This window comes from Anoplophora glabripennis, unplaced genomic scaffold (assembly GCF_000390285.2).
Source record: "Anoplophora glabripennis isolate ALB-LARVAE unplaced genomic scaffold, Agla_2.0 scaffold253, whole genome shotgun sequence".
NCBI classification, from domain to species: domain Eukaryota; kingdom Metazoa; phylum Arthropoda; class Insecta; order Coleoptera; family Cerambycidae; genus Anoplophora; species Anoplophora glabripennis.
In genome coordinates, this window is record NW_019416337.1 from 472 (window position 1) to 61,419 (window position 60,948).

Sequence of the window (60,948 nt, forward strand, 5' to 3'; positions counted from 1 at the left end):
CTGTTGAAAATTTGAAACATTTCTAACTAAAATTATAGAAATTATTAAGGAACAATTATTTTTCACACTGACACCCTGTATCTTTTTTATTATGCGACTTGGGATATAAGTATGTTAGGTTAAATCGACTTATTTTCACCCAAGGAATCTCTGGTTCATTTGTGCTCGCTGTATAAAGATATACAGGGTGCTTCAGAAAGACCTCCCGTAAATTCAGGGGGTGATAGTACGACAAAAAATAAGAATTTTTTGTCTTATGAACTATATGTCTATCTCCTCTAGTTTTCGAGATACAGAGCGACAAAATAAAATTTTTTTAATAGATTGTTTACGAAAATTTCCAAACAGTCCTAAATATTTTTATGAAATTTGGTATTCCGGGATTTTTAAGGACGCCAAATACGCTGGTCTAATTATTTTTTGTATATTTTATAGAGGGCGCTAGTTATGCTACATTCGTATTACATTTTAAGTTCAAATTTTTTTAGGTTAGGTTTTTCGGGCTCCAATTTCTAATGTACAATTTTATTTTCTAAAAATAATGTACTCTTGTTAGAATTTCCTAATGTGGACGGTTTTTGAGAAAAAAGGCTTTTAATTGAACTCTTACAATATTTTGGTGTAGAAAATAAGTGACTTTTCTCAAAGTAGTCTTACGTCAAAACTTATTGATGAATGTCTCATAAACAACACCTATATTATCAGTAATGTTTTAAATTCTAATTAACTTTATATCAAAATTTTAATTAGTCATTACTAACTACAGTCACTAACAATAACTAAAATTTTGATATAAAGTTAATTAGAATTTAAAATATTACTGCGTTGTTTATGAGACATGCATCAATAAGTTTTGACATAAGCCTACTTTGAGAAAAGTCACTTATTTTCTTCCCGGTTCAATTAAAAGCTTTTTTTCTCGAAAACCGTCCACATTAGGAAGTTCTAACAAGAGTACATTATTTTTAGAAAATAAAATTGTACATTAGAAATTGGTGCCCGAATGGTAAAACACCTAACCTTAAAAAAATTAGAACCTAAAATGTAATAGGAATGTAGCGTAAAAAGCGCCCTCTATGAAATATCCAAAAAATAATTAGACCAGCGTATTTGGCGTCCCTAACAACCCCGGAATACCAAATTTCATAAAAATATTTCGCACCGTTTGGAAATTTTCGTAAAAATTCTATTTAAAAAATTTTATTTTGTCGCTCTATATCTCGAAAACAAAAGGAAATAGACATATAGTACATAAGACATCAAATTATTATTTTTTGTCGTACTATCACCCCTTGCATTTACGGGATGTCTTTCTGAAACACTCTGTATACATGGCTGGGGTAGAAAAATACAGAGATTGATTCTCAATGAGATTTAAATAATTTTAGCAATAAAACTACATGTTGGCCAGTGGTCCATAAAATACTATATTCTAATTACATTTCATCCAAAGCTGTCTTGTATATTCAATTTCAATATTCGTATAAAGTTTTGTTCTACAAGTATGGATGTTTCCTTATCTGCAGTATAAATGTTTCAGTACACACGTAATCATTTTTTTTTAATTAGATAATATTAAGTTCACTTAAAAACAGTGTATTTGTTACATACTGACATCGACAACACTCACCTACAGTGTCGGCTATGTTTTAAAAATATAGAAGGAAAATAAATCAAGCAGATATTTTGATCGATTGCTAGTAATCGTTGATCAGGACGTCCAATGTAAGGATAATTCTGGCAATAGTAAAAAAAGTATTGCCTTCATTTGGTCAAATGGAACAACTTATACATTGTTCTTTTGAATTCCTCGTTGAATACGAGGTGTGTTCAGAAAATAACTGAATTTTATTATTTTTTTTAATCTTTATTATTAATTTTGTACATTTTTGTCTCCTTCAAAGTACTTCTGTCCCCTATTCACACTCTTTTCCCAGCGATATTTCCATTTTACGAAGCATTCCTGAATAGCTTCATTTGAAATGGACTTTAAAGTGTGTGAGGTGTTGAAACGTTTCCGTGAAAATTATCCCGAGTTTCACGCACATTTTACGTAACATCGTTGTTCCAGAAAATCGCACATTTGAAAAATCTTCACTATCACTTAAAGACGTTGCACTCAAACAATAATATCACGAAAAGTTAATGAGATATCAACAATCCAAGGTTACAGGTGAGGTTATGCGTAATGCAATGCTGCCAACTGCAAAATATTAGCAAAGTATTTTAATTATTTGCCGATCCCTCGTAATTGATAAAGTCAAGATTGCCATGAAACATGTTCAAGCTTTTCCGCTGTTGAATTTACTAAAGAGATCATTAAATACTTTTTGTGAAAAAAATATGTACTGTACTATAAAAGGTATTTTATAATAACCTCATCGTGTTTGTTCTAGACAAAGGATTTTTTTTATAAATTTTTCTTACGAAGGGATAATTCTTAAAACTTACATGGAAAAAATATACGTCTTTTGTCTAGAACAAATACTCTAATGTTCTTCCAACTAATGTAATTTTAAGTGACTATATCATTGAGTGCATACTTCTGGATATCAACGAAAACAACGTTCATATCAATGTTGATAATGGAATTTTTCTAATAAACTTTCTACGGATAGGGGAATTTTCAAAAATTTATATTAAACAATAAATTAATTTGATATGTTCCACCAAGACCGCACTGTACTCTGACGCCAATAAAAAAATCGAATCTGTAACAGGATATAAAAAATATCAAGTGATCTTATTATTCTAAAAGCAAAGCTTCATTGAAAACTATGACAATTGTTACTCCTTTTTTTGGTTAAAGCGATTATCTTAACATATCTCACTACAGGTTGTAGAGGTACTTGAGAGTACGGACAACTTTTCTTGATATGAAGATTTCGTTTGAATATTATCTTTAGCAAGTCGGTTTGAATTCCATCAGTTCGGTAGCCACATAAATAAATATTTTCATTATCGAAATAAGTGAGGATATGATTATGGACGTTTCTAATCGGTTAAAGCAATTTTTAGAAGTAATTTTATTAATATGCCTTTCACTAAGAGGATAAACGAAGTAAATATTATTTATTACAATGCAGACAGCAGAAAATTTGGCACAAGAACCAGACCAGGCCTTAAATATATTTTATGAAGCGTATTCAATGGCGTGAAGTCTCGCTGATCTTTATTTTATATTTGCGTAATTAAAATTTAATTAAAATACAAAGAAACCAAGTCACTATTTTAATTAATTTGATTACTAAATAGTTTTTTCAGTATTCTCATGATTTTAGAAAATGGGCTTGACTGGTTTTTGCACCAAACTCTAGACAATGAAATTGTAATACTTCAACATTTTTCTTAAAATGAATTTTTTTTAATAGGCTATGTTGGACGGAATATATTCTTTTCGTATCGTATCATTAATCATAAATGCGAACATTTTCGAATGTCTGTTCCGAAACTTCAAAAAACGATCATTCCAGTGATGTTTATTTATGCCTGACAAGTTTCACACGAAGTAAAAGTTTAGTATATCTAAATAAAAGTAGATACGTAGAAAGTTCCAATTTGTTAAGTATCTGCATATACTTTAATTACGTTAGCAGAATAAAATTGCTACAGGTTTACGTTCACAGCCATTAGATAGGTACCCTTACCATTTAAAGCAGGTACTAATAAATAAATTATGCGTTCGAAAGTATTTAAACAAATCCGTTCCTATATTTGTTAACTGGTAGAAATTTTTTACGTATATCTATGCCATTTACTTTCAGTTTATGCTTTTGACGGAGAAGTATGAGCTAATAATAAATATTGTCACGTTTATGCAGATCCATAAGGTTTAAAAATTCTTAATTCAGTTTAGAATCTGTGAATTTACTAATATAATCTTAAAAAAATTTAACACGTATTTCATTATCATAGCAAACATGTCAACTTTCAAGTAACACGAACAACAAGTAAAGTTATATGAAAGGCAAATAAATTAAATCAATTGCTTGAAGTGTTCATCTCCAAACTCAATCCACTTTTGGTATCTTTGGGTTATAGAATTCACAGCAGCTCTGATTAAAACTGGATTTTTCAAATTAGTGCAGGCCTCATTTATCTAAATATTTAGATCAGGTGATCTAGGTGGCCAAAGTATAGGGCCATTCCGACTAATCCATCTGTTTTGGTGGTTTGTAATGATTTTACACAAATATTTGCTTACATTCGTTTTGCTAGCACAATTACACTTATGCACATTTTTATGGATAAATACTCGTATATCTTCCTGTCATAGTTTGTATCTTTATAATCCCAAACAATTTCAGAACATATAAAGAAATTCAGATAGTTCCACAACAAAAAAAAAACAGAATTGGTACTCTCTAGAATGAGACTCACCTTTTTTATAAAAGAAATTAATGTGTGAAAAATTAGTAAATAAATCATATTTTAATTTTACTTTAGTTTAAATATAACAAAATTGCAGTCAATCTAACAGTTTCACGTGATAATCCCGTACATACGTTCACAGTATTTATAATCGTAATTAATGTGATTAGTTAAATAAAAAACAACTATACTAAAAATTCTCTACCGTATTTTCTTCCGAAATTTCCTGGTGTTAATGAGTTTTTATAACCTCTTTTCAATTTTGTAAAGTCAGTGTACAAGAATAATAATCATAATTGCCGTAATAACAGACTTGTTTCCGTGACTATTACCGAGACGTCTCGTAATTTTACACAACATTGTCATTCTTCCGGATTTGTCGCCAAAATTATTTAATAAATTTGTACATGGTGACTAAACCATATTTCTATCCTACGGTTTTAATAGCTGTCGTGAAAAAATAACAACGAAAAGTTACTTTGTCATGTCACTCATTTGACAGGATAATTGTTCGCCTAATTACACTTTGGTAGTTATTAAAAGTAGCTCTGCTAGAATGTTAAAATTGAATTCAAGCCGTTGATAAGCGCTGGATACAGTTTTTCTTTTTTATTGATAATTTTTTAATTAGAATTTTTTTATGTAAGGTAAACTTACTAAATAGGTACTTGAATAAAGCGACAGTAACTGTAAAGCTACTAATAGGTGTCCCAAAACTTGCGCGAGAAGTAATTTTCATAGAAAACGCAGGTTTTGAATTAAAAATTGTAATTTTTTATTGATGCATAAAATATACAGTACAGGGTTCTACATGGAATAACATATCGGGTAAATGGCATCCAAGACTTTGCTAACATAGACGCATTCATTGTCGAAATTTTCCATGATCGTTTTGCATAAATGCGACTGAATTTCGTTGATACAGCGCTAAATTTCTTCCTTCAAGGCGTGGGTGGTGGTGGTTGGCATAAACCTTAGACTTCAAAAAGTCCTAAAGAAAAAAGTCCAACGGCGTTAAATTGCATGGCTGGGCAGCCAATTCTGATCGCCAAAACGGGAAATTACACGACCAGGAAATGACTCGTGCAGTAATTGAATTGTTTCTCGGGCTGTATGTCATATGGCTGCGTCTTGTTGAAACCACATGTCGTCTCCATCCATATCTTGCAATTTAGGTACAAGAAACTGATTTATCATGTCGCGATAGCGAGCACCATTAAGTGTTATTGAATGACCAGACGCATTTAAGAATAAAGATGGTACGATGATGCCTGCAGTCCAAAATTCGGACCAAATAGTGACCGTTGTGGATGTATTTGTTTCTCAACAATCACTCGTGGATTTTCTGAACTCCAAATGAGACAATTTTGTCAATTAACGCTATCTGGATTAAAATGAGCCTCATTGCTGAAGATAATTTTGTTCGGAAAATCAGCATCCACTTGCCTCGAAATTATGTGGTTCTTGTGGTAGTATCGTCCAGTATACCCGCTACTGGTTGATGTACAATATTATAAAAATTCAGTGGATTTTTACCTTTTCTTCATTAAACCGCTAATTTCATCAGTCTACATCAAACAGTTTTAGAGATAATTGCATAAATTCCATAAATTTAATATTTTTAAAAAAATGTATTATCTCGAAAACTGAGCCGTTTAGAACTTGGGTTCATAGCATTTTACACCGTTTAATAATCGCCAATAATATTCAAATTCTTTTATTATCAATTTTCTGTACATAAATATTTTATTTTTCAGTTAGGCGGATGTTAGTGAAAGGGGTCAGTCCAGACTCTTGCAATGAAGATGGTCTCACGGCCTTACACCAGTGTTGCATAGACGATAACGAACCAATGTTACTACTCCTATTAGAATATGGTGCTAATGTTAACGCAGAAGACAGCGAAAAATGGACACCATTACATGCCGCAGCAACATGCGGACATCTGAAACTAGTTAGGTTTGTTTTCGTTTTTCTTCACGTCTTATTCTTAAAGCATATATTTTTTCCATCCGTCTTACATAGTAACATTTTTTAAATTACTTGAATATAACAATGTTTTTTTAGGCTCAAGAAGCTGGATTAAGATAATATTAATCCCTTATGAATTGATTAATTTTTATCAAAAAATCCATGTTTAATCAGTAGATAAGTCGACTTGAAAATTGGGAAGCTTAGGGCGATTTTAATAAAAATACAATAAATCTTCCAGATATTTAAATATAAATACAATTAAAACATACCACGACGAGTGCTTTTGTCTTTTATATTTTTAAAGAAGTAGTACAAAGTAATACAAAGTAATTTTTTAAGTATCTAATCACATGGAAGTTATATATAACTTATAATAACTTTACTAGTGCTCACTAGAGAATGTTAGATCTCTATCCATTATTAAGGAATCAGCAAATATTGACCAATTATCCAACAATCAATCAATATCTTAAATGTCTTCAAATTATTATTAAATTTATACCTATATTAGACAAACGGCAATTTTATTTGAAATAAATAAGTTTTTGTGATTCGAAAGTAACAAAAAACAATTTTTGAACTTAATGTTAGTTATAACCACATGCTAAAAATCAAACACCTTATCAAACATCAGCGAACCGGACGAAATAATAAACATAGATGATTCGTTGGCAATGATTTTGTGATACTTATAACATCTAGTAGAAATAAGAACTGGAAATAGCATTACTGGAGGTTAAAGAAACCTTTGCATTGAAAATATATTTTGTAACAATAAAGTTATACAAAACATTGTAATATTTTTGGTTTATAATGAATTAACGTAGTTAATAAAATTGACAGATAAAGTAAAACAATCTTCCTCGAAACGATTTTTTTATTACTTATTTAAATAATAGAGATTCCATCAAAAATTTTCTAGAATACTCTGTTTACGTATTATAAATAATAAATTATAAAAACAAATTAAATTAAACTGTGGAAAATAAGAAGATAATTATTCAAAGTGGTCTTTATGATTATTTTCCAATATATTTTCCGATATTATTGAACAAGGCAATTCTTTGGATTATTAAAAAAGTTCCTATTAGAATATATTGAATATAACTCGAAAGATATTTGACATAGATGAATTAGACTTGGTCTAATGACTTAACTTATGTAAATGCAATGTTTTTATAATTTCTTGAACCGTAAAATTTTGATACTTGATTAAGTACGATTCTTTTTCTCAACACCGATTGTAACCCAACTATTTTATTGACCATACTTTTGTGGCTATTTGTTATTAGCGCATATTCGAAATAAATGGAAACTGATTGCATTGTTGTTAGGAAAAAAATTACGTTGGCTGTAAACTTTATTGCTTTTAGAACATAAATTCATAATTCTTTAACTATAATAAAATAGGTTCCTATAAAATATCATATTTACTAAATTGTTTTGCTGACTTACAGCCAATAGGTAATATTTGTTATTTAAACAGTCAAAATATTTTTTTTAATTTAATGGAGATTCAAATATATAAAACTAGAACATTGTATGTATTAATTCAATTCATTAATAAATTAATTCAACATAAATTCACAATCAAGAACGGAAAACAAGTAGGGGATTTATATTTTTTTGAAAATTTGTCTGTCAGAAAGCATTCGTGCTTCTCTTTGAAGTACAAATAAATAATAAACTATAAACAATAAAGAAGCTTGTGTATAAAAAGACCACAATAGGCAACTTGCATGAAAATTTCTTTCTTTTACAACGCGATAAAAAATTAATTTCTTGAATGCTATAAATTAATTATACATGTTTAAAATAATGTAAAAATTTAAATGTCACCTGATCTAGAAGACAATGTGACGTAATTTAGTGTGATCGAGAAGACACGCGCATGCGTGAGCCTCGAAGCAAAGTGAATTTAGCTGTCTCTAGACTCCTGTTCCTTGCTCTACTCGTGCTGTTGAACCGAATTGGTTTGCGAGTCCGTGTAATGTGAGAATGTATGTATACGAGTATCTGTCGGTCTTATTACTAGCATTATGTTCTGTACAAATTTATTGCACAATAATAATACAATTCATTTATTCATAATATTGATTGTAGAGTCGATAATTTATATGCAAATGCTTTGTAATTTATAACTAGGTACTTTAATATCAATATATACTATATTCCTGTAATTTGATATTATAATATTCAACTCCAGTCCCTAGTAACTGTCCTTATTATGCTGTCATGTAACAAATAATATGAATGACCACCTACTGGTTAATATACCTAACTATCTGCAAATTTGTTTATCATGTTCATTTAGAAAGGGTTTGAAATCATTTTTAAGAAACATTTGAATTTGTATGGTGCAGTTTATTCCACAAAACGATTTTTTGATAACAGTTAAATTTGAAAAATAGACGTAGAGAATTAACAACTACAAATTCTATCTGAAAACTTCAGTTTCTGATGGAGGATAGTTATTTGTAACTTAAAACTATGTAGAAAAAAAAATAAATAACATATAACATATATGTTACTCTAGTATTTAGCATATGAATAAGTTTATATGTATAGTTTAATAATAAAGCTATTTTGATACTTTTAATTCATTGTCAAAAAATACTAAGTGCATTGTAGATGCAACAGTTTTATTAAAAAAAAATAATGTGCCTTAATGTTTGGATTTAAAATTATTACAAGTTTTGGGGTATTGAATTTTTTAAATTTATTTATAAATATAATTTGTTTAAAATTTAATGGTAACAAAGATTTTAAAGCTCCTTTGAAAGAAAAAATTCGTTTGACTCCAACTACATATACATTTTGTTTTCTCATTAAATTCTACTTTTGAGCTCTATTAACTAGTTTTATGTGAATCGCCCTAATATGAGTTTTTTTTTTAATGAAACATATGTACATACATATATTTTGATTATAATATACAGTGATGTAATGTTGATGTATTTGTTTCTAATACTTGCAAAAAGAATGTGCCGTTAGCCTATAATGTATTAGAAAGAAATTATTACCTATAGTTAGTAGTTGCTTGGCATCCAGATCTTCCTGTAGCTTATTGCTTTTATTATATGGTCATTTGGCTCTATCTCTGTTATTAAACAAGCAAGAAAGCATTCTATTCAAATATTAAAAAATATACAAGGTGTTAAAATAATACAGGATGGAATGACTTTAATTTTGTTATTAATTTTTCATATCTCGAAGATAACGATCGACTACCCGTTATATATGTACAACTCTGTATGTACATGATCTGTACTGTCAATTTTAGTTTTTATTTATCTGAATAACAGAAAATCTATTATTTCTATTTGTATTTAAAACAAAATATCTATTACTTATTTAAATAGCATATATTATTTTTAGAATTCTCATATCACATGGTGCCAATCTGTTAGCCGTCAATGCTGATGGGAATATGCCATACGATATATGTGAGGATGAGGCGGCGTTAGATTATATTGAAGGCGAAATGGCCAAACGAGGTGTTACTCAACAGCTTATAGACGAAACGAGAGCAGCTACGGAAAGGCAGATGCTCATAGACGTGAAAAAACTAGCGGCTAGTGGTGGAAATTTAGAATGTTACGACAGTCAAGGCGCAACCCCTGTGAGTAATTTTTTTATACTTAAGTATGTTGATCTATGTAGAGGATGTATGTGACGAAATATGTAAAATAGAAAAATTAAATAATTACATGTCCTACATTAATTTTAAATTAATACCAACATTCTATTTTTCAACCTTAATAATGCTGTAACTTCATGAAAAATGAAAATTTTGTGGGGATTAAAGAAATATCTGTTCTATTTATTAGTTGATTATGAAAAAAATATCCTGTACTGTAAATATACTTGCAAGCCCTTTCAAGATCTCAGCATCGGCCGTGTCTATTTTTAATTTTAATTTCACAAATTTCATTCGAAATCAGCACAGAAGTTCTCTATGTGGGCCTAGAAATAATCTAAAAAGTATGGGCTCCATTCTTCAATATCAAATATAATTTTTAAACGCATAAGTACAAAACAAACAACATTTGCTCAAAATGTCCACCACTATTTTCGATGCACGCACGACACCTTCGAATCCAATTTTCAGGCACTCGCTGGAAAACGCCTCAAGAAAAGGAAATAGTGGTACGCAAAAAACACTCAGACACGGTCTAATTCCAGATACCAACTGAATTGCGTATTGCTGGACAGCTTAGTACCTCGTGCTATCCGCCGCGCCGTTGTCACATTGCTCGATATGAATTTTATTGAATTTTAAATTTATTACAACGCTAATTATTTTTTAGAACCATAAAAAATTCAAAAAAGTTATAAACATTGTATTTTATGGTATTCTATGCCCGCAGTTATGTCGGTATTCCTTAATTAGTCAAACTTTTGCACATAAAGTTGGAGAATTTGTTGATTTTTTTCTCGGAAATGGTTGAGTTTAGGACCCATGTTACATAAGGTTTTTCTTGTTTATTTTAATGTATTCTATCGTCTCTTAAAATTAAGACAGTCAAACTTGTAACACCATGTATATAAAAGAATTAGAGGTGTGGCTCTCCCGACAATATAATTTTTCATAATTTTTGTTTTCAGTTACATATAGCAGCTGCAAACGGATATATATCGGTAGTAGAATTTCTTCTAGACCACGGAGTAAGGACTGATGTAAAAGACAAAGATGACTGGCAACCTTCTCATGCAGCTGCCTGTTGGGGTCATGTATGAGACTTACACATTCTGTAAATTATATTTTTATAATCCGTTGTTTCATTTTAGTTGGAAGTATTAGAATTACTGGCGCAAGCAGGAGCAAATTTGAATGCAAAAAATAAACACGATGAAACTCCTTCAGGTGAGCAAACAATTTCAACTATATTTTTTTTTCTTCGATACGATTTTGAGGTTACATTGTTAGGTTATCAGGCTGAACATTTGGCTTAATATTTAAATCATTATGTTTCACGTAGTGCAAAGTTTTACGATTTGCTATACATATCTACAATCATATAGAGTGTAATATAATGATACAGATTGATTCCCAAGTTGTGAGATATACTAGCTTTATTTTAGAAAATTTGTATAACTATGATCTTATTATCTAAAGACTGTTGATTAAAATATTCTGAATATACAATATCAACAATGATTAATGAGCATGAACCAAAACTTAGAAAGAGAATATGTTTGTGCAATATTCATACCTCTAACACGAGTGCTTCAATACTGCTTTAATAATGAAAAGGCTAAGAAAATATTAGTGTTCGATCTTAATTAGTTTACAAATCACCATCTACAATAACATCTCAGGCTATGTATAGCGTAACCACAATCTTGTGGAATCAAAATAAAACGGTTTAGACCAACTTACCCTTACATAAAGTTAATGCCTACTAAGATACATCACACGGAATAATTTTTTAATATTTCTTTAAAATTGTTTTAACAAGAAATGTCTTATTTGGTTTTCGTTTTTATATTATTTGATTGGAATATATTTCTTGAATATATATTTATTTTTTGTAAAATTTAAATTAAAAGTATTTTTGTATATTCAAACGAAAATTTCCATACATGAAAATAAAAAGGTTTATATGACTTGGATTCTGAAGTGATTTGTGTGCTATCGCAGTTTAGATGTGGTACCCAAAGTTGAATTTTTATTTTACATCTTAGGACAGGTTTATGCCTACCCTTTTGCATTTTTTATTTTGTAAGTATGTAACCACCCTTCGTAATATATGAATGGAATTTTCGAACACCCTCTATTTAAATACTAAGGCCAAATATTTTTCATTTTTGGACAAAATCCTCAGTAGATTCAAAACTGAATTGTGTCGTCATTGGAGTTATGCTTAAAAAAGTTGTGTATTGATTAAACAGGTGGAATATCTTGTTACTTTTTTCTTCCATATTCAACAAATAGTCACAATCTAAATAACTGACTAATGTGGATTCGCATTGAAAATTCATTCAGTAGATAAAAGCGATTTCCAGACCACTGAATGATGAGTGATCGCATGTTAACTTCAGAAGGTTAATTAATAACTAGTAAGCAGTAAATAGAATCATATCCATAAGTGAAATGCTTGGAAAATGTTACATAAACAAAGTCAATAAAAGAATAATTTCTTTTCTTACAAATTTCACTGGAATTCCCCAATAATAAAGTCTAGGAATGATGGCATACTGATTTGACACACACAAAATTAGGACTTTTCTTTATAAATACTAATAAACTTGTGGAGTCATATGCAAGAGCAATTTGTGAACGTTTTCTTATAATTTTTTCGTCAAAAACATCAAAATTATCAGTTATCTTTTTGAATGCTGCACATTTTCATTTTAAAATCCATGTTAAACCAGATTATTTGTATAATAAACAAATATATCACTGAACGAGTTTGAGAAAAATACATGTATACAATTTCAAAATTTGTAGCTTTGGCAACAATGCCTCAAATATGTAAATGAGAAAGACTTACAAGGAAGTAAACCGAATTCATTTGAACCTCGAGGACATGACACGCAATGGCAAAGTAGTAAAGTCAGGAATGGAGCCCATACTATGGGTCACTTGCTGCCTACATTTCCTTCTCATTCTTCATAAAATGTGCTCTCTTTTTGATTTGGCCATTTCAGGGCTCAAGTGAAATGTGCCCAGTTTTAATGTTATTATGCAGATGGAGTATCACACTTCATTTAAATCATCTTTACAATATTCAAAATTTGTAATTTTTTTCAGTCTAATTAGAAAACAATAATTTAAACAAAAAATCTTCTAAATATTTCAGTGTACTCTTTTTACATTTTTTTTTATTAATTTAATTCACCGAAAAAATTCATTACTTTCATCAGATTGATAAATTCGAAATATCTAAAAAAATTGTTTAAAAAAATGCTCAAACACATCAATAATTTATTCAAGTTGTGCACCTTCCTTAAAGCAATGGTTTTCTAATTTTCATGACTTACGGAACCCGGCAATATTTCGATTTTTTTGAGGAACCTAAAAACAATTAAAAATAATTTCAAACACATTTTTTACTGATTCTGGCAGCATACGGATTCCACATCAAAAGAACGACTCATCTTTTGATGCTATCCACCAAACAATCCAGTTTTTCGTACCTTCGTAAGATTGGAAGTGCTGCTTAGTCAGGCAGTTTTCCGTGGATCAGAGTATGTAGTAATTCGATGTAGCAATATCTGGTGAATATGGTGGGTGAGATAGAACATCCCAGCATTTATAGGTACTTTTTGACTTCATAAGCAACATGTGGTTGATCGTTGTCATGTTAAAAATTACAATATCGTGTCTTTGTTCAAACTGTGGTCATTTTTCCCTCAATGCACATCTCAAATGCATCAATTGTATCCTGCAGCATTCAGCAGTGATGGTTTCATTCAGTTGAAGTGACAGAACACCAAGTTCTTCTCACCAGCCATAAATATTTGGCCTTGCTATCGATGACCAAGCAAAACCCACGATTTTCTACGCTTAGGATTATCACAGTGTATTCATTTTTCGTCTCCAGTGTTCACACGTGAAAAATCTCCCTTCAACATCTCTCGGTTTCAATTCGTATGGCACCCAAGAACCATACCAAGTGTATTTAAACAGTTGGAAACTGTTATGCGATCAACATTCAACGATTCAGTAAGTTCATCTTGCGTTTGACATGAATCTTGGCCGACTAGGGCATTCTTTGTCAACTGTATCAAAATCACCGCTTCTAAAATAGTCAAAACCAATAAGTACTCATACGTTTCTATGAATGGAGTATGTTCACGATAAGTTTCAAACAGCACTCAATGACTTTCAGTAGCACTTAGCTTTCAATTAAACAGGAAAAGTAAAAAAAATGGCATTTTGTTGGCTGAGGAAAGATATGTTCTTTACACTTCAGCAAATTAACACATAAAAAAAGTCTAGCCCAAAGACGGAGCTTCTACATGAATATAGTTACAGAAGTGTCCGATGCGATATAGCATCTAATCCATCTATCATCATCATCATCATCATCATCAACATCATCATCATCATCATCATCATTTTTATTTTTATTTTGGATAATTATTAATTACTAACTATTTACTAAATATTGCTGGTGTAATTAAATGCTAGTTGGGGCATCCAGCCCATAAAGTAGTTTCCTGCAATATCAACAGTTAGGAATTTTGTCTGAGATTGCATACTAGATCTTTGTTGTCAAAACACACTGTTTGATTATTCGATAGGATTTTGTTTAGGGAAATTTTTTTGAATTTATTCTTAGTGAGTCGCACTGTATATGCTATATCTTATTCTCTGTTTTTGCTTCATTTGCAAATATTGAGAAGTGTTGTACATATTTTAGACATCTGCGAAGACCCTGAAATAAAAGAAAGGATCTTGGAATTAAGAACTGAACAGGAAATAAAGAAACAAGCAGAAGCGAAACGTAAGGTGAGGAGGTCACAGAGCAATACCAGAACGCAATCGGTTAGACGGACTTCTTTACGTGATAAAGGATTAACTGCCAGAAGAGATGCTGTAGAAGAGGCAAGATTAAGACTGCAAGCTGAAAATAGCGTAAGTAAAGTCTTTATTATTATTCGATTTGATATAATTAAAGTAACACGTTTTTTTAACCATATCATTATATAAAGTGATTCAGCTTTAAAATATTGGTGTTAATTTATGTATTTGTGGTATGTTTGTATTATTCGACAAGTTAAACTCATGCAAAAAACATATGTGCATGTATCAATCCCAATAACATTAACTTTCTGTTAATGTTAAATGATATAAAAAACATTTATGTGCTTATCTTTATTAATATCTGCAACTTTTACTTTCCGTTTAATTAACCAAAATTAATTAGCGAGCAGTAAGCAAAATTATGCAATTTATTTAGAAGGATTTCTCTAGATAATTTATGTTCTACATTATAAAATCATCCAAATATGAAAATGATTACATTTGTAATAATCATGATACGCATAGTTATAGAAATGTGAATTAATTATTTCCAATCGTTGAGCAAATGGAGTAGGAATATCAGGAAAGTTTATATTAAGACATCAGTTAACGGCCATATTAATACAGTTTGTGTTGCATTCAACTTGCACTTTACCTCAAATTCTTTAAGTGAAATTAATGCATTTAGTATTTGAACAAAGAGTTAAAAAATGATGTATACTTCTAATAATGTTATTAAAATCAACCCGTTTGCAGTGAATAGTTTTGTCTTACTGTTCGCAATATGAAGAAAAAGAAACAACCTATAATTTGTTTATCTTACAAAGTAAGTAATTGATAAGATTATATTTATAGTAGGATCGTATTCGATGCAAAGTAGAGCAGAAAGTTGTCAGTCTTTTATCAAAGGAAAAAGGAAAACCATTTCAAAATTAAAATGAAATTGAATGTAAAATCTGAAAAACTGCTGTGTTCTAGTACAAGCTGTAGTCGCCCAAGTGCTTCGAGTGTACGAAGTGTTCGGTTATATGTCAAATACTAACCTGGCGAGCTCGTAAATCAAGAGAGCACCTCCAAAAAACAAGTAAACAACAGTAGCGTGTACAGAGGTAAAATGTAGTACATATGTGGAATTTAAAAAACAAATTGGATTTATAATAAATTGCATTTAAAATAAACAGTTTATAAGAATAAAGGAATTTTTGTAGGAACAAGGGTGCTAGACGTGAACTGATCCATTCGTCCCTTCATAATGTATAAAGAAATTGTGCAATTTCTAAAACCCTTAAAATCGTATTGCACTGGATCCGTTGACAGGCAGTGATTTATTACTTTGCATCGAATATGATCCTACTATAGTTAATGATCAATAAGACGAAAATATAAATTTTGTGTTTGTGAAATCAGTTTTTGCTCCTTTTTCACCCCTTTAAATTTTTGACATAAGTTCATTAACTTGTATAATTTTAGTTTTGTATTATATGCGTTTATATGCATTGTGTTAGAAAAGTCAATTTTAAGTCATAATCTGGTACTGTATTCCGTCCACTTTAATTTTTAGGGCTTGGACAGCAACGATTCCAACAATTCCATATCAAATTCGAGCCCGAAGATTATTTTAAACAATAATCATTTGGACGATTTAAATACAAACACCAACAAAGAAAACAACGCGATCAGTCCTGTGAACAACGAAAGTAACGCAATCCAAATAACAGAGGATCGTAGAGCACCCGAAGGAAAAGACGATGACTCAGTTTTGGATGATCAATTGATGGACACAAATGAAAAAACTTATACGACGGACGTTAACGGCAAAGTAACAGTTCACGTTGTTGTTACTATTAACGGAAATGGGACGTTAGCCGATTTAAAGAAACAGCGAATGCAAATTAGGAATAGTAGCAACGATGTAAATAGTATCACATCACCTGTAGGTAGTATTACTGAAACCGAATCTAACCTAAGTCCCTCCACAGATATTGTTAGATTTACTGGCAATACTACTGAAGAAAATATTGAATACTCAAAACCAAAACGATGTTGTATTATACAATAAGCTTTTATAATTACTTCCATATTAATGCATTCATAGAATATTACTTAAAAGAGATATAATTTTGAAAATGTTTCCGATGATCAACGTTTGGACTTTAATTTTATAGAAGAAGATTTTTTATTTTTATATTAAAATTGTTATTTTCCTTTTCTTTTATTAGAAAAAATACTTGTGTAAGATGAACTGATGCCTCATGGCTAACCTATATTTATTGTAAGATAATTTTCTTAATTATTATTATTATTATGTACATACCTATAATAGTAAATCAATTTTTTAATATTATAATGCTTCTAATTATGCGTCGAGTAAGACAGAATTTTTTATAAAAAAATATTTTTTAAAGTAAAATTCATGTACTTATTTTGTAAATAGTTATAATCGTTACACACATTTTTTAAATATGTTTGCAATGTTTTAGTTGACATGAAATTTTTAATATTTCTCTACTTGGTCTAACAAATATAAAAAAGTGGTAATCTTCTTAACAAAAAGACATTTATTTAAAATGTATATTTGTGTCAATGATAATCACTAGTGGCAGCTTATGAAAATTAAACTTAATATAAAAGAAAAAATTTCGAATGAAATTTGCAAAATAAAATATTAAAATAGGGATTGCCAACCCTGAGATTTCGAAAAGGGGTTGTACATGTACTTGTAAAATATCATTTTTCATAATCAACTAATAGATACAGGTACTCTTATTTACATATCACTCTTAAATTTTATTTTTTCTTAAAATTACACAGTATTACAAAGTTTAAACAATGAAATATTTGTATCAAATTAAAATTTCAATAGATACAACTACGAAAATATAAAAAAACACAATTATAATGGGATGTTGAGGATGTTGCCTGTGTTTGAAGTCAATTTTTTTCTTTAATACTCTTGAAAATTACATTTTAAAGCATTTTATTAACGCTCAAACAAGAAAGTATTTTTACATTACGTTAATTTTTTTGTGAAATTTGGATTTTTGTCATTTTTAGATGCAATTCTTTTATAAAATGAAATTTAAAAAAATGGTGAACAGGTCCATTGTGCGCAGAATACAAAAACAGCTGCACAACTTATCTTAGAGGGACCTTTGGTGGCATTGGCATGCTGCAAAATCACCTTGTTGTGGCTCTTTTCATATAGCATCCGTTTTCCCTCAATGCTTGGCTCAAACGCATCATTTGTAGTTTCATTCGGTTTGAGCAGCTCATAATAAACTACACCTAGCTGATCCCACCAAATGCAAAGCAGAAGCTTGGAACCGTGGATGTTCAGCATGGACGGACTTACCGCACGATTTTCTATGCTTAGGGTTATCATAGTGTATCCATTTTTCTTCACCAGCCACGATATGATGTAAAAAACCATTCCTTTTTTGCCGTTGAAGCAACTGTTCACACATGTAAAGATGCTGTTTAAAGTCTCTTGGTTTCAACTCGTATGGCACTGAATTTGTATCATTCCTAATGCTTTCAAACGTTTAGAAACTTGTGTGATCATCTTCTAATGACTACAAGTTCAGCTAACATCTGACATGGGTCTTCATGATGTAATGCCTCCAATTATTCATCTTCAAACTACTTCAGTGTGCCGGATCATTCTTTATCTTCAATTTCAAAATGTTTATATTTGAAGCGTCTGATCCAATTTCTGCATGTTGTTCGCCATAAGTCCCAACAAGAATTCTGTGTACTCCAACTGCACAATTTTTTTTAATGTGAAGCAGTGCAGTAAAATTCACAGCAAAAACTCTTTTTGGCTCGAAAATCGACATGTTTAACACTACGAAAAAAAATGTTGCTTATTGTACTTCATTATAGGTGCGTTACCATCTTAAACTACATGTTTGAAGTTCTGATAATGCCATCTGTTGGAGAACTTATTCAACATCCCTATATCTATCAGTTGATTATGGGAAAAATATATATTTTTCACATATATGTGCAACCCTTTGCAAGATATCAGCAGTCCCTATTTCAATTCTTTACTTTGCAAATTTCTCCTTGAGTTTTCTAGATGAGCATAGAAGTCTTAACAATAATAAAGAAATAAATAAAACAGTATGAGTCATATTTCCGTTATCAAGATATGACTCCTTAGTTTTCACCAGCTGCCATTTCAAGACACCTCTTTCAATCGGTCCTACTTCTATATTATGGAATATTTTCAATTCCGTCCAAAAATATTTATTTTTTTCAAATTAGCCATTAAAAAAAGCACCAACTTCTTCAATTTTCCAGAAAATTCTATATGTTAGGGCAAATAAAATGTATGTATTTCTTAAATCTTTGACAGCACACTTAAAAATACTGTTTTTTTTTTAATTTTAGCCAATTGCATATTTTTATCATAAATTGATTGTGTACAGGTTAAGCCAGAACTAATGATTGGTCGCCATTACACGAAAACGGAAAGCACAAATATAAAACCACCAATCTTTATAGAATGACGATTTAAATATTTGACTTAAAATTCTGTCATGGTAAGTTTAGCTAACGGCTCATTTTCCTAATTTCTTCACATATATTTTTTACAATGTATGTAGACTCCCATTTTTTTCAGTGAAAACAACTTTTATTAAAAAGTTTTTTCATATCTTTGCCCGTTCAAAAGATATAGAGAAAAATACTGGTTCGATCAAGTCTGTTACTGATTTTACCAGCATTGCCGTCGAAAACAAGATATTTTCAATGTTTATTGACATAAATCATTTGTCAAAAATCTGAACAATATCTACTTTTTCAGTATTTATTTTTTTGATAGATGTACTAACCATTAAAAGTATCTTATATTCCATGGCAATCCTGACAAAGTCAATAACAGACTTGATCGAACCAGTATTATCTTTTGAACAGGAATAGATATCAAAAAACTTTTTCAGTAAAAGTTGTTGAGAAAAAGAGGACTCAGATTTTTGAAATGGGGAAAATAACTTCAGTGATGTCAGTCCTTAGGGCCATAAACTTACGAACATGGATTATAAGTAAAATACTTACATCATCATACCAAAAAGATTCCTGCGGCTTCCTATTTGTTCTTTTCATTTTCCTGTAATGGCAGCCAACCATTATTTCTGGATCACCGTGTACAATATTCTCTTTCAAAAATTAATAAATTAAAAAACTGGATTTAGTAATATTGAGTTAGTTGAAAGAAAATATATTCGACAATAATTTATCTATAATATCTAATATCCAGAAAAATTTTGGATTGAGAACCACGAGAATAGAAAGTGACATTTTTCAAATGATACTACATGAAAATATTACAAAACTGCAGAAGGATAACAACAAAGAGACAAAAATGTCTTAATGAAAATACACAAATTCTCGTATTTTATATATGAAGAAATGTCTTAATCGTTTTCTAATTTTTGCGATTTGGAATAATTATCACTTATGTATGGTGTGTTTCATTTTGAACACTTTGTATTTTAGAATACATGAGTAATTTTTTTTAGTGTGGAGTACTTGATAGATTTACCTTATTATTTTTGTAATTTATTTCTATTACCATTTCATGGCATACTCGTCTTTTTTTTTCAGTCTCCCTATTTTTGATCATAGTAGGCCAAGAATTGAAAAGTAGATCACAAATACTCCATGCTGAGAAAAAAATATTTGAATATTGACCTATGCTTTCTAGAATAACACAAAGGTGCTGCTCAAAGTGGAACTCATACATATAATTTTATTTATAACTTTTCTAGAAGAGCATAAAACATAGTTATTGATTAAATTTATACCGTGTTTCTCATTATCAAATCTTTTGGAACTATTTTTTTGTTTTCGGATATTGTGGGAATAAAATGTTTAAAAAATCCCACATAAAAAATATCGTTAAAAAATTCATGTTTTTAATTCTAATATAAACTTTTTGAAAAATATTTTTAGGGTTTTAATAACAGATTTTGAAATCAATAAAATTAAATTTTGCCTTATTATACAAGGAAATAAATGGAATAATATGAGAATTTAATTAACATTTGTAAAGTATCGTGTCAAAAGGGCTTTGATATTTGTTGCGAGAATAACTTACAGAAAGATTTACAAAAAAACAAAAATTTTGAACAGTCCATAACCTCAAGAGATTATTCCGTGGATAATTTTACACCAAATAATATTTACGAACCAAGTTTTTCCGAGATACAGTGTTGAATTTGAAAAAATCCCATTTATTCAAATAACTGAGACTTAGGAAACATCGTTCTAGTTGCTTCTATTATCAGATCTCAGAAGAATATCAAAAATTCGATAGTAGTTTTAATTTTTATATACACAGAACATTAACTCTCGCAATGGATATTACAAAGCGAAAAATAATAAAAGATGGGCCTTAATCTTAGAGCAATTAATGATAATAATCTAAAACTGAAGCTTATAAAGAGTGATAAACTGTGATAGACGTTTATGAAATATTTTTATAAGAATTAAAATTTAAAATCAGTAATCACCACTATGTTTATCTTTATTAAACGAATCTGTCTGAACTACAAATTTTTTTAATTTTCCAAAATAAATTTTTCAGAGTAAAATTTTTATGAGGCAAGTCCTGTAGCCTAGGAAAGGTCCAGCATGGGCTTCAGTAATGATATATACAGGATATTGCACTTAGCATATCCACAGGTGTTTCGTTAGAAATTAAGAAACATATTTTATAGCGCAGCTAGCCGTATTCAAAGAACAGTGAAGAGTTCGATTTAGCATAGAAATATTTCCTTTATCTTTAAATTTGTAGATGGCTTGCTCTACAAAAAAATTGTTTGAACCAAAAAAAAATGGAACAAAACTTCACTTGCTTACTTTGTAAAATAAACCATTTTTTTCTTTATTTTTTTGGGTGTTTTGCCACCTGTGAAACAATTTAAAAAATTAGTAAAATAAACCGTAGCACCAAAAGAATCCGTCAAAGGTTATTTTTATGAAAATAGTTTTGCCCAACCAAAAATCTCACCCTCCAAAGTAACCTTTCAAAAATCTCTCTGTTTTAGTCTTCTGAACTTATAATGACTGTTTAATTATTTTTGCCTGTTAAACGAAATTGTTTTATTAATCTCTTGTTACAAAATATTCTTAATCTTTCTTCTATGAAACCTGAATTACCTTCCACATCTGAACTTCACAATTAAAGACAGCTTATGGGCTCTTTTAATTTTTTCTTCTCTTGCTATTCACTTAGTTATTATCATTTTCATCCACTATTCAAGTAATGCCGCGCGCCAATATCCTTGGCAGAAAAAATGACCTTGGATGGAACTTTGTCGAGCGGGACTATCGCTCTTTACCCACGCCGTTTCTGTAGGAGTGGGAATTCGTGGCAGTACAGCCAGAAAAGCAAACAATAATCACTTATTCTTTTAGTTAGATTCATTCTGATTGGCTATGCTGTTGGTTGGGCTGACATGGCAGTCCATTTGCTTTACTTCTTCAAAATATTTATATCGATTAAAAATATATTTAAACTTTAATTTCAAAGGGCTTACAATTTAAAAAAAGTTGCTGAAAATTATGTGATCACAATGCCTAATGTTTACTTATTAGATTAATATGTAAAAATTATCAGAATACTTATATTGAAATAATGATTTTACCATATTGGTTGTAACTGAACTGCTTGTCTTATTTTAATAATGGATAGCTAAAAAAAAAAGTAAATATCTTTAAATACTTTGTTTTGAGATAAATATGAATGAATAGCATTTAAATTTCAGCATAGATTTCATATATTCCGGGATTATACCTGACCTACACTTGTTTTCTTTAAAATTTGACCATATTTGCATAAAAAATATTATTAAAAGTGTCAAATTGAACTGACTATATTTCCACGTGGTCTTTTGTTGCAATTTCGTGCTCAGATTACTTGGAATATTCGTCTCTTGTAAAAATACCCCTGATGGTTTTTATACATCTTCTTTATTTCTTTTGAATGGCTTCGTTTATCTCACAAATGAGATCTAAATAAGCTTTGGTCTAACTCTCACACTCTGGTTGGACATTCTACGATTTGATTAATCCAGATTAATCATAATCATAGACCATCTAATTGGACTGATATATCTGTGTTGTACATACATAAATTAAGTACCTACCTAATTTTTACATCACAAATCTTCAGGGTAGTATTTTATATCTTCTCTTTTTTAAAGTTTATGATAATGGAATTAGATAAAACATTCAGTATTAAATAATCTATTTAGATTTGCCCTAATAGTTAAATGTGTGTAACTACATCAGATTTATGGTGTTATTATTGATATTTTTTTCAATACTTGTTTTAGGTAAATGACATTTTCTTAATATTTCTTCAATTTATTATACACTCAACATAATCACAAATTTATTTATCAAACTGTGTTTACTTTATATGTTTCGATTTTTTTGTGAAAATAGAAGGATATACCTGATTTCAGTTCAGGACCCGGGGAACTGGTGAAACAGAGCGGCAGTTTTTTACGGGTGGTATTTTAACCTATGAGAATTTTTAAATAGATAAAATATTAAGACGACTTGATGCCGTCCATTTTTGTCTCAAGGACAAACAAAAATTGCAATTTTGAACAAAAAGTGACTCGCAATAACGCACATCACAAGTTAAAGAATGAAATGTGAGTTACAAGAAATATTTATTTGAAATTTCTGTTATACCAGTAATGGGGTGAGGAAATTGTCTGATTTTTTACTAAAATATAAATTTGTTTAAACAAAGCAACTTATAAATATTTTTTCTCAAGACAGGAAGCAAATATTTAGTTTAGGCGTCAAATACCCTAGTGCCGGTCCTGTTTCAGAATACCTAAATATTGGCCCATTGTTTTTACTCGTTTATAATTAAATGAAGTTCATTTGTATATAAAAACTAAGCCTAAAATTAAGTAATTAAGCCTAAAATGAATTTTCAATTAGTCAATATTAATAAAAATAGAATACTGTTAAATTTTTGATTATTTAATATGTTTATTTAAAAGTAACAGTAGAGCAATGGGTAAGCATGTATAAATTGGCTTAAAAAAATTATTTGTGCTGTCATATAAGAATAGAAATTAATTAGTAAATTAATAAATAAAACTCACTGCTGTATATTCACTTAATTATTATTTGTATCTAATGCTACCTAATAGATTTCTACAATTTAAATTCTGAAATTTTCAATGACCTGAAAAACTGTTATCAAATTCTTTATGAATTTTTGCTATTTGTATAATTGGCCTTTTCAACTTAAATATTTTCTAAAGAAGGTAAGAACAACGAATTTTTAACACCTAGAAAAAAGATAAAAAAAAATGTAACTTGTAACACCAATTTCTATAGAGATTTTTAACCAAAAAACTTGCATGTGGTTCTTTAATAGGTACCAAGTCATTTTTAAAAATACACCATTGATATTTAAATTCGTACAGAATATACAGGGTATCAGGAAACTATGAGATAAAAAAAATAAGAGCTGATTTTACTGATAACGATAATGGTACAAGTTCCTATGACATCTCAAAAACTCAATGTTAATGTAACTACATAAGTTATTTTTTTTAAATTAATGTTTGTCATAATATTCTTTCGGTTAGTTGACTTTTTCAAATATGATATTGAGAGTACCTATCCTATCTTACGCAACAAAAATCTTTAAAATTCTAACCCAAAATCATAATTCTTTGTCAAAAATTAAACGGAAACGGTAAATATTATCGACTTGAATACTTTGTTAAAGCTTCTAACAATCTGTAGGATTATACTGTTTCATTATTTGAAAAAACATAAACAAAAAGTTATAACGAATTATCAAGTCACAAGGTCCATTTAAGATCTATACAGCTTTAGAATTTCGGTGATTTTTGTTTTGGAAATGTAATTTGTTCGATAATAACTGTATTGAGTATTTGAAAATCTGTTACAGAAACATAGTTTCATTACTTGTATACTCAGAAATATCTTTCAAATTTTTTTGCCCATAGTTTCCGGACATCCTGTATATTTAATTATTTGAATACAATATAAACACAGACATAGTCAAATATAATTTTATATCAGTGTCTGTTATACTACCACTTATGTATTTTGCATAATAATATATTATTAAATGGTTCATTCATAATATAACAAAAATTTTATTTAAACAAGTGGTATATTTCTATCAGACATTATATTATAACTGATTCATTGTCTTCTATTAACTGCCATATGCAAAATACATAAATGGAGAATAAGAATGCAAACAATAACTGCCTTAAGTTTAACAATAATATGTTCAGTTATATTTACACAAAACTAATTTATTTTCCTACTATAGAGTATGAGATTATACATTATTAGTTTTTTTTTGTGGTAAAAGTTTTTTTTTCACTGATGTACCATTAAAATAGTTAGCTTTAATAATATGATACCCTCGTATAATATACTTAATTAAAATAGTTTTATGTACATATATACATATATCTATATCTCAAATTTTCTAATGTACATTCCAAATATGTGATAGATAGTAAAACGTAGCACTTTTTAATAATTGTAATTTGCCATCTTAAAAGTTTTTTCAATATAACAGCGAGCCTTTAAAATGTATTTGTGAAGCTTTTAACTTTTTCCTATGTGGCAGGATCTAGGTACATTAAATGTATTTAATATTGGTTATATTTTATGATTGAGTTTTTAATTGATATTCCTGAAAACAATATTACGCACAAAAGTTAATAGCTATATAAAAGTATATATCTCCTTTGTCATGTTGTTGATTTTTGGCTTTGACTTAGTTACATTAACAATTATCATTGCATTATATAGCACAATTGCATTAGTGTTAATTTTAGGGTATGAAAATTTATTTTATTTGTTTACATTAAATAAAAAAGCAAATTTACCAGTAAACTATTCTGCAGCTGCCAACATTATGCAATTAACTTATGTTCTAGTGTAATGATGAATAATTTTTTGATGGTCTAATATTGAAAAATTGATATAAATGAAAATAACACGAAAAATATTATGTATACTTAGGGAAATATAATTTAGTCATAAGTCGAAACAACCGAAACAAAATATCTGGTTTAAATAGGCTCCAGAAAGGTTACCATACAGTCATGATAAAAAAAAATTGCTTAAGGGGCCTATTAGGGATTAAAACATTTTTTGATAACTTTTTATTTTTTGTTACAAATTACAAAATCATCTTTTTACGGTAGGTAGCTAGACATTTTTAGCGGTAGCTATAGTACAATTTTTACCCTAGCAAAAGCTTTTATCACCTTTTTTGCTGCAGATAAGTTACTTTTTAGACACTATTATCTGATATTTTCCTATAACTATGTAGATTAAGCTACATTTTCAATTGTTAACTTTGTCTTTAAATTTCCCCGTCATATTTAAATATTTTGTAGCATTTTGAAAATTTTTTTGAATAAATGCTTTGACTAATAATTTGTATTTTGCCTAAGATTGAACTGAACAGTTACAGCTAGAATATAAGCAGGTATTATTAAAATTAGCTTTGCTACATTTTAAAATTATTATTTTTTTTAATCGACAACAGAATTTTAAAATATTGTTTTTACAAATTCTCTGTTATATTAAACCGGTATTCAGGTGTGTTCTAATTTCTGAATCCTTCGTAAAAAATAGATTTTTGCAAATCTGTGCCTATGTATTAGAATATGTATTTCAAAATAATAGATTAGACAAAAAATATCTGAGGTTATCTAAATATTAAATGAGATGTACGTTGAATCTGTTAAAAATGTTGTTAGTTGGTGTATTAATTAAACTTCACAAATATTTCTTCAACTGATAAGTGCCTGATAAAGCAATAACAATAAAAGTGTAATGTAGAAAGTGTAATAAATTAAACATTTGTTAACAAACGCCTAAATATTCAGGCATAATAAGGAATTATTTAATGTTATTGCTCTTTTGTTGTGTAGTTAAGTTTTTATTTAGTACACGAGTTAAAGTTGTCTCAATTATGTACAGTACTTATCCATTGTAGATAGTATAAGTTATTAGCGTTTTATTTATTATATTTAAAATATATTTTGTAAAAATAAATAGTATATTTAATAGATTGTTTTAAAACATACACGTGTACTTATTTATTTATTTATTTTTTTCACCTTCGTTTCTAATTTTAACTCTTAAATTTTTTTCTTCGCCTGATAAACTTCTAAATATTGTAATAAAATGCGAGGTTTTGTTAGAAACCATAATTTTTCGCATTGCTGGAATCAATATGTGGCATCAGCATATTTTTCAAATAAAAAATTATTGCACTAATTTGTATAAATTCCTCACACAATTACAGTGTAATAAAATCACGGTTATGTACTTTTTTACACAATCAGACCTCTGAAATTGAATGGGTCATGATTGTTTTGTGAAATTGAAAATCTTCACAAAAATGATTCTTCAAACTACCTTTTTAAACAAAACAAATCCAAAAATCTTTTACATTGTATTGCTATATATTTATTAATTCTATAATCACTGAAAAATTTTTCCAGCACATATTTGGTCCATCCAAGATACCTGCCTTGTACACAATCGAAGTATGTAACTAGTATGAGAATTTTTATAAAAAAAAAAATAAAGACACTATTCTGTAATCCGATATTTTTTGCAGTAATATTTTTTTTAACATGCCTCTTATCTTGCATACCTAGTTAGGCAACTATCAGCAGCAATAAATGATAATTATTAACAAATAAGTAATAAAAATTGGTAAATATTTATTTCAATAGGTGTTAAAAGCAACAATGAAACATTAAAAAATTCCTACTGATAAGGAAATGCATATGTAGGTACATTATTTACCTCATATAATTCAGACGTCCTAGGAATGTTTTTTACTCTATTTTAGAGGTACCTACCTAATTCAAAGAAATTCAACAATTTTTCCTAAAAATCTTGTCGAATGAAATTAAATGATATTCCTCAATACCAAAAATGTAGGCATGCAAAAGATATCTAAATTCATAACTGTTGCATTTTGGGAAACAACTATTCTATATGTCCCAAGTAGCATTGAATTATACCCACAATATTTAGTAAATAACTAGTAATTAATAATTATCCAAAATAAAAATCACTAATTCTACATTTTACTCGGTATTGTTTCTTCTATATAATACTAGCCATATATTTATTAGCGCGGAATTTCAGGATATGGTTAAAATATATTTCCTTCAATATACTCGTCACTCGAAATTTTTAAGTACTCAGTACCTACTATTGGTGCATAAATCTAGCGAAATCCAGGAACGAGTAATAATATTTTGTTATTAACATAACTATTTTATTAGAATTTTATATTTATTTATTCCATTTATATTATTAATTGTATATAATTGTGCATTTCTATGGTTGAAAATTGTCTTTTCTTAACTGAAGATTAGTCCATTGATTGATACTTATATCTGCTGAACGCACTGGTTCATACCGTTCTGGTCCTTGATTTTTATGGACGAATCGTTTCCAAATTCCTAACATTTCGCCTCCATTGAAATTATTCTGTATTTCCCAAAGGACCAAAATTTTCTATTTCATTAGAATCTGGTATTAATAGATCTATCACGTGTCCTGTATCTACCCCGTGTTCCGTAACTGCGGATTTTTCGGTGGTGTTATTCTTCAGGGGGCGCTTGTGCTCCTTTAACCTTTGTCTTCCAGTCCAATATATGTTTTTTTATAAAGAATGTTGGATACACACCATGTCATTGGCATAGTTTGTTCCTGCAGGTCGTTTTGGTAAAAGCTATCCCTATTTTACCTGGTGTTGTAGATGGTATAAATAATGTGTTTCCTTAAGATGCAATCTTGTCAGTATATCCTTATAAATAGATCTTAAATTGCTTAAAATTTCAATCTTTTTGTACTGACCATAGATCCTCCAGGTCGTGAAGTTCCTCGGACACCCTTATCAGAAGGACACCATCGTATCTAAAATTTAATTATTTGTGGTGCATAATAGCTTTATTTAAAAACTTATAGCCTAAGAGCTGGCGTGATTTTGTTCCCATCATTTGCACCAAAGGAGAAGCACATTAATGTTGAAATATGGTTTAAAGCGAACAAATATCGGCACGTCTGCCGTTGCAAACCGGCAGCGTTTGGCCGGAGGCGGCTACTAAAATTTGTTTTTTTTTTCAAAAACTTGATTTGTACCACCTGCAGACTATGAAATTCGGCTTTAGGAATACAATTTGACCACAAAAGTGAAATGACAGACAAAAAAGTCGGTATCTAGTGCATACCTTTACTAAATCTGCTAAATTCTCATCTTTGCCTTTTTAAATAAGTCTTTGATAAAGTTCTTCCAAAGCTTCTTTTATTTTCAAGAAGGCCTTCGACTTCAGCTGATGACTCCCATGTCTAGGAAGTCAGATATCTAGTGCGTGCAAATCGACGATTGACTAAAGCAAAATTCGTTCCTCATTTGATGAGAGAACAACAGAAATAAAACCGTGTGCGTTTGTCGGCTACTGCTTGAACGATCCAATGAGGAAAAAATATTCATTCTAAGGATCCTAACGGAAGACAAAAGCTGAGTATACGGCTACGACATTGAGACAAAAGTTCAATCATCACAGTGGATTGGCAAATGATCTCTACGTCCCAAGAAAGCTCGGCAGTCTCGATCCAATATCAAAGCGATGCTCACTGTTTTTTTGACTTTAATGTACTTGTGCATTTTAAATTATTGCCTCAAGCTACCTAGGACCACTGGCAAAAGTTTATGAATAGGAGGAGGGAGTACTTTGAAGGAGACAAATCAAATCAAATCAAAGCATTTATTGGTATGGTGTCTATACATTAAAATGTTTACACAAGTCAAAAAAAGAAAAACACGAAAGATACAACATATAAGCAATACTACACTAAAGTTAAAAAAACACATTCAGATAAATATAACGTAAACAGCATAAAAAAGTGAATATTACAAACATACATTAAATATCTAAAAACTGGTCAGCAAGGAACTCACCAAAATTGTAAAACGCTTTCCTCTTAATAAGACATTTTCTAATTCTGGCCTTAAAACAGTCTGAATTTAGTGATCGAATCTCAGATGGAAGTCTATTAAAGAATTTAATGCAAAAATAATTAGTGCAATCTCTGGATTTCGTTAATCTATGAAATTTAGGCCTAATATTGTGTCGCTCTCTTGTATGATGAAAATGAAAATTGTCGAACAAATATATTCTGATTATTTTTTATATAAATGAGACATTCAAATATGTAAACTGACGGCATTGTAAGGATATTTAGCAGTTTGAAGTGCTCCCGACAATCATCTCTGTATTTTAGTCATGGTGGCATGAAAAGTACCATAATATGCAGATATGAGTACAGGCTTAGATACTACACGATCCAAATTACGCAGTAGGAAAATATTCTTAGATAAACGTGCGGATAAATCATTGACAGATTTTTCCCAACTCAATTTAGTGTCAAGGTGAACTCCAAGAAATTTAATGCTATTTGAGTTATCACAAGTATTGATATGGCGAAGTGTAAAAAGCAAAGATTGAGTTTTGTCAACATTTAAGTTCAATCTATTAGCAATAAACCAGTCCTTTATCAACGGCAGCGCATCCACTGAATCCTCTGTGAGTTTAATTAAGTTATTATTTGACTTTAAAGCGGTAGTATCATCGGCAAATAAAATAAAATCAGTAGTTATATCACAATTTGGGAAATCATTGATGTAGATAAGAAACAGAATAGGGCCCAATACTGGGCCTTGGGGAACTCCATGAACTATTTTTGTTAGGTGTGAAGAACAAGAATTATAAAAAACATACTGAGTTCTGTTCGATAGATAAGACTCAATAAGGGACACGCTATTGTCATCAAAATTGTAAAATTTTAGTTTATTTAAAAGAATTCCGTGGGACACACAGTCAAATGCCTTAGTCAAATCGTAAAAATTTCCACTGACAACATTGTTTGATTCGAAATTGTTTAAAATAATTGTAGTCAACTGGTTAATAACTAAAGTTGTTGACCTTTTGTTCCTAAAACCGTATTGACTAGAATGGAATAAATTATTGTTTTCAAAATCTGCAATTTTCATTTTTAAGGCAGTTTCGAAAACCTTTGCCAGAACGGGAATAAGAGATATTGGTCGGTAGTTAGATACATCATCTTTCTCACCTTTCTTAAAAACAGGAATAACCTTGGATAACTTGAAAGCTGTAGGAAATACGTTGGAGCTTGGAGCTAATACATTGATTGACAAGGACCAATAATGTACAAAATTAATAATAAAGTTTAAAAGAAGTAATGTTCGCTTATTTTCTGAACAGACCTCGTATAAGTACATGTTTACAGAATATATTCCTTTTTATTATATTATTTTAACTTATGTTTTCAAGCATTACAAATACTCTTAATCGGTACTCATATTTCGACGAGCACTCCTTAAATTTTGGGCAAGTGTTCATTATTTTTAGCACTTTTCAAACGAGTATTAGTATATACTCTAACGTTTATGTTGTTACTTTTTCCTCACATGGTGTAGGAAAACCTTGTGTTTGGCAACCGAATTAAGGGACGCCCTGTATAATAAGTAATACGTGCTCCCAAAAGTGCAGTTATTCGTTTCACCAGCTTTTACCTTCCACCTGTTATTTAGGATAAAGCTTGTCCCAATCATGCGAACCCTGTCATGCGAGCCGACAGCCAATATTTCAAGTTGACTATTAAATCCGTGATCGGCGCAGAACGGCTTCACTTTTTCACGCGCTGTCGGCAGGTGAGGTCGTGTGTCCGGGAACATCTCAGAAGCAATTGCAGTAGGTAAGCTTGGATGTTTTTTATTTCATTAATGCGTTTTTAACATTACTTACATTCAAAACGGCAATATGTTTGTAAATATTTCTACACAATTTTAAAATAAATTTATCACTTAAATATTAAATCGATATTTATAATTTCCCTTGTAAAAAATATGATTTACTATGGTCCAAATAATTATTTAACCTACTAAAAGGAAAAAAAATTGCAAATTCATTACTACTTTAATTCATCATTTATTTAAAAACCATGATCTTCAAAATGTATGTGCTAAAAAATATTCGCGAACGTTAATGATATTGTGGGAAACTACTCTGCGGACTACAAGCCCACTGAATAATTTACCTACACCCGCAATATCTAGTAAGCAGCTATTCATCAGCAAAATCACCAGACCTTTGTAGGTTACATCTCGCCCACACTCGAAAATTGGAGAATAATGACAATTTTCAGTATTTTTAGAAAATATGAAAACATTGACGTCTAATGGTTTCTAGAACAATTACGTTATGTTTGATAAGAATTATCCAAAAACCATAGCTGTGGAAAAACACAAGTTACAATTTGGGAAAATGTCTAATTAGGTAATCATAAACAGTATCACTTTAATGATCATTTTGAATATTAATTGAAATCTATTTATCTTTATTGTTTCATTTTTTAATAAACAAATGATTTATACTTTATACGTATTTGAATTTATGAGCTAGTTATCCATATCTGTCGTCTGTAATATACACTAAAAATATGTTAAATAAAAATATGTGCAGAGAGAGGTAATACAATTTTAGAACGCCTTTAAATTGTTGTATTATTGGCGGTTGAAATATTTCTTAAAATAATTTTGCCTACATCTACATTTTTCAGTTTAGCTTGTGGTATGAAAAGATACGATGGATGTATCTACCAGGACTTTTTTTAAGATATTGTAATAATTTATCTTACTATAAGTAACTATTTTAAGCAACATATTATTAAAATATTTATTTAACTACTTATAGATTTTTAAAAATTGATTTTATAAAGTTAACTTCTGATTATTTTTCTATATTTGATAAGAACCAATCCTATACATGCGGCATTCATGCCAAATTACCGAGGTGATCGGACCATTTTAAATTTTCCAAATTTTTTGGTATTATTTATTACCCCTTTTCCCATTTAGAGTAACTTTTATGAATTGTTATCACTTTGTTCGATTTGAAATGTAGTTTTATTAAAAAAATAATAATACATTTTTAGTTTTTTTATGTTTTTTGATTTTTAAACCAAAAAAGTGCTTTTTGAAAAATGTGACGTTTTTTCTCATCGAAATAATTCTCAAAAAAATCGTATATTTCAATATAAATTATAACAATTTCTAGAGTGAGACCTTTTATTCTATTTTTTTTAATTAAATTTTTTTCTTGTATTTTAATTTTTTACGCTATTATTAGTAGGTAAAACATTTCATTTACCTACCTATGTACCGCAAATAAGATCCACTTCTTATTTGTGGAAGGGCGAAATGGGCGTTGACTATTAGACGCCTTCATTATAGCCATCCTTGTCTATCACATGGATTTCTATGGCTTACTTTATCGCTCTCACGTAACTTCTGATAGACCATCGGTACTTTCCTACACTATATATACATAGGGTAACGATGAAATTTAAAAAATCAATGTCTGGAACACTTGACAAATTTTATTTTCTGTATTATTCCCGCCAGTGATACAAGCGCCGAAAGATTTTGACTCTTGTAGTTGTTTCGACTACTTTGGTACAACAATATACAGCTGTATCGTCCATCTTACATGTGATATTTGTGCTGAGCGTGCGTGCTTTGAATTTTTTGCCATTAATATTTATTATATTATTTTCGTTACTTAAATTAATTTTTTTACAAATAAGTGTATGCATAAAAATTATTTTAAAAAAGTTGTTCAATGTTGCGTCTCAAAAATATACTTACCATAAACTTGAGGTTTTTTCCTCTCATAAGTATGTTTATATTTATTTTTAATTACAATGCTTTTCTAGAAATACGTGGGCTAAAGATTGAGTGGTCTATTATATGTAGTATATATGTATTCATCTTTCGCTGTCGCTTTCCATCTGAATTGCCTTTGTTTACCCTTTAATGCTGTCTCTGGACCTGGTAAGAATAGAACACGCATTTTGTTATTTGCCTGTAGCCTGGATAAACCCTAGGATGGCACTGGTCTCCCTAAGGCTTTCAACTGAGCATTTTTGCACAATATGTTTCTGGTCACTTTGAATATGAGCACATGTCTTTATCACCGTCTTTTAGATTTTGCCTAGCCTGAGCACTTTCATAAGCTTTGCCTTGCCTAAGCTCTTTTGTAGGTTTCCTTGGAATACGTACCCCACAGAGAGTTCGGAGCTAATTTGACACTAATTAATTATCTAGGCCTGGAGCAGCGTACTCGCAAGGATTTTCAAGTAAATGTTTTGAATTTATGGAAATACGGTTATTACTATTTTATTATAAATACATAGCTTTATAATATAGAAAATGCAATGACCTTGAAGGCTCAGAGTCCCGATATCCGTCCTAATGAACTGCAATACTAGAGTTGACGTTCGATCGCACCCGATGATGATTCTGTCGTGATCCTACAGGTATTTTCGCCTTCGTATATCTTCGCGCATCTGGACTTGTAGTTCGGTGTGGTAGTTCTGCTTCTTACCCCGCGTTAGCTTGAATTTCGTAGCATCGAAAATTTTTTGAACTTAATAAAATATTTCGCTGATTTTGCTTCTTAGGGATGGTCGGCTAGATACCCACGAGCATTTTCCAACTACGTTTGATGGGGTTTTCTCTGCGGAAAGAGTCTGCAAACGGCTTCGTAGCTCAAATTCGAAAGTTGATTGAAATTTGCACATCGTAAATATACTCGTACCAGTTCTTATTTCATAATTATTTTATAACATTTTGATTGCACGATTAGTTAACCAGTCTTAACGTTATATTCAAATCGTAATATATGGCATACATTAGGATATGAAGCTTAGTTTTTCCTTTACTACTTTAGCCCGTTCTCCAAGAGAAACAATGTAGGTTTAGGAATGTAGATTGAAAAGACAAATTATATTTTCCTCCTCTTCCTCTGCTGCTTTAATGCATCTTTGAAATGGCAGCTACCCACTAACGATATCGTTAAAATTGAGTTGTATAGGTGCAAATGACAAATAACCAAGCAAACCAAACAATTTTGCATTTTTACAAGTCAGATAAATCAGATCCAGCCTTTGGAAGTTTCTTTCGCAACACCTTAGCAGCCCAATGGGTCAATTGCCAAAAACAAATTGTTTAACACATAAAACTTAATCATTCAGTCTTACCTTAAAACCTTAAATCCACTCGTTAATAACTAACCAAACATATATAGGTATACATATAAGTAATGTAGTCTTTATTGTTATTTTGTTACAACATAATTAGTTAGATACAATGTAGATTCAAAAATAAACCAAGTTGCGCTAACATTGACGAAATGTAACTTATTAGAGTTTACTGTTATTATAGAGATTAGAGATAGAACAAATTAGTTCTGTTTTAATTACTAGATTAAGTGTAGATAGCCTTTAACTTTACATAACTGCAAATAGTGGCTATAAAATAATAAGTAATACCTAAGTCTGGCTATTGACCTTGCTTTCCGTCAACATTGAACTTAACATAGATACCTGTACACTACTTACACACAATGTGGAATATACTTCAGAGATAACTTATGTTTATTTATTTATATTTGTCTTACATTGGCTATTGCTATAACTAGTACTGGATATTATAAGGATATTTATTTGAGTACAAGTCGTCTTGTGATAGATCAAGATTTCAGTGATATGATTTGATAAGTCTATATCTCACAATAAGGAATGTAGTTCAAAGTTACTCCAGGAGTAATATTAATAATAGTTAGCATAAGGGTGTATACAATAAATATACTTGAAATTGTACTCGTATTTGCCCTGTTATTAGATGGTAAATCTGTAGGGCAATAAATTGGAGATTATTAGTATCAGACGAGGACACAAAAAATAATATTAAATGTAACGCATGAGTGTTGTAGGAAGTGGAAGGAAAGGCTGTTCTGGACAAAATATTGGAACAGTATTATCGAAATTTCAAAGTTTCTGCCTGCAACAGTCTATCTCGTATGATTGAACTGAAAAATAAAGTAAAAGTTTCCAAAAGTGTAACACTGTGGGGATGTGTGTCATTCAAAGAGTTGAGAAGTTTGGAGTATATCGACGACAAAGTCGGTGCAGAGAAACATCAGGAAATACTGACAGAGAACCTGTTGCCTAGTATCGAACAATAGTAACTATATGGGAAATTAATTTTCCAGCAGGATGGGCATCTTGCTACATAACGGAATTGATTCAAAAATAATATAACATATCTCAATATTATAGAAACTCTATGGCAGAAGTGAAAAACCATCTCAGGAAAAATCCTCGAATTTATAATCATTGTTTATTACATTTATCGTTTTTATTATCCTATTATAATAGTTGAAGCAAAGAATTGCCTCTTTTTTAGACACCTAGACCTGGGTATGATGATGTCGATCCTACTACCCCCTAACCACGGACTGCTTAACTCCCCTAAAACTCGTGTCACATATATCTAATGTTAGTATGCCACAAAAATTAATGTTTGTCTTCGAATTTTGCTGTCTGTTTCTAAGTAAATTTGGCTTTCTTTAGCTATATCACCATCAGTAGCTTTCATATTCAATATTTAATTCTCCTTTTCAACATCGATTAGCCTAACGCAGGGGTCGGCAAACTTTTAAGCCAGAAGAGCCATCTGCAATAGAAATATCAATTTCATGAATTTCAAAGAGCCACGAATTTTTATTTCTGCTTTTACATTTTATTTAAAATTTAAATCGGATACGGAAGTTTATACGCGTCTTTATATGTACTCGTGTGCTGCTTGTCTGTCCGCTTTAACTTTTAATTTTTAGAGGAACTTGAAGAGCCGCAATTGTCTCTTGAAAGAGCCGCATGAGGATCGCGAGCCGCGGTTTGCCGATCCCTGAGCTAGTACCATGCGAAACATCGCCATAATTTTAAAAATGTTGTCACCGCCGTTCTTGGGGGTGAAAATTCGAAATATTTAGAATTATTCAAATTTCGTGGCTGAAAACGTACATAGGTATTGTATTTTTTAAACCGAGTAAGTTGCGCGAAACTAAATGTGTACCTACAGGACATAGCTAGTACCTTGCGAAACATCGCTATATTTTTAAAAATGTTGTCACCGCTGTTCTTGGGGGTGAAAATTCGAAATATTTAGAATTATTCAAATTTCGTGGCTGAAAACGTACATAGGTATTGTATTTTTGAAACCGAATGAGTTGCGCGAAACTAAATCTGTACAGGACATAGCTAGTACTAACGGATGCCTTTGGTTGACCAAAAGCGTGTCTAGCTGCTTATGATTATGTGTCAAATAATTTAATATTTTTCATTATAAGAAATTCACTGATATTAATGTAACTAAATACAAGGCCAAAGTTAGGAAAAAAGTTCATATAAATTTAGGCCCGCAATGATTCATTGTAAAGTAGAGAATAAATTCAAATAGTGAAATTCGCACTTCATTAAATGTACATTTATCATCTTTATTAGTAAAATAAATTAACAAAATTCATTATTTCATATTAGGTACTCATTATGTGTAGTGGTCTCCGACCCCTGTCAAGAACATGGCATGACATGGCATGGCACATACTAAATAAATAATATTTACCTTTGTCATAAGAATTTATAACTATTTATACTGAAGGTTATTGTTAAGTGTCAATGTCATTTCAACACCTTCATACCTAACGTGTATCGCCAATGAATATACAGAATGATTCTGTAAAAGCCGAAGCAAATTGTAAAGAGTGCTAAAATAAAAAACAAACGCTAGTGATTTTGCCCGCATTACCTATTATTATTTTAAACAAGTGTGTACCACACAATCAAATTAACGATAGGTACTCAAATAATAATTGTAAAGGCTTAAAAATAAAATAGATTTCCATTTCAAAGGTTAAAATTTAAACTCAAATAGTGTCTAAGTAGATTTATTTATTTGTGGCGACAATTTTTATTTAATTCAATTTTTTTATTTTATTTATTATTAATGTGACGATATTGGAATAACTATTTTCTTTCTTTACACTTACTATTAGTGGAAAATGTTTATAGATGTAATTTAAGTACGCGAAAGTAGTACCTACCTTTTGACTAACCATTTGAGATAAGAACTTTCTTTTGCGTTAGTTAATTTTTATAATTAAAAATGTAAAAAGGTTTTCTTCGTCTACAACTGTTTTACTTTTTTATACTTCCATTAACGATTTTTTTATTTACGGTGTTACAATTATGTAACTGTACAAATACAAGTTCTATAGAGATCAAGAGACCAACTCGGTTCTTAACACAGTTAGTAACATCCGCCCAGTCCAGACATCTAAACGTCATCTGGTTTCAGTGCCCCTAGGCTATAAACATTCTCGATCCATCATGCCATTCATTGTACGTCTTAAGACAAAAGGTGGACTGGATATTTAATAAGTAGGTACCCTTAAATAATTTAAAATTTCTCAGAAACTGAGTAACGGGACCAATGGAATGTAATGTTATAATTTTTTGCACAATTTGGTACGTAATCATAAATTCTAGACCAACTTGAATTAAGGATTTTTCGAATTTTAAATTTGCATTCGTTCAGTTTATTACGGATTTTTTTTTTTGAAAACGAATATACAGGGTGGTCCCAAGGTAATGGACCAAAATTCATGGGTAAATTCCCGAAGCAAAAATATTGCAATATAGCCGAACTTATCTAAGTCCAAAAGTTAATAGTTAAAGAGATACAAGGTGTTAAATGTAAAATATTATGTTAGTTTATTTTCGTTTATTTCTTAATAAATGCAAATGTCCACACAAAATTTTAGGGTTTGGGGTTCTTTGGGTCGAGGAATTGAAATCTGTTCACATTTTGGCTATAGTTCATAGAGGGCGCTAGCTGCAGTAGATTGAATGGGTTTAAAAATGACAGTTTTCTTTACTTTAAGGTATCTCATCGTTGCGTTGGCATCAAATTCTTATTTTCAAACATTTTTAACACAAAAACTTTATGAAAGAGCTGTCTCGCACTGTATTCGAAATATTTGGCTGTGAAACTTTCAATGTTGTTCCTTTAAATTACAGTTAAGTACCTATTTAGTTTAGCGGTAAAGTAGGCTTTGGACGAAAATCAATTAATTGACGTTTTCCACTTGTCTTATTCACATTAGCTTTATTTCGTATTAGCTGCCCATTTTTCATCAAATTGGGTTTAAAGCGTTTTGATCCAAAATGACTCGAGCTCCTGACAAGCACACAGTAAGCTTCTAATATGATTTTAATCAACGAATCAACAATAAAAAAAACTACGTCGAAATAATAGTTTATATGAAATTTAAATCTATTTGTGCATATATCAATATAATTTGTTTTAAATTAACTAATACCATCCATCATCACTTGAGTACAAAGTTCAAATCGAAACTGGTTCGTCGGTATGTTTCGTTAACACAAACTGTTTTAATTATTATTAAACGAGATTGTTAGACTAATATTTCTTACGATTTAAATCCAAGGTAGTATTAATAAACAATATCTGTAAAATAAGTACATATGAACTGAATATCTGACTTCAAAAACGTACAATGAGTTAACATCGAACCAGAGAGATGTGATAGTACTTAAATAAATAGGGTTTTTCATATAATTTTTTTTTCAAAAATATTCCTTCGAGATACTCGTATAATAGAGTTTTCGTTCTCAAAACTCTAATCAACATGACTGGAAGGCAAATAATATTTAAATGAAATGTTAACAACTTATTACGTGCTAGAATGTTTAAGCGAAAGAGGTTATTTATTTAAAATATCTCTATCTTATTAGTGTGGCAAAAATATGTACCTAATTAAATAGAAAAATAATAAAATGCCTCAAATCCAGCAATCATGACATATATTTTTGTAGCTACATATGGACAACTCATTTTAAATAAAGTATTTTTATCAATAAATCCTAGATAAATCGAAAAAAATGTAAGTCTAAAAATTTCTAATAATATACAGGGGTGTTTGTAAATAAGTGCGATATATTTTAGGGAGTGGTTGCCGAAGTAATTCTGTGAAAAAGAGTTCATTAAACGTAGGACGAAATATGCTTCGTTTCCGAAATACAGAGTATTTAAATTATAAATTTTTATTTATTTTTATTATTTCAGTTTTAAAAATAGTGACTCGAAATTTGAAATATGCTTTGGAGGGATAAATGTGCATTTTTTGGAGTGATCGGAATATTTTTACTTGCACCAGTGGCGTTCTTGAGAGAATACCACCATTTTTAATTTTAAAAAATGGTACGCCACTGACTTTTCCCGTTTTGATATTTTTTTGAAATCCGCCATCAATACTGAATAAAATAGGTCTCTTTAATTTTTTTTGTAGGATGAACCGTTTTTTAAGAAAAAAATAAAACATTTTATTGTAGGTTTTGTTATCTTTTATTTAAAGCGTTATTATGGCCAAAGTAAAAATGCAATTGAACGTTGTAAATCGAAAGTTGATACGAGTGTGTGTAAAAAATTCTTCGATTTCGAGATACAGGATGTTCAAATTTTAATCTTTAAATTTTTTTCTCTTGAATATTTCAAAAACTTTTATTATCTAATACAGTAACATTAAACTAAAACAATAACACAAAACAACAGTAATAAAAATATTTTTTAATAGTCGAAAATCTACAACCTACATGTTGAAAAAGACCTCCCTCACAAATGATACAACAATCAACTCGCCTCATTGACTGTCGTATTGGCTGAAATATTCCTACTGTATTTCTTATTGTCTCACCGGCTGTAATTCGATTCCTCAGGTCTTCAACATTTTCAAATTTCGAGTCAATATCTTTAAAACTCTGAAATAATTAAAAAAATAAATAAATAATTAAAATTTAAACACTGTATCTCGGAAACGACGCATATTTCGAGCTACTTTTATATGAACTTTCGGCAACCACGCCCTAAAATATTTCGCACTTATTTACAAACACCCTGTATTTCTAATTTTTATTTCAAATTTAGCGATTTTTAGATAAATGTTCTGCTGATTATCCTTATTTAATTTCAAAACTTCTCTCACTTCAGATAATATATGAGGCATATCTACAAAGAATACTCAATCGAAACGATAGTATATTTATGAAAAATATTTGATACCTTCGTCAAAAAAATTGTCTGTCGCCTCTCGGACTCATTGTCCACCCATAAACACACTCAGAGAAGAGAAAAGATAAAAATCAGGAGGTACCAGGTCAGGGCTGTGAACGGGGTGGTTGATAATGTTCCAATCGAATGAATCCAAGAGTGTCATGCAAAAAGTCAATAGGGAGAATCTCTTTATTGTCTCAAAACACAGTTGCCATGATTTTTCGGACCGAAACAACGATTTTCAATTTTTTCGCTGATAGTGAAAACGGATGTCGCCACTGCATTAATAGTCCAGTCACTGAAGGCGAAAATAAGGTAAAAGCTCCCAATTTTTTCGGATAGCATAGATTTTCCTGAAAATTTGCATACAAACTCATCTGATCCCCCACTTCAAAAGTCTAGATGTGTGCTTTTACCCTAGGGGTGGATGCCACCCCTTGTGGATGGTGGGAATTTTTTTATTAAAAATAACCTCAAGATTCGATAGAGGAATGAATTCTAAGCAAAAAATGTTCTATAAGAATTTTTTGTGCAGTCAATACTTTTTGAGTTATTTTCGTCTAATTCAGTGACTGGTCAAGGAATTGTTAACCTGGCGGGATTCGGAATAGCGGTACTCGTTTCAACACGCCACTACAACAACAGTTCTCAACTGACTGAGAGAAAATAGGGCGCGTTCTGCTCCCAACACTTTGGCCTTGAATGCAGTGTTGCCAACTTTGTCGAAAACAAAAACAAAAGAGCATCATAATCTCGGCAGTCTTACTTTGTGGCTATGCCTCGTACTATCACCTGCACTCCATTTCGACGTTATATCTGACTCATTTTATGTACATTATCTTCTGCATTAAAATTCTATGTACAGGGCATTTAAAAAACACGCGTTTTCAGTCTATGATGCAAAAATATAACCAAAAATATTTCCGAAATAACAAGAAGTTTAACTGGGTTTGAAAACTACTTAAAACAATAAACTTATCAATACAAATGACGGACAGTTTTATTAGGCACAAGGGTTAGCACTGAAACAATTTTGTAAAAAAAGTATGCACCTACATCACTAAAGAGAAGTTCTTTCTTGTATTATTTTTGTTTCGTTTATTACATAAATGTAGCACATCACATTCAAACAGCATCAACTAAATAATTACGCCCGCAGCTTGCTGTTTCGACAGAAGAAACTCCGAAACTGGATATTAAGTCCTCTCCTCCGTATTCATATTTATCGTGTGCTGGTCTATGCGAGGTCTACGGCATTTGCAGTGCGTGGTTTGAAGTCACCGACCAATGACGCCCCGGTCTTCGGTTTTTACGTATGAATAACTTCCAAATTCCAGGTAGTTACTACTAAACCATCGTCGTAGAAATCATTCTGATATTTGAAAGCGTCAAAATGTCTGAACCGACGACGTGGTTATCAGCACGGCGACTGTTTCACCATTAACGAGCCTACAAACCAGGCTCAAACAGTATTAGTCAGAGTTCCGTAAAACTCTCATATTATATTTGTGATGTGATGTGAGTGATATGTGTCCGGCTGAAGCCTTACAATGAAGCTGATGGCAATCATTTTCACTATTATCTGTGATTTTATACAGGTACATTTAAATAATAAACAACAAACTAAAGCCGCCTTAGATTTAAGATTATGATTTTTAATACTTTGCATAATAAAATTGCATTTATCTATAGGTACCTCCTTACCGAAGACAGAATCGGAAAAGTAGTAAATAACTTTTATTAGGCACATAACTGTCCACGTAACTGTGTATATAACGCAAAGAAGTCAGTGGCATACATGTTTTTTTTTAAATTATATATAAGTATCAGTCAGTATTATAATATCTTTAGTTATATCTTTAGTATTATTATCACTTTTATTCACTTCTTTTGGAATAAGATAGACAATGAAAGAATAACATTGTACATATACGATCCATTAAGTCTGTATTTTAGAAAATTTATCGTTGCACATTAAGAAAATAGTAAGTAAACGTATATATTTGTCGACCCTATATCTTATCGTTAGTAAATAACCACAGATTAATGTTTATGTGGTTGCTAAGCATCTGAAAAAACTTTCAATTATAATACGTGCTTCTTTTCGAATTGATGAATATCAATATTTATACTTTTTGTATGTAACTTCATAAAATATTTTCTCAGTAAAATTTAAAAAAATGGTTTTGTTTATTCCATATTTGTTTAAATTGACTTTCTTAACTTGCTGTTATTTATATCTAACGAATTCAATTTTTCATATTTTTTTTGCTTAAATAAAGTTAAGTTTAATTAAATGTTATAAAACGTAAAATGAGGTTTTGAAAGTAACCATACCTACATGTACTTCTAGGTAACAACAAATTCCCATAACGTCATGGGTTTTCGTACACTCGAAATAACCATAAGTTGTAAGTTTAACGAGTTATTGCACTAAGTAGGTATATCCAAGTCGCATAAATGGAAAGTGGACAGAGAATTTTTGTGTCTTACCTAAAAAACAACATAAACAGCAAGGATTTGTTTAAATTACAATAGAAGAATTTTTAGAAGCAATGCAAAAATGAAAAGACTACTTTCATGTTTTTTTTTTCTATTATTTTTAGTGTTTAGTTCAACCACCTTGCAATTAGAGAACCTTTAATCAATCCAGGGTTTAAAGCGGTTGATTTTTAATGACATTTAAAGTAAACTCATGAAATTAGGCTATTTTAAGTAAATGTAGTTAAAAATTCACTGGACAAAAATACCCCACATATTCCACATAATATTTTCTATTTTGAAAGAAAACATTTTCAGTTTGCGTTAATAAATCGAAAATAACTCCGAAGTTACTATACAAAAAATATTAAAAAATGTGCCTAGAAATACAAGTAGATACACAGAGGGAAATATCTTCTAATCATAAGTAACTAGGCCCATTCAGTGATATATAATTTTAAACTTTTTCTTTAATTTTCTGATAGTATTTAACCACCTAAATACAGGGTGTTAAAAAAAGAGTGTAAAATATTTAAGGAGGTAATAGTATGAACCAAAATAAGCAGAAAAGTCCCAACAAACATGGGTCCGCAAAGTAACGGTTGCGGAGATATGGAATGTTTTATGTTTTTAGCCCCTTTTTTTTTATTTTGCAAAAACGTTGTGTATTTTCTTATAATAGTTGGTTGATGTTTAGTGAAATAAAGAGTACGTATTTGACAGTTGTTCTCAGTGCACAAGTTTTCTTTCGCTATGGCTGGTTACTCTAACGCAGAATTAACAGACATGCATTTCATGTATGGTCGTGCTAATGGGAACGCCACCGAAGCGCGACGTCTTTATGTTGACGCTTATCCAAATCGCCAGATTCCTTCACAACGCATGTTTGGAAGAATTCACCAAAGATTGCGTGATACCGGTTCCTTGAGCAAACAGTGCCATTTATCCGGAAGACCAAGGTCGGTATCCACTCCTAGAGCAGAAGAAGAAATTCTAGCACTGGTAGAGCAGAATCCAGGTACGAGTGTGCGGAGAATATCAGCCGAGGTAGGAATTAGTGGTCCTCTTGTTTGGAGAATCCTTCACGAGCAACTGCTTTATCCATACCATGTGCAACGAGTACAGGCCTTAAATCCAATAAATGATCATCAAGCACGTTTGGTTTTTTGCCGCTGGTTTCTACGTCATGATGCTGAAGACCCTCGTTTTCTTGCAAACATTCTTTTTACTGATGAGGCCGGGTTCACAAGAAATGGAGTGTTTAATTTTCACAATACGCATATTTGGGCCGACGAAAATCCTCATGCTCTAATAGAATCTGGACATCAGGCACGTTTTTCATTAAACATTTGGATGGGTATTGTAGGTGACAGGTTTCTAGGTCCTGTTGTTTTACCAAACCGATTAACAGGCGCTGCTTACCTCAACTTTCTGCAGAACACACTGTATGAGTTTTTGGAAGACATTCCTTTGAATCAGAGGCAACAAATGTGGTTCCAGCATGATGGTGCTCCAGCTCATTTTTCCATGGCCGTTAGAGAGCATTTACACCAAACTTTTCCACATAGATGGGTAGGAAGGGCCGGACCTGTTTTATGGCCTCCAAGATCGCCTGATCTGAACCCTCTAGATTTCTTTGTTTGGGGATATTTGAAGACATTAGTGTATGGTACTCCTGTAAATAGCCTGGAAGAGCTGCAGCTACGGATTAATCAAAAGTGTCAAGAAATCCAAACCAAGGAGGGTGTTTTCGAAAGAGTTCGAATATCGTTGAGACGAAGATGTCGTGCCTGCTTGGAAATGGACGGAGGGCACTTTGAACATCGTCTGTAACTTTGTTTTTCGTTTGTTAAAAGCTTCCTTTGTCGGTTTATTCCTAATAAAATAAAATGTTTGAAAAACGAATAGTGGTCCATATCTCCGCAACCGTTACTTTGCGGACCCATGTTTATTAAGACTTTTCTGCTTATTTTGGTTCATACTATTACCTCCTGAAATATTTTACACTCTTTTTTTAACACCCTGTATATGTTAAAAAAATTAAGACAATAGGATTAATAATAAGTGATATATTTAATTCTGAATTTGTAAGACCCTTAAAAAGGTCAACACTACGGGAGAACAGGTAATGACGTCACGATACCGGCCACTCGGCGATCAAGTCGCGAGCAGTCGGAGAGATGTGTAGATATTTGCTATACTTTTACCTATATTATATACCTATATTTCTAAGTGTATAAATAGAAAGTGTATAAGACATATACATCAAGTCTTGTTGAAATGCATTTTTCACACAACAAATTTATTACAAACATAGAATGACTTGGAATACATTTTCGCTTTTCTACATTTTTATACAAATGTACCCAACTTACTAGACTCGGCTCTTGTGGATGTATGCGACGACGTGTATGTGCCAGTAGTACTTTGACTAGTATTTGAAGCAACTCAGAACCACCCTCGTTTTTCTTTGGTTGCCCGTCTAGGGGGTTGTAAAATATTATTATTTAAATAAATTGCTTATAGGTCCCTCTCGCCGTATTTCGAAATTTTTGTGGACGGGAACATTTAAATGGGGTAGAATTTTTTTTTTCGGCATAAATTTTAAAATTCTGCCAAATAATAATATTTACAACCCCCTAGACGGACAACCAAAGAAAAAAGAGAGTGGTTCTTAACTGCTTATAGGTCCCTCTCGCCCGACGTATTTCGAATTTTTTGTGAACACGAACATTTAGATGAGGTAGAATTATTTTCCGACATAAAGTTGAAAATCGTACTCTAAAACTTTTAAAACAAAGATAGTAATTGTCAAAATTGTCTCACGTTCATAACAGTCTCGTCGAAAAAGAGAACTAAAAAACTTTTGGGGTTAAACATGTTAAATCTGCAAACTTTAACTGCCCTATACTGTCTATGCTATTTATTGGGCATTGCCAATTCCACCAAGGCCACTAACTAAGGAAGGTCGAAGAGGCTCAGTGTCAGCTGTCGTTACAGAACGAGAAGGCGACTGATTACATAATATTATGTATCTGAGCGGCAGAAAAACGGATCGCTATATTCAACAAATTACAGTTCTTGTTGGATCTGCCCAAAACCTCACCCAAGTGGGTCATTATGGCTTCATGAGAAAGCTAAATCTTGAAACTTAAACCAAACGAGCCCAACCTTTACCCGAGTTTTCAAATTCAGTTTAGTTTCAGATAATGCCTTCACATTTAGAAAGGGTAATACTAAACTATTTTCAGTCTATCGTTTGCCATGACCACCAAAATATCCAGATCTTTCCTTCTTGAAATCTATGGGACATATCTATAGAAAATTGATTAATTTACCACATCCACTCTGACTGATATCTCTTCATCATGAGATATACGTGGCCTGAAATTACAACCTTTTGTAAAGGTATAAGGATATCTGGTAGGATATACCTTAATGTCTCAGATATATACGACTTAGGCTATGACTAGCTATTGGACATTCGACAGACATATTGTTACAAATCAGGATATCCACCAAATACCACCAAGGGATATATCATTTGGACTATATGCTATCCACGAGACGATCTGAGAATATCAGAATATTATGGCAGATATAGACTATGTTTCGAATATTCATACAAATTACTATGTTCCTTCAATGTACGTTCCAGGAACACATAGTTGACGTTAAAGCTATCTGGATCTCCAGGCGACATTTTAATATTTTACCTCAATGTCTTAATTTATTCGATTCTTTACTATCAATAACAAATTGAATACCAGTTCAGTAGCTATCAAACATATTTAAGTACAATTCAGTTGAACAATAAAATGTGATTGAATTACAAATTTTGCACATAAATGAAAAGAATGAGGGTGTAGGAATATTACGGCACATATAGATTATCTTTCAGATCTCCGAGAGGTAACTGATTCTTACAAATGAACGTATCTCCTTAACGTATCTGCCAGGAACACGTGGTTGACGCTATAACCTGTCAAACAGGGCAACCTGAGAATGTTTGAATATTATGAAGGTATCTTCTGAATATCCAGGTGACACTTTTTTATTTTTACATCAATGTGTTGATTTATTTCAGTCTTTACTATCAAAAACACATTGAATACCGGTTCAATAGCTATCAAATATATTTTAGTACAATTAAGTTCAACAATAAATGTTTGAATTACAAATTTTTCACTATCCATTATTGTACAATAATCAGAATTATTATCCAACACAAACTGTAGTTTTGCTTGAACACGTCCAGCTATGTTTCCTCGTATTGTTGTATATCTGTTTATAGAAACAACAAAAACAACTTATGATGGTTTGAAGTTATCTAAACTCGCGGTAAATTTTTATCACCCTTGTATGCAGTAAAAAGTAAAAAGAACGATAGTTAAACTCTTCAGCTATTTTTCTTAATTGAAATATTAATCTGAACAGCCTATGCCCCATCGTTAAACGCGCAATGTATGCTGACATCTCTGATAAAAAAAACACCAGGTTTCTTAGTAATTTCAGATGTATATTTTCATATTGCCTGTGATCTGAAGCATCGCATCGATTAATTTATTCAATTCGTATCTAGCGGCACCTTAATGCCTGCCTGTCGCCTGAGGTGTTTTGTTGATGGACATTGGCCGTGTAATCGTGGATTTCATTGTCGTTTGTGCGTGTGTGTGACTGAGGTTTACTTGGTCGAGTGTATTTCAGGTGTTTTTAGCCTATTTCTGCTACTACAACGCGTATTGCTGCTTAGTATCATGATAGATTACTACTGTTTATTTACTTGATTGTTGACAAAGTTACCGATGTCTAATCATAACTGACGACACAAAAATTTATTTTTTTAATATACATAATTGTATTTTTTTAATTAGTGTTACTAGTGCTAGTGTGTAGCCAACTACAAAGTGGAAGTTATACAGGGTGTTAAAAAATGAGTGTAAAATATTGAAGGAGGTAATAGTATGAACCAAAATAAGCAGAAAAGTCTCAATAAACATGGGTCCGCAAAGTAACGGTTACGGAGATATGGAATGTTTTATGTTTATTTTGCAAAAACGTTGTGTATTTTCTTATAATTGTTGGTTGATGTTTAGTGAAATAAACAGTACGTATTTGACAGTTGTTCTCAGTGCACAAGTTTTCTTTTGCTATGGCTGGTTACTCTAACGCAGAATTAACAGACATGCATTTCATGTATGGTCGTGCTAATGGGAACGCCACCGAAGCGCGACGTCTTTATGTTGACGCTTATCCAAATCGCCAGATTCCTTCACAACGCATGTTTGGAAGAATTCACCAAAAATTGCGTGATACCGGTTTCTTGAGCAAACAGTGCCATTTATCCAGAAGACCAAGGTCAGTATCCACTCCTAGAGCAGAAGAAGAAATTCTAGCACTGGTAGAGCAGAATCCAGGTACGAGTGTGCGGAGAATATCAGCCGAGGTAGGAATTAGTGGTCCTCTTGTTTGGAGAATCCGTCACGAGCAACTGCTTTATCCATACCATGTGCAACGAGTACAGGCCTTAAATAATAAATCCAATAAATGATCATCAAGCACGTTTGGTTTTTTGCCGCTGGTTTCTACGTCATGATGCTGAAGACCCTCGTTTTCTTGCAAACATTCTTTTTACTGATGAGGCCGGGTTCACAACAAATGGAGTGTTTAATTTTCACAATACGCATATTTGGGCCGACGAAAATCCTCATGCTCTAATAGAATCTGGACAACAGGCACGTTTTTCATTAAACATTTGGATGGGTATTGTAGGTGACAGGTTTCTAGGTCCTGTTGTTTTACCAAACCGATTAACAGGCGCTGCTTACCTCAACTTTCTGCAGAACACACTGTATGAGTTTTTGGAAGACATTCCTTTGAATCAGAGGCAACAAATGTGGTTCCAGCATGATGGTGCTCCAGCTCATTTTTTCCATGGCCGTTAGAGAGCATTTACACCAAACTTTTCCACATAGATGGGTAGGAAGGGCCGGACCTGTTTTATGGCCTCCAAGATCGCCTGATCTGAACCCTCTAGATTTCTTTGTTTGGGGATATTTGAAGACATTAGTGTATGGTACTCCTGTAAATAGCCTGGAAGAGCTGCAGCTACGGATTAATCAAAAGTGTCAAGAAATCCAAACCAAGGAGGGTGTTTTCGAAAGAGTTCGAATATCGTTGAGACGAAGACGTCGTGCCTGCTTGGAAATGGACGGAGGGCACTTTGAACATATTCTGTAAATTTGTTTTTTGTTTGTTAAAAGCTTCCTTTGTCGATTTATTCCTAATAATATAAAATGTTTGAAAAACGAATAGTGGTCCATATCTCCGCAACCGTTACTTTGCGGACCCATGTTTATTAAGACTTTTCTGCTTATTTTGGTTCAAACTATTACCTCCTGAAATATTTTACACTCTTTTTTTTAACACCCTGTATATTAGGCACTTGATTTTTTTCTTAGAAAGTGATCGTTGCATTACAAATTAATGAATACCTTGTCAAAGTACCCTAACACATTATTTAATTCAAACTGATTTGAAATTTTAATTGATAACTACTCAAAAATGATTGAAATGTAGTATAAATAATTGAAGTATTAGCATATACAAATAACTAATTAGATGTATTATGTAATTTCGTAGTACCAATAATCTGAAAACCAACATTTTCTTCTACATATCGTACAACCACATAGGTATTCGACGGAATTTTCTTTTATGTAATTTGCTGTGGTGACGAGTACATAAATCATATCCAAAAATTTCATGTAGGTAGGTAGTAAAGTTTGATCTTCCTCGTAATTACCGTCATTTTTACGTTTTAAAATCGTTTACAAATAAAAATAGACAAAGCGGGTCTCTGGTCGCGTTTCAAAATTGGCAATTCGGTTAGTAGTACTATTCGACGGCCTTGGCCGAGATGGGACAGCCAGTACAGCAGTGCTACATGCGATAAGAGTTACGCAAGACATCTAAAACGACTCGCTATGTTATCTGCTGTCATATGTTTATGTTAATGTTGTCTTAAAATAGCGTCCAAATCCTGTCTATCGTAAGATTGTATGCATCTATTCATTACAATTACCTGCATGAGTAATCAGAAATTAAAAATTAAAATTATATAACATATTGCTTACTGATCCACTCTGGAATATTATTTCTATGAAATAGTACATTTGGTTTTGTCATAAAATTAAAGATATGTTTTTTAGGCTGGAGATTATTCAAAAATTAAAAAAGTGGAGTAGGAATAAAAAGAAATAAAGCTATCTCTTACGCTAGAATAAATTCCATATGTTGATATGAAATCGAATTAACAAAATTGGGCGAATTCGTATCCCCTTATCAATTTTCAGAGAGAGTTTACATGAAAAGCTACTAGTACAGTCACTGAAACATTTTGGCTACCAATTTTTTCGGATGGAATGGATTGACGTGAAATTTGAATTGTAGCTAGGGAGTAGCCCAAGAAACAAAAGTTATATAGTGTTAATTAGTTAATTTTTGTAGGACAAAATTTGACTTGAGTTATTACCGTTAGAAGCTCAAAACTGCCATTTCTGAGCCCTTTTAGCTTACAAATCTAAAAAATGAAGAGCTCAAAAAAGCTGCAAATCACAGAACTTAATGTGCTTTAACATCCCTACAAAATGGTTTTTTGAGTAAATTTATAACTTTAAAATTACAAAAGCTATGGTAAAAAAGTTAATCGCATTTTTTCGGCAAAATTTTCGGAGCGGGTAAATCATCTTTGTGTATTTTGGAGCACTTGTGAACTGATTTTAATAATATACATTGCAACCAATAAAAATGCAAAAAAGCCTGCACGAGATGAACAACTTAGGATGATATTTTGCAATTGCAAAAAAGGATGCGGCGCAACTTGTGGTTGCAGAAAAATTTGGACTTTTTTGCAATCCCACGTGTGGTTCATGTTCTGACGATAATTGTAACAGTTGTCGTCCAATTTTGGACCAAGGCAAGGCTAAAGATAGCGATAGTGATGAAAATTAAATATTTTATTATATACACATGTAAAAAATAACAGACCATTTTTAAAACATTTTGTACAATACATCCATTTATAATGTATATAATTTTTTTTTATTTGAAATTAATTTAATGAAAGAATATTAAGAATAAATTCAATAAAATTAAAAAAAAATTAATTATATCATCATAAGTACTCACATATAATTTTTAGGAAATTTTTCTTTAAGGGGTAGGGTTTTTTATGAGGGGTAGGTCTTCCATAAGGGTTTTTTGGGTGGCTGAAAAGCTGCAATATATCATAGATCATTTGAAAACCATTACAACATATGCATACCATTAAAACATCTCAAGCTTTCAATAATATTTTTTGTTTATTTTATTATAAGGAATGGTTTTTAAGGGTTGCAACTTTGTAATGACTCGTAAGCTTTCTAATGAATAACAGAAGAAATGCAATCCACTGTGAATGCACCAAAAGAATATTTTAAACTCTTAAAAACTTTTTTTTCTATTTTTTTGGCCATGGAAGCGTAATTTTTAAGGATTTTTAAGGGTTGAAAAGTAATTAAATTTCATAAATTATATTAAAAACATGAAAGGAACTTTATCCAACATATATTTGAACATGAATTGAATCTTTAAAATACGTAAATCTGCGATTTTCGCATTTTTTTCGTACAAGGGTAGTTTTCACCACCCAAATAAAAAAAGCACACAATATGACTTTTGAAGTGAAGGGTCAGATGAGCTTGTATGCAAATTTTCAGGAAAATCCATGCTATCCGAAAAAATTGGGAGCTTTTACCTTATTTTCGTCTTCATCAGTGACTGGACTATACCGTTATTTCTTATTACCGTACTATTGGCCCTGAAAATATCGGGATAAAATTTAAGACCACCTTGTATAAGTGTTGTTGTCTCATTTTTTTTTTAATAACCGAACTATTGCTGTGATTCTTGCTTACATGAAATAAATTGTTTTACGTTTTAATATTTCTTTTTCATTTAATTGGTGGCTTTGTGGTTATAATTTATTTTTGTATTTTCCCACTTAGGTAACCAATGTTAATCTTAAAAATTTCTCGTTTAAAAAAGTATATTTAGAAAAGAAGTCGTCAGGTAGGGTTTCACTTTTTAATCTCATGATCGATTATATCAAGTAATAAAAGGATATTTGCTTAATTATCTTATTTTTTACATGTCAGATTATATTGAAGTGTTATGTTCTCAGTTTAAATGCAAAGCGAATATAAATTACAGTAAGATAATTTTTGTTTTAATGGGTATGTCCAAGTTCTGAACTGATCGTGAAATAATATAATTTTAAACAAAAAAGTTCTGGATGGTACATACAATACAGGGCATTCAAATTTACTTCCCGAAATGTAATAAAAAGCACCCCCAAAAATGTCGTTGCATGCACCAGTGACACATGGATAAGTAAACCCAATTTTTGGAAAATATAATTATGTTCTATGCTCATTGATATTTTGGAAACGTGGATAAGATATATTAATTACCTAATTAATGCTGCACCGAGAAAAAATTTAAAAAACAAAACGATTTTGTATACTAAAAGTTAAATTGCGTGTGCGTACTGTGTCGTTCCGGTGGTTGGGACCAGGACCTTGGAATACACCGCCCTTGCGTCATTTTGGGTGTTACAGATGATATTAATATTGTGCTTCCTTTTAAAGGGCGATTTAGTTATTTGTACATTCTTCCGTATAGACGATTGTTATTGCCAGATATTCCTCCATCTTTTTGTTTTTAGGTAGGTATTGCCTGTTGAGTATTTTCATTGGTATATTCATTTCTTTTGTGAGCTGATCATTGATCATGTGGTTTTTACCATCTCTCACTGGTGTAATCGTATGTTTTTTTTTGAAGACTGTTCCCTATGGCAATATCCAATTTCCTCTTATCAAGGACTATGTTTATATGTTCATTCTTTTGAAGCCTGCCACTTAAAATTTTGTAATCTTTTCAAAAAATGGAATCTTACATAGGTAGTAAGAATTGGAAGATTAAAAAGATGAAAACATTTGAATTAAAATGCTACTAATTTTCAAATTCATTCTCTATAGTTTTTTTTACTCGGTCTTCGAGGCTTACACTATTCCTGTAGACAAAAAATAGGTATGATTTTATTTTAATACCAAAAAACGTTATTTATGTCATTTTATATAATGTACCATATACCTACTTAAATAGAATTAATAACTGCTTTATATCTATCTACTATTTACCTCGGGATCTAACAGATCTATTTTGAATTACAATAAGTATGTATTAAAAATGATTAACTGATAATTCACCTCTGATCCTCATAAAAATAATGCTAATGGTTTGTTTTATATTATTTATAAAAATTTGATATTGATTGGTTCAATTTTTTTATTTCAATACGCAAAATTTTATTATAATATGTAAGTATATTTAAATATTGATACCGAAAGAAAATGAGGACATAATTACAATCTCTAAGAATATATGTTTCTAAAAAATAATATCGTCCTCATCGATATTATAATAAGTTCCGTTTTTTTGTTAATAAAATTATCAATCACAAATCACAAAAATTTCAAAGGACTTCATAACTTTTTTTATACATATGTCAACAAACGTTTCGATTGTTGGTCTAAAATAATGAAAAATGTAATTTATTTCAAAATGCAATTATACAAATCACTTATTATTAATTATTATTTCATGAGAATAAGAGATATTATTAAGCTTTTACCTATGATACATAATACATATTTTAATAGTTATTAATATTAAAAAGAAAAGTGCAGTCTACCATCGATATATCTACATTTTAGTAGACTCTTTAGAAATCTGTTGTAATTTATAGTATTTCTTATTATTAGATTACAACTTACTAATGGGGACAACAAAAACTTTTTTATGATTATTTTCGGTCCCATTTCTTAATTTATTGCTGATGTCTGCTCTTAAAATACATGTCTATATCCGCTATTATTACTATTAAAATTTTGTATAAATAAATGTCACGTACCAAAAACGTTATTTTTAAATAATATACACAACATATAATCCGTATCACACGGTATGAAAACATCAAAATATTTTACGATACGCTTTGTGATTTCTGGGTTCATCAAATAAATAATCTGATGCAACATTTCACTATGCTACAATAGCTCTTCGTAGAATAACAGTAGTAATTTGTAATAGATATTTCTTTCCCTACCACAGTATTATAGATACACTCGTTATCTTTTATTTTATTTTTTATCACGCTTTATTTCAGTGACTTGCAAATTTCGATTGATGCCTTCGATCAGTACGAGTATAAAAGACTACCCCGCTATTTATATAATACCAGTTACCTCTGTGTTGTTAACTCATTCACAGTATACACTAGGTTGGTTTTTTAAATACTAGATTCAGTGGTGGTACACAACTTATTGTTTTTTATTATGTAAAAATGTTTCAATCATTTATTTTTTTGCTTGTGTTTTATTATATATGTTTTTATTTTTAGATTAACAAGATGCCCAGTATTCTGCACGAAATTTCCACCCCCTACAAGAAAGCCACCTTTGGTATGGGATGTTTTTGGGCATGCGATGCCCTGTTTGGAGCGCAAAAGGGAGTGTTGCGTACCCGAGTTGGATACTCCGGCGGGACAACATTAGACCCTGTATATAAAAAAATGTAAGTCAATGATTTATTCAAATTTGTTCACTAAAAATTATGTCAATCCATGCCAATCCTTCCAAAGCGACCAACCAAAAATGATACTTTGTTTCGTTCACATTAAACTTGTTAATTTTGAAAGCTTCTGAAGAAGCCTTGTTAACCGTTTTAAATTTAATTCACCTACCTGATACCGGTAAAACGTAAAGTTACACTGGAAGCCCATTCACATTAGTAAAACACTAATAGGGTTAATTCTACTGCACTAAAAACACTTATCCACTATTAATTAATTGATTAATTGCACTATTATTTAAGCTAAACGCGCGATAAACAGTTATAAACACCATTTTTTAGAGATTACTAAACAGTGCGCCATCTGGTGACGATTTAAAGAAACTGTTTAGAGATGGGAACGGCGATTTACCTATTTACATTTAAAAATTGTGTTTATGATATTGACAGCTAAACTGTATGTACAATTAATTGTACATACTACTAAACTACAACTCAAATTGGAAATAAAATAAATGTAAAATTAAATAGATAATTAAAAGAAATCGTATCTAAATCAGTTTACAATACTACATTATAGAATAATTAATTATACATTTATTATTAGGGCTGTCAGAACTGAGCCGCGAGCCGCGAGACATAGGCGTACGCATTATTTGTTAAAACGCAACAAATTAAATTGTCTACAATACACCACCATAAACACCAACTGATAGGAATTAATTACGCAACATCCCCACGATAACAAAGTATACTATATACTACTACTATATTATACTATACCTACTAACGTGACGTGAACGTCCATTCTGAGGCAGCGGCTCACGCATGCCTCGGTTGACCAGCTTGGCACGCCATTGAATTGCGGCTCTTTCTGACAGCCAAATTTATGATTTATTTTTTGGTGGCGATTTATTATGTTTATATTTTGTGATACAAAAATGACTATGAAATAACTTCTATGTAATTATATTAATAAAAAGAAATAATATTGGTTTTGTAAGCTAGTAATAATTAATCTCCAACAAAATATCTGCAAAATTTCTCCCTATAATTTCAGCATACCTAATAACTTGCTTGGAAAGATTCTGAGTTATTTTTTCAGTTACCCAAAAAAGAATTGATTCAATATACCTAAAAAATATGGTCTACAAAATTGCTTGGGGTGGGACCATGCAGACCTTAAAAAAAACTCTCGCAATCAGCTACTCACCGATTTGAAATTTGAACGTTTTGATTTGATCGTAAAAAAGCTCACGCAGTCACCGACTACTGCTTAGATATACATTTTTTGTAGAATAAAATTCGCTAGCTATTTCTGATATAGGTAGTTGAGTGTATAAATTTAAATGTACAAAAGAAAGTTACAGAATAATATTCACAAAGAGTTTATAGTAAAATGAACGCCTTAACCTAATAGGAACATAACCACTGCATACTTCATGAAGATGAGAAACAATAAAGCAACAGCAAATTTGCTCGAATCGGTTAACTAGGTTCTGAGTTAAGGAGAAAACAAAAAATTAAAAAAAGAAACTAACTCCCTGTAACTTTTTTTGCGACATTTTTCGTTTAAGCAAGTTTGGTTAAATCGACCTTGAAGTATGTAACATTCCTTAGGTACTACCCTGTGAATTTTTGTATCAGGTGTTTAATTATTATGAATATTCATTGTTATATTATTGTTCACAGGGGAGATCATACCGAAGTCATCGAAATTGACTATGATCCCAAGACAATAAGTTATGAAGATCTGTTAGCACTCTTTTGGGACAATCACGAATACGGTTTGACAACCATTATCAAGAGACAGGTAAACAACTTTGCTTTTCACCGGTGTTCATAATCTAATGATAGTTTATTTTAGTACATGTCCCTCATTTTATATCACAATGAAGATCAAAAAAGAATTGCCGAGATATCCCTTAAAAAGGAAGCACATAAAAGAAATACAAAACTGGTGACGGAAATTGCACCTGCGGGCCCTTTTTATCCTGCAGAAGAGTGAGTATCTACTTTTTAGTAATGTTTTATCAAGTATGATTTTTTTAACAGAAAAAGTTACCAATTTGACACAGAGGTTGCTAAATTAGAATATATTACTAAAACAATTCCTAATACATTATTTAAATGTGTACCCCTTTTTTAATTTTAAAATCGAACGCCTATGACTAAAATCAGATTTTGTTGTACCACAATAATTGATTAGCAGGTAATTATTTCGTATTAAAATACCAAGACGTTTGAATTCAAAATAACCGAGATATGAAGGTGGCTTCGAGAAAAGTGAAACACGTTGTATATGATTTTTTTTATAACATCGTATACACTAGAAAACTTTTTATTGTAAAACGATAGTTAAATATTAAAAAATATGCATTTTCAAAAATTCGGTTTTTAAATACCTATAGATTAGTCATATTACCTTGAAGTTGCAAGATAAAATGTTAATATTGTTTGTCACAGATTTACTGATTAATAATTTATATTAGGAGTATGTCTGCTATGCTTATTTTTTTTATCTGCTTAATTATAATGCCGAAAACAAAAAGTGAAAAGTAGTTTACCTCGAAATGTTAAGTAATATTTTTAAGCATAATTGTACCTGAATCCAGTCTAAAATGGACAAAAAAAGTCTCAGACAATAAAATATTCTTTTAACTACTCATATGGGGTAATCAAACAACTTGTTCCTTTTAGATTTTATCCTCAATTTATAATTGCTATTTTACTGTTAAGCCTTAGCAATCAGTTAAATGAAATATTGAATGCGACTGTTGGCGGTGGCTTTACACATTACACATTACATACACAGTATGTATGGTATAAAAATGCATAAATGCACTCGTGTTATAAATGGTGTGCCTATGTGAATGTGGTGACGTCAGTAACGAGACTCTGATCTATGCAGGTACAACTGGATTTGAAATACAACTTGTTGTCGCTTTTCTAATAATGACCGCATTTCTTGAGCTCTTGCAACCTAAGCTCTTCACATTTTTTTTGTGCAAAACAAAAATTTATATTATATATGTTCATTTGGCCAACAACATATTTTAATTATCTATGTCCTCAAACAATTTTATCATATTGATGGTAAATTTTGTTTTGCTCCATTTCAAAAGTCTCCAAAATGTCATGTTGTAATAATATTAGTAAACAAAATGTCCCTTTTATTTCTCCCTTTCGCAATAGTAATATTAATGATTAATAGATGGTGTCTATAATAAATTAAAATTACCTGAATCACACCAAATTCCGCATTGCTGCACTGCACTGCTAGGCAATTTGTCAACTACTTGTTAACAACTGAGATTTATTACTCAGTCGACCAGTGCAGTGTTTGTACGTCATTTGCCCGCGCCCACATTTTTCAACTGGGTATTATACATTTCTGCCGCCTCCACGTTTAGTTCGACAAACTGAAAACACTTTTACTTAAATAACATGACAAACACTAATCATTCGGTTATCCTATTTGAATAAAGAAATTTCAACATTTTAATGATTTTATTTGAGTTATTGCTCAAAAATACCTCCATATCCACGAACACAGGCATGACATGTTTTTAGTAAATGTAATTTGTTCGAAATTTATTGTTACTTGTCACGTGTATTAAATATGTCCACTGTATACCAGCCGCTTAACAGCACCCCACAAAAAAAAAATCCAGTGGGTTGAGGTCCGGTGTTTTCAGTTGGTTTTTTAAGTTTTACTCGAAAATCAGGCTTTTTTCGAAAACATAAGACATAAGAGTAGTAATTTTTCTATTTTATTTAAAAAAATATGCCACCAATATCCTGTATCTCTGTCACTGAAGCATGTAAATTTTAGGAAAAGGCCTCAGATTTTGGACAGTGTTTACATAAATGCATGTGCCCAATTTCAAATAATTTCACTTACTACATAGTTTTTAAATTATTTTAAAAAATTAAAAATATTTTGTGAAGTTGAACCCTATATCTTTTTAACGAAGCGTCCTAGATAAAAACTTTATAGGAAAGACTCCCCTTAAAATTCACCAAAGAATAGGAGGTTAAATTTTTTGTCACCATGATGTGAATCATCCTGTATTTTTCATTACTCGACCCTTGATGAAGTTTATTTGTTTAAAAATGAATAACCCTGTATAATTGTAGATGAATATGATGATATTTTTATTCAAGTAACGAAACTCTTTTTAATCAATATTTTATAAAAACGCAATTTTTGCAGTTACCATCAAAAGTATCGACTACAAGAACACAGTTGGTTATGCGAAGATTTGGGTCTGACACCAGAATTGTTGCAGACTTCGCATGTGGCAGCGAAGCTCAATGGTTATTTAGTTGGTGTCGGAAAAGAGGAGGACTTTCAAAAGGATGCCACAAAACTAGGACTTTCCGATAAAATTACCACTTATGTTCGAAGACATTTGAAGGAAAATGTAGGAGGAAATCTGTATTGCTAAATGAATTTATTGAGTTACAGATTTCTCCTTGAACAGTGATATTAGGTGATTCTTATCTAGGACCGTTCCTAGAATGTACGCCGTATGTGTTGTGTTGCTCAATTTTGTAAATGATAATATAAACTGCTATTAAGTCTCTATATTTAACATGTTATTTATTAATTTAATGGTAGCGGGGTGATACATTGGAATATGCTATATATAATATAGAACACCTCCCATGTACGACGCACAACACTTAGAACGGATCTGATATCTGATTATTTAATACAAAAGGGTCCAGACATGTTTCCGGTACGATTGAATTTGTAAATGTATAAGCAATCAGTATTTTTTCAATTGTACCCAACAGTTTTAAAAAAATAAAAATTTGTTAAGCTAAATGCGTATTTATTTTTTTCAAATTCAATTAGATACATGTAAATGTGAAAAATGACAACTATTTACAGGTTTAAGTTCAAGTTCAAGTTTAAAGCTAGAATTTCAGTTTTATAGTCCGCAAGTGGGATAAGTTGTAAATCACACGAATTATTCAGATTAACAATTATACCCCCTCAATCTCTCTCCCTCTCACCCCCCACTCTCTCTCTCTTTCTCACTCTCTCTACAACCTCCGCTACACTCTCGGCCAATGGAACTGGACCGCTGCCTCCAGTAGTATATGCTCTAAACTCTAATCTATGTTGGTACGTATGGAAGAAGCACACTTATAGCTACAGTGTAAACTAGTAACAGAGAAAGAAAGAGGTAGTTTGGGTATTATCTTTCTCTCTCACACAAGCATATGATTGGCTAACGCAACTCCCACCGCTCTTTAACAGGGCATCACGTCCTTAGATCTAATATAGTATACTAACCACTTCTCCTTAAAGATTAGGGAGAGAGAAAGCGAGGATTATCGCCTTTTCTCTCTACAACGTCTACACTTTTTAACAGGCGGCGGTCCCTCTATATATACTTTGTATATGCTCTTAAGTTACGTACTAAACTTTAAACATAATCATTTTTAAGAAACTGCATACCATAAAACATATACACTATCCTTAGTATGTTTCAATAGCGTCCATTTACGGACTGGTGGATAACAGATTTAGTTAAATTATTAGAATTAATACCATAGAAAAATTAGAAAGGTAAATCTCACTCTATAAATTATTTTCCAAGGTTCAAGGTTCAAATCCAAGGTTTATGGTTACGTACATTAGGCCTATTCCATTGCACAGAAAGTGTAGTACTAGCTGCACCGAATAGCCAGTTATCGTTCCTTTGCAAGAGAGTGTTGCATTTTACACCACACTTTCTTATTCCACTGCTCAGTGTTATTTGCACTAGTGCAGTTTATCTACACCTAGCCTGAGCAGGAGTGAAATGCACTGGACATGCGCAGTCTGCTCTATTTG

At 31.0% G+C, this 60,948-nt stretch overlaps 2 protein-coding genes across 4 annotated transcripts; both read left to right on the forward strand.

Annotated features, from left to right (window-relative positions):
• Positions 1-6,128: 6,128 nt before the first annotated feature.
• On the forward strand, positions 6,129-17,165 carry LOC108912972 (protein phosphatase 1 regulatory inhibitor subunit 16B; the record flags this gene model as incomplete). Its single annotated transcript, XM_018718408.1, is given in 6 exon segments — positions 6,129-6,330; positions 9,724-9,967; positions 10,954-11,079; positions 11,137-11,212; positions 14,718-14,932; positions 16,383-17,165. Coding segments are annotated over 6 exon segments (1,361 nt in total), but the record flags the coding sequence as incomplete, so codon positions are not given.
• A 14,399-nt stretch (positions 17,166-31,564) lies between these two features.
• LOC108912969 (peptide methionine sulfoxide reductase) lies at positions 31,565-59,931 on the forward strand. 3 transcript variants are annotated; one of them, XM_018718403.1, is made up of 5 exons: positions 31,565-31,666; positions 54,928-55,100; positions 56,790-56,910; positions 56,965-57,101; positions 59,314-59,931. In XM_018718403.1, exons 2-5 carry the CDS (start codon positions 54,937-54,939, stop codon positions 59,546-59,548), a joined length of 657 nt encoding a protein of 218 aa, XP_018573919.1. In that variant the 5' UTR covers positions 31,565-31,666; positions 54,928-54,936; the 3' UTR covers positions 59,549-59,931. The 3 variants fall into 3 exon arrangements, with proteins under 3 accessions (XP_018573919.1, XP_018573918.1, XP_018573920.1); XM_018718402.1 differs by lacking the exon at positions 31,565-31,666 and adding an exon at positions 42,433-42,541; XM_018718404.1 differs by lacking the exon at positions 31,565-31,666 and adding an exon at positions 54,786-54,807.
• Positions 59,932-60,948: the final 1,017 nt, after the last annotated feature.

Excerpts from the sequence above, each read along its gene's own strand:
- LOC108912969 (XM_018718402.1), top strand. The coding sequence starts at position 42,494 with ATGAAGCTGATGGCAATCATTTTCACTATTATCTGTGATTTTATACAG. Across the intron at positions 55,101-56,789 it reads GACCCTGTATATAAAAAAAT|GGGAGATCATACCGAAGTCA; the intron begins GTAAGTCAATGA and ends TATTGTTCACAG. Across the intron at positions 56,911-56,964 it reads CAACCATTATCAAGAGACAG|TACATGTCCCTCATTTTATA; the intron begins GTAAACAACTTT and ends AGTTTATTTTAG.